This window comes from Leptodactylus fuscus, chromosome 2, assembly GCF_031893055.1.
Source record: "Leptodactylus fuscus isolate aLepFus1 chromosome 2, aLepFus1.hap2, whole genome shotgun sequence".
Taxonomy (NCBI): Eukaryota; Metazoa; Chordata; class Amphibia; order Anura; family Leptodactylidae; genus Leptodactylus; species Leptodactylus fuscus.
This window is the reverse complement of record NC_134266.1, coordinates 26,096,604-26,162,978: the sequence shown is the minus strand read 5'-3', so window position 1 is coordinate 26,162,978 and position 66,375 is coordinate 26,096,604. Positions and strand designations below refer to the sequence as shown.

Here is a 66,375-nt window from a genome sequence, read left to right as displayed (position 1 = left end):
GAGAGCAGATCATTTCTTGAGTGTTTGGGTACCGGTGTGTGAAGCAGCCGCCGAGCAGCATTAAGTATGATTTCTAGCCCGAGAAGCTGAGCTGTAATCTCTACAATGCGGTTGCATCAAGTCTGTTTAGATCACAGCCATTTGCAGCTCAACCTGTTTGTTCCCCATCACTGGCTGGAGGACACCGCACATAACACTAGACAGTGCTCCCTACTGCAATGCAGACCACCCCTACCACCCCCTACTCACCCTATATTATCTTTACCACTGGAATATAGCTCACTAAACCATTTCCCTCCAAAACAGTTCTAAAGGAGAATTCCAATTTTGCAACTCTTATTTACATCCAAGCCCAGTTTGCACCTACATATACTATAGGATATATTTACAAGTGCTGCACTTTACTTTTCTCTTGTGGGTTCTCCATTCCTGAGCTATGTACAGAATTCTGCTGGTTTCCTGTTAGTGGGTGGAGCCAGACCCCACCCAGATTCCAAATGGAATAAGCTGAATTTATAGTTTAATTTACAACTTATTGAGCAATCCATATGAAGTTAGCTCCCCCTAGTGGTCACTGTATACGGTTAGTATTGTGTCATTTAACTCTGCAGCTGTTCACCTTCCTTCTGTTGTCTCCATTGTGCCTCTTCTGCCTCCACCCTAAAGCCTGATCTCAGTCACCATTCTTGGTATCCTTGTCTTCTGCCAGGATCGAGCAGGTCTCTCTTGATCTTCCCAAGCCAATTTCATCTAGTTTTGCAGTGTGCTGTGGCCTCCAGCTTCACCCATTCCGAATTATGTTCCTTCGTGTCCCCACTCAGTATAGAGCCCTGATATGGTATCATGCCCCTTGTGGTCCCCACACAGCACAATGACTCCTTTTGGTGCACATAGGGTTGAAGCCAGGACATAACTCCTGATGTCCAGGACAGAGAAACAGCACTCGACATCCAGACCTGTCCCACTAAATCTGGGGTGGTTGTGACGTAGGCTTAAAAAGATTGGCTGGGCAAAAAAAAATTTTTTAAATAGGCCGGAGGTGAAAAATATTTATAAAAAAACCCAAAAAACCTCACCTGCCGATCCTGGTGCTTCAGCACAGTCCAGTCCTTCTGCTCAAGTGTCTTCTAGAAGTGAAACTCCTCACCGGCTGTGGCATCCTGGATCCCTTTCACTGAAGCCACTGATTGAGTCATGTAAAGGCTGAGGACAGTCAGCTCCTTAGGAAGTGACCTCAGAACATCACAGGTAGTGACGTCACCTGTCCTTCACTGAGGCCGCAGCACGGACTTCTGTTGGAAGACAACAATGGATAGGCAGGACTGTACTGCACTGGGAGGCATCGGAGCCCCAGGGAGAGGTGAGTATGATTTCATTTTTATTTTTTTCACCTCCCCCGGCCTATTTAAAATATATAATTTTTGCCTGGACAACCTCTTTGAGGAACTCTCTGTTGTTCGTTGCTGGAGTCATAAGTTCCATAAATGTGCAAAGGTGATTCTTCTGTCCACTGCTTTGGTTTTGACTTTGGTAATGTCTTGACCTTGTTTCTCTGCCATCTCCACTGACCTTAGCCTGTTCTTGACTGTTACTAATCGACCCTGTCCATCCAGACCCACATACTGAATGAGCTGCGCCTGCCCCTGATCTCAGCCTGTCAGAGTATTGCTTCCAGTGTTCAGTAGTTGCTAGTGGAGACTACTCTAAGTACAGTGACCTGGAGAACCCTGCAGCAAAGTCAGAACCCTGTATAGTGAACAAAAGATGAATCTCTTGGACATCTCCTCTCAGTTCAGTCCTAAGTCAGAACTGCATTAACCCTGGGGATTCACATCTCCTTGGTAGACGCTCGAGTCAGTTGGCTTAGGCCATGGATGCTGTTGACGCCATTCCAACTTGATTCCACCAGATTCTTCAGAACTTTATAATGTATCTTGATGCCCTAGTCCCTACACTTCATGTTACACTAACTTTAGTAACAGTATCCACACAACTCTGAAGCTTCACTCATCCTCTTACAATCCTGGTGTGCACTTGACAGCGCCACCTCGTTATGATGGAAGATAAAAAACCTGCAGAGGATTTATAAAACGGTGCATCGTTCTATTCATATCGCATTCAATTCTGACCCACAAAGAGACATTTATTGTTTATGTTATGCAACACTCATTGGGCTACTCCTTAGGGTGTTGTCTGCAACGTAAATGGTCCACTATTGTCTAAGTAGTCCCCTAGTTTTCAACAGGGGACAACTAGGTCACTACCTCTTGAAACAGTCTTGATGTAGGTAACAGTTGATCCAAGCAGTTCGAGGGACATTGATGCTTGCACAGGCAAAATTTGAGGTCAATGTCAGGTATTCAAATCCCGGTCTGACACAGGTATAGATTGGGGTCTACGGCAAAGTTCAGGGTAGGCAGTACAGATTCAAAGTTGGGTAACCAAGCATGGGTCAAACAGATGCCTTGGCAGGATACAAGGTACCTTTGAATCAGAGACAATTTCAGGAAACAGGCCAAGGTCAGGGTTGACAGAACACAATCAGAGTCAGATAAGGGAGCGTTCACACTACCGTCAGTGTCCGACAGGTAGTGTCCGCTCCTAGTGTCCGTTCAAAATCTCGCACAGACATTAGGAGCGGACACTAGCTGTGTCCGTGATACCTGTCATTCATTTAAATGGCGATTGGGTGCGTTCTTTTGCACTCCGTGCCTGTCCTTCACTGTCCGCATGTACAGATGTCCGACTTTTCAAGCGGACTGAAAAACCCGACATGTAGGTCACACATCCACTGGAGGTCACGAGGTATCCAAATCACAGGTCAAGGAGAGGTGGTCTAGGAGGCAAGCAGGGTCATACATAGAGGCCAGAAACAGGAACACAGCAGGAAGGCAAGGAAAAGGCAGGAGTGAGGCACAGGAGAGCTGATCCGCAGAGGAAACTGAATAACCAGCGCCGGGACGGAGCCAGAATGAGGCCTAAATAGCCTCCGGCCCGCCGCTGAGCCCCCCGACCCCCAAAGTACTGTTCTGGTCCCAGGAGGAGACTGGAATGTCCCGAAGACTATTGCAGAAGTTCTGTCCCTCCTCTTCCACCTCCATGGACCGGAAGCGCCAGGCACGCAGTGGAAGCTCTGGACCGCATCCTAACAGTTTTATGCAAGAAAATTTCATTTTGTACTCATTAAGGGTTTTATACTCATTGACAGATTTGGAGACAGGAAGGATTTTTTTCCCCTGACATGGGGCAATTGACATCAAACTCATGGGGTTTTTTGCGTCCTCCTGATCAACACTATAAGGTACAGGATGGATTTGATCAACCTGGTAAAATGGATGTATGTAAAAATATTTTTGTGACCACAAAATGGATTTTGTGATCACAAATGCTGACGAGCAAAAGGGTAACAATGTTTTGAACTTGTAACTCTCAGACTTCATATCTCACCATTGAATCCAGCTTGGAACGTGAGACTACCATCATTAATAGACAATCCTCTTGGCTATTTCCTACATAAATTTAGCATATGATTAGTTCTGAAGATTCTTGTCATTGTTACTGTTTTGCTCCTAAAAATTTAAATAAATTTTTTTATTATTCTGTGCATGCTCTCAATCAGATTCAAGCATGCCTCGACCGAAATCTGATCCCAGGTCTCTTCTACATGTTCCCAATGTTGGTGCATACTGGTTGACTCCCTTGGGTTTGAATACGGCTTCTTCTTCAACTCTACCTGCAAGTGTTGGATTGGGTTGAGGTCTGGGGGCTGTGAGGGCCAATGCTCCGCCTCTACAGTGGCGGCCAAAAAAACCCGCACCATTTCACAAAATGTAATGATTGTAGCAAAATGATTTCTTGTCTTTTTCCATTTCTATCCTCTTGTCTACTGGATGACAAATGTTTGGCAATTTTGTACATGTACATTTTGTACATTTTTCAGTCGATTTCATAATAGGAGGTATACATATCATTTATAGGGACTCAATTTATACGCATCACATACATTTGACAAAATTCACTGGTGGTGCATTTTTTTTGGCCGCCACTGTACTTCATTGTCATTGAACCATTTCTTTGACAATCTTGATGTATGCTTCAGGTCATTGTCCTGCTGGAACACTATGGCGTCCTTTTCATACCCATAGTACTAATGTACAAAGTAACTTGTCTTGTAGGATACGCACCTAAAGCTCAGCACTGACACCACCATTAATACTCATCAAGTATCCAACTCCTCTGGCTTTGAAACAACCCCATATCATCAGGCTTCCTCCATCAAACTTCACAGTTCCTAAAATTTCTCGATCCATTAACTGCCTTTTCTCGTTTCTTCCAGACCCATTTGCACCCATCAGAGCCCAGTCTACTGACTTTCATCCCAACGCTTCACCTTTTTCCAATCTTCTACTCTCTACTTTTCGTACTTTTTTTTGCAAAATCAAGCCGACGCTTCTTATGATGATATTGAAGTCGAGGCTTCTTCAACCTTTTTTTTAAGGCCACCATTCCAGACTGGATGGTGGATGCTGTTTCTCTTTTCTTGGGGATCTTCTTCATGGCTGGTCCTTGATGTGAACCAGTGATGTTTTTCTTGAAATCCACCTAATAACACCCTGAACTATTATGGCATATTAGAACAGGTTGTAGTTTGTAGTAGAGTAGAAGAAAAAGATTTTTCCACCACCAGGAGCAAAACAGTAACAATACATGACAAGAATCTGCAGAACTGATCATATGCTAAATAGTTACAAGTCACATTTATGTATGACATAGTCAAGAGTCAAGTCTATAACATGATGGGAGTCTCACGTTCCAAGCTGTAGTGGGCGGTGAGATCTGAAGCCTGAAAGTCACAAGCTGAGAACATTGTTACACTTTTGCTCATCAGTGAACATCAACTCTGTGCTGATAAAACTTCTGATAATCACTGAAATTATCACAAAAATCTGTGATCACTAAATTCATTCTGTAACACAGAACACATTACAGACAAACAGCACTCCATACCTTTTAGGATGGCTGCCAGGATCGGGTCCATCAAGGACAAGTTAGCAGGCCATGACTTACCATAATCCCTGGATGACTTTATTACCTTGACTACCCATATTGACATCAGATTCTATAGCAGACAAAAGACCGACCCCAAGCCAGGCCTCTACTTTTGTTGTCTGCTCTTCAGAAACAATCTATGCAGGTTGGATGAGGTAAACTTTCCGAAGATGAGGGTCGTCAGAGATGCAGTAAAAATCTTTGTCTTTATTGTGCTGACAAAGACAAGAAACCTCCAGGACTGGCAGAAAGGTCAACATTTGTTGAAAACTCACTTCTTAAAAAGTCACTGTCCGGTCATCCTCACCGTTCCGAAGTCAACCTCACAGTTCAAGCTTTTTTAGCTTCTTCATCAGTCTTTGTTCTTCTAGTACCAAGGGCGTAACTTCAAGATCCTGGGCCCCAATGCAAAGTCTGCAAGGGTCCCACATTCATCATGAGCTATCTATAATGCTGGTGTCTTCTTATGTTGTAGAGAGTTCTTTGGGCCCCCCGAGACTCCAGGCCCTGGTAGCAAATTGCTACCTCTGCACCCCCTATAGCTATCCCTCTGCTTAGCACCATTTCTTTAATTTCTTGGTGCTCTATCTCCAACCATTGTACCTTACAAAAACGAAAGCCATGATCCTCTATGTTAACGTTCTCAAGCCCTCCTATCTACAGATATTTAGATAATGAGGCGTCTACACAATCTGGAGTGTTCGCCAATTGAAGAAATCCGGACGTCAACAATAGGAAGCATTAAATCCCCTCCATATTGTTGGCATTTACTGTAGGACATTTATCTGAGTCTCCTAAACATGTTTTATGCAGGAATTTAGGGGCATAATAAACTCTGTAAAGAATAAAAAATTGGGACAGTTTTTGTGCGAGAACGAAGGACACTCCAGGAATGATTTGTAAATTGGTAAAATTGTCCATTATGTAAAGAAAATTGTTTTCATAAGTCCTTGAAAGTCTTAAAAGATCCTGGTTTCTTCTATTTTTGTTGTTTTAGAAAAAATAAAGGGTATTGACTACCGTAAGGTTAAATAAACAAAAAAATGCTCTGCCTTTGATCTTTTAATGAACTTTGGATTTTACGAATTCAGATGCAAAAATCTTCACCAAGCTGAACCTCATGGGAACCTACAATTTGATCAGTATGATTGTAAGCTGTGCTTAGAAGACCTCAATAACTGTGCTGGGCATTTTATTATGGTCTTTGGTCTCAGCCATGTTCCTTCCATCTTCCAGGCATTTGTTAATGACATGTCCCAGGACTTGGATGTCCACTTAATTCTGCAGCTTGTCTGGAAAAGTCATCTCTACACCAAATTAAATATGTTTCTATATAGTGTGTGTGTGTGTGTGTGTGTGTGTGTATATATATATATATATATATATATATATATATTTATAGGAAGGATAACAGATGTAGTTAAGAACCAAAGTGAGAATCAGCACTAGATCACTGATTTAAATGGTCGACACGGCGTCATGTGTCTAACACCCCCCCCCCCCCCCCCCCCGAGTCGCACCCAACTCCAACCCAACATGGTGTTCACCAGAGCCCCAGATGGTGGGGATGGACTTGGATGCACTGCTGTGCAGAGCAGTACGAGTCAGGAAACACCAAACACAGGGCACCCGAAATCACGGTAAACCAGACACTGAGATCTCTTACCAGCAGATGTTTCGGGTTGCAGTGTACATCCAAGGATCCAGAAGGCTGAGGCAGGTGGTCAGCAGGTGGCAGTAGAGAGCAGTTGCATAACTAGGAATGGCGGGGTCCTGTGGCGAACTTTTGACATGCCCCCCCCCGACCAAACCCCTCCTACGCATTCCTGCGCACTCTATTATGCCCCATATTGGCCCCTGCACACAGTATTATCCCCCATAGTGACCCCTGCACACAGTATTATGTCCCTTAGTGGCCCCTGCACACAGTATTATGTCCCTTAGCGGCCCCTGCACACAGTATTATTCCCCATAGTGGCCCCTGCACACAGTATTATTCCCCATAGTGGCCCCTGCACACAGTATTATGCCCCCATAGTGGCCCCTGCACATAGTATTATGTCCCTTAGTGACCCCTGCACACAGTATTATCCCCCATAGTGGCCCCTTCAAACAGTATTGTACCCCATAGTGGCCCCTGCACACAGTATTGTACCCCATAGTGGCCCCTCCACACAGTATTATCCCCCATAGTGGCCCCTGCACACAGTATTATCCCCCAATGGCCCCTGCACACAGTATTATCCCCCATAGTGGCCCCTGCACACAGTATTATCCCCCATAGTGGCCCCTGCACACAGTATTATCCCCCATAGTGGCCCCTGCACACAGTATTATCCCCAATAATCCAAAATTTATCACAAAAGAATCAGGATGGCACTACTGACTCGATACATGTATGGATCCAATCAGAAATTAATAAGCAGGTCCACGAGAAGACGACCAATATATAGAAGTCTGGGGGTGCTCAACATCCAAAAAATAGCATTTGAAAATAAACAGTGCAAAAAAGAAAAAAGGAGGAGCACTCACCCATTGACAATTTTCTTCTAAAAAACATCCTTTATTAGGGTAAACATTAATGTAAAAACAACCATCTGAGAGGGAAGGAATAGCATATATGGCGACAGAAAAGTCCTCTGAGCGCTTTTTCAAGCCTCCAATGCAATTCTGTTACTCACCTATCTCCCGGCTCCTACGCTGTCGGCCTCCGAAGTAGTCCATCTTCAATGAAAAAAAGACCCCCTAGTATAATGATAGCAGTGGTAGCAGCTGTCACTGGCCACTAATGTCCCGGACCCTGTGGCAGCTGCCTCTGCTGCTATGGTAGAGTGTAAAGCATAGTCGTACAGTCTGGGTCGTCAAAAAGAGGGCAACACAGTACAGTGGGAAATCCAAAGGGAAACGTCAGTCTGGCTGAGTCGGTAACAGGAGTGGTAGTGTAGTACAAGCAGAGGTCTAGAGGTAAGCCGGGGTCATAAACAGGAGCAGGCACAGTGCACAAATCAGCAGGCAAAGCAAGGAGTCAGAAACACAGGCAATCAGATAACAAGTGAACACTACAGGACACTAGCTACAACTGAACAGCGGCGGTCTAGAGCCAGAGCCCTCCTTAAATGGTCTCTGGTCCGCCACTAGGCTGAAACTGGAAGACCCCCATCTGGCTCAGGAGGAGACTGGCAAGCCCCGCACATCACTGAAGAGGTTCCAGCCTGGCTACCGAGAACGGAAGCAGGGACTCGGGAACACAATGAGGAGAGGGCCAGCAGCCTCCGCACAAAGCTGCGGAAGCCCCAGTCCTCCCCGCAACAGGCACCACATGATTTCAGGCATTGACAAACAGTTTATTTCTACTTCTGCTCTCACCAAACAGGAAGAATTGGACTTGAAAGACTGAAACCACCTTGTTGGTTTTAAAGCAAGCTTATGCTTTCAACCCAGTCCTCCACTCGCCGGATTTCAACAAGTTTTTTTTTTTTTTTTTAAAGCGGATGCCTCTATAGGGTTAGGGGAAGTTCCCTCTCAAGTATCTCCAAAACTCACACCTGCAGCTTCATCTCTAGAATGGTACAGGGTTTCCAATGCATTAAACGTCTGCTCAACTGAAGAATCTAAAAAGTTGAGAAAAAAACTGTATTAAATACACAGAGTCATGGCCAATCTGCAAGAATCCATTGAATTTGTTACAAAAAACTATGATGGGTTTTCCACTTTAGGAATTGTTTTGATTTATCTACATTTCCACGCCTGCTTACAGTTGACACTGGGATATTACATGTGATGAAGAATCCATCATATATCCATCACTTGGGTCTCTTACTCTACACTCTCAGATGTTTCCTCCCAGACACAACCTTCTATTATGAAAGATAAGAGGCTACCAATCCAGATGTTGCTGGCACGCTCTCCATCATGTTCACAACCAGACAAAAGGACATGTGTCCAAAAAAGACAGACAGAAGGACAGGCATCCAAACATGGTACCTAGAAGGACATGCACCCAAACATGGCAGATAAAAAGATATAGGTACAAACATGACAGACAGAAGGACATGCATCCAAAAATAGTGGAAGGACAAATGTCAAAATACTAATCAAAAGGACATAGGTGTCCTCACAGCAACAGAAATGTAGTCATGGCAGGCCAGTCAGGCCAATCCTACAATGTGGAAGGACATATGTATCCAAATATGGCAGGCAGAAAGGCAAACATGGTGGAAAGACAAACTCATACACATAGAAACACTGAACAGAAGGACATATACATCCACATGGCAGCAGGAATACACACATGGCGGAAGCCCAAAGGCCAATCATACATAATGGAAGGATAGATGTATCCAAACATGCCTGTGTTCTACCACAGAAGGACAAATGTGTCCCCAGAATTACAGACATGGCTCAGGAATACAGACAGAAGAAGAGCCTGCACCCATACAGCAGATTATGGAAAAAACAATTGTCTCTCCCTTGTGGTCAGACCCTGGAACCTCGAGATATTACAGGACAGTTGCACCCATTTGGGTTGTGATATTCCTCCTGCAACACTCTTTTACGTGGTGACTCTTCTAGACTGCCATTTTGTATGAACAAATTCCTTCATATTGAAGAAGCCGAAGTAAAATCTCTCTTCGATACACCAGGCGGTAGAATCGTTGTGATCATTTCAAGTTGCCCTCCAGTCTTTCCACATAAGGAAACATCAAGGTCACTAGCAATGCCGCAACTTTATCATGTCGCATGGACAACCACATACAAACCAGCCTGAGTGCCACTTTGCATGTCTGTCAAATGCTGTGAGCTCAATTTCAGGTGCACAACTCTGGTCTCCATCTAACCCCACATTTTACGTTCCCTTATTGGCTACCAGAAGTCTTAACAATGGTGGAGAGTTATCAAAACTGGTGCAAAGCAAAAGTATAAGGGTAAGTTCACACAGGGTTTTTTGGTCAGGATTTTGAGACCGTACCTGCCTCAAAATCCTGACGAAAAAGGTGGCTCCCATTGAAGCGACATGCTCATTATTTCAGGCAGATTTGCCTCACGACATCCGCCTGAAGACACTCCCTCCCGACTAGGCTCATTCATTTGGGCCTAATCCAGAGCAAAGTGCGCGACTGGATGCCGATGCAGTACACCGGCATCCAGACGCAGCTACCCGTATTTTGGTCCAGAACCTGAGGCTGCAGCAAACATGGTCACCTGCTCCACTTTGTGCATCAGTTTTCATAAATTTTCCTCGATATTGTTAATTGGCCTTCAGCAGAAACAAAACTATTCCATTGCTTTAATGCTTTAGAATTGGAGGATTTTCACCTTCCCACAAGTATTCTAATCCTACAATAAATGAATTTACATTGTGAAACCAAACAAACATCTAAATACAAATCTTCACAATGAAAAGCAAATCTAATGCTGCTTATTTCAAGGTAATGCGGATATCGATTGTCTAGGAACATTTTATGGGGCTACAAAAACAGGACTATTAACAATGGGGAGTGTTATGAAACCACAGACGTGCGGAGTAGGTCCATGTACTGACTTCATGATCATATGTGGTATGTGTTATGTCAGGTCTAGATTGTAATATACATAGGGGGCTCATATCAAACACAAAATGGGTCCTCCCTTCTAGTCCATGGTCACATGACCACAGACCTCCTCCTGGAACAGAAGGATCTGGTCGTAATTTGCTATCTCCTTCATTACCTTTTGGCCTGTTCTGTTAATAGTGAAGCCTGCCACGTTGGTGATGTTGGCAGCTTCTACATCTGTATCATCGATAACATCATACAGGTAGCAAGTGAGTGACTACAAAGTCACCTCTAAATGAGGTTGTCTCTTGGGCCTACAAAAGGGTTATCCGGTAATCTAGAAGGTCAGTCTGACCCTAATACTTGAGGAGTAAGGGCTAACCTTTGAAAATAGACTAGATGCCAAATAAAGTATGATGGGCCACAACATGTTTCTTCCATCTGTATGATGGCTTCCCTTAGCAGCCCTCTTTTGGGCCAGATTCATTGGTTGAGGTTCAACATCTTAGGAGTCTTTTGAGGAGCACCATAGGCAGCTTTACACTGCCCATAGGGAAATGGGTTGGGGGTCATCAAGACCATAGGGAAATCGGATGGGGTCAATATGCCCATAGAGAATTGGGAAGGTGTCAACCTGCCAAAGGGAAACAGCAAGGAGTCAACCTCTCCAATTATATATTGAACAGTTTCATCCTTCCTATAGGAAACTGATGTGGCACTTTTTTTTTGGATGGGGTTACCAAGACTGATCAATGTGGCAGGGTTACGGCCCAATGAAAGTAAATAGCAGCCTTTGTCAGTCTTGCAATTCTACCAAAGTACTCCTAACATTAGCCACGCAAGCAAGAAATTAACTTCTCGAATCCCCAATTTTGTTCATTTGGTTCGAGATCTCATGTTCTCCTCAAGTTCACCCATTATGACTCATGAATGATATGGAGATAGGCCTACACTTTACCTCCAAGTTACAAACTTTCTCTAAACACTTACAAAGGTACAGTCTAAAGCTTCCGGGCCCCAGTATGGCATGTGTGTCCTCTATTTTGGTGGAAGGGTCATTTGGCCATACCTATCTGCTGAAAGTAGTTCTTGTATAGCTCTGGAAACTCATGCCATGTTCCTGAAGTTCTCAGGCTACGAGGCCAATAAACTTTTTGTAGAGACTCCCTTAGCAATAACCACCATGGCACATATCACAACAATACCAAACCTGTTTACTCTCAATTCTCTTGTTGCCAATTAACCGAGATCCAAGGTTGAAGGAGACTTCTGAAATCTCTGGTGGCAAATATTATGTAGTATGGAAGTGTCTGTATGACTCATTGGATATATCTGCGTATAGCGTTAGTCAGGGATAACAATATGGAGGAGCAGGGAACACTTGGGATAATCTACAGATTGTATCAGCCTTAAGGTTTAGGGGGCAGATATGGACATTTGTGGTGTGTTGTGGCCAATTTTTGCTTGGCATCAAAACTCATCCTCGTGACATTTTTTATATCTGCATATACTGTAAATACAAAATACAAACATTTCAAAACCACAAAAATAAACCTAAAAATAAGCCTAATGAAGTCATAAAACCTCCCAATATCTGTTTCAAGAAATGCTCATCGGCTCATCTGGCCATTTTGTTTCTGGCCATACTTTTTCGTCATGAACCGGAAGGGCTATACTCTGGTGTCTCTTCAGATACATGGAGGCCCAGGGGAGGTGCGGAAACATAATACACTGTTATACTCACCTCCCCTGGGCTCTCTCCTAAGTGTTATGATGCTGGCACCCTACATGACTGTTGAGGTCCAATCACAGGACTTGGTGATTCCCTGGGGTGTGTGACATCAGTCAGGGTGCCCGAAGAGAAGGATGCTGAGGGACTAATGGGCGCCACAAGGGAGCCTAGGAGAGGTAAGGCCAAGTGTTTTCTATGAAGAGAGACCAGAGTATAAAAATGATTTGTGGGTGATGAACACCCAAAAGGTTTGGATCGAGCCAGAAATTTTTGGAATTGGGTCGAATCTGTTTCCAGTTCTTTCATCTCTAGTTGTACCCTTTTTGTCCCCAAACCAACAGCTGTTCCTAGGGATCTTTTTGGGAATCTGAAGCAAGGGTTCAGCTACCCTATAGCACCGCCACATGAGATATGAAGTATTACACAGGATTAATTCAAATCAATGGACATGCAGTTTCCTCCGGAATAAGAGATGAGCTAACTAATTTGGCTAATAGATTAAGATCTTGAATAAGGGACCCTTCCCCCTCTATTAAAAGAATTCCCTAAAAAGCCTTGGAAAATTAAGTTTCTAAACCAGACAACCCCTTTAAGCCTGTACGTATCAAAAAAAAAAATGCTAAATGGAGTCTGTTCATTAAGGCCCCAACTCCCCTGTGATTAAGGGGATTAAAATGGAAAGAAAACAGCACAGTGTCTCTGGAAATGATTCTATAATGAAATTCTGTGAAATTTTATGATTTAGAAGGAGAGTATCCGACATGCTGGAAATTATCACACAATATGGCCATTGTGGTACAGAGACGAGACCGTATGTCTAATTGTTATAGAATGGATTTACATAGATCATCTAAAATAATAATAGCAACTAAAAATATGATTAAAAAAAAATTAAAAATAATTTGGAAATTTAATACAATACATATTTATCTCTCCTGATTTATTTTCTGCTCTCTCGATCTTCCTTCTTAGAAATAATTTAGCAGCCTCCATGAAAATTTCTACTGTTAGCGTCCACACCAACCTATAAAATATGGGTCACTCCATAAACTGAGAACATCCGATCTACGTTGTCTTTTGTTCTGAATCATTCTCCCCTGTTGTCTGTTGTAAGACACAGAGCAGCAGCTGGCGGCAAAACGCAAAACCAACATTTTATTCAGTGGCCCTTTTTAACTCTGCTGTAGTCACAAATTGCTTAGTAGGGCAATGCCGGGCCAAACCATAACCACAATGAGGGGAGAACCATAGACAGTGACAGAATTATAATCCTCGGCTATATAGAATGTGGATTACAGTCAAAGCTCCATTTTTTTTCTAAGGATTTTGATTTTTGATAGTAACATTTGTTTATTTAATATGGTTTGGATTTTTTTTTTTTTTTTTTTTTTTAAATCAACCACAAAACCGTGATTATTTTTAATACCATTCTGTTGAATCATTTATTTTTTATTTAGGTAAAATTATTTTATGCTTGTATTTTTTTTTAAATTTGTATTCACATATTTGAGACTTTATACATATTTTTTATTATGTACATAATATATATATACATAAATTTATTTTTTCATTGATATATTTTCAGCTTTATACAATTTGATTTATATTATTTCAACCTACAGTATATATATATATATATATATATATAAAATATTTACATATTTTATGTATTTATTTTTATTTACATATATTTTTAGCTTTGTATAATTGTGCTTATATTATTACAGATTAAGTATACACTTTTTTAAAATATTTTTTATAATTCTGTTTATGATTTTTTAAATTATATTTTTGCTTATTTTAAGCATGCGTGTGTATTATATTGGTACAAAATACACAATAAAATAATGATATAAAATAATAATAATCATAATAATACAAAATAATAATAAAAAATAAAACCTAAAACCATGATAAATATTCCAGCTATGCACAGCATGCTTCAAAACCAAATAAGTATAGGATTTTTTTATTATTATTTTTAATTCCAAAAATATATTTTTGTTGATTTTAAGCATGTGTGTGGCAGTATTATACTGGTTCCAAATTTTACAATTTAATACAAAATAAAAACTAAAAAGCATGCTAAATATTACAGCTACACAACATGGATTTGATGACACTTTAAAATTAAATAAATGTGGAATTTTTTTAAAATCTAAAAATTTATTGTTTTAGTCAGAATCTTTAGCCAATGCAGTAAATAAAAATGCTTAAAAATGACTAGCAATGTAGGTTTAGAGAGTCTCCTGTACTAATGATGGTGGATTGGGAGGAGTGAAAATATGTTTATCTGCAAAGCTGCAAAAAATAATTTAGGATGGCAGATTCTAAATACTGCATGGGCAGAGCAAGCCTCTTGTCGCTGACTGGAAAATGCAAAAAAAAAAAAATGCAGAAACACGAGCAAACATCTGCTGTGTTACAGAAAGGTTTGTCTGCGTTGCCCGTGCTGTTTGTGTGCCTTCCTAATGAGAGTGTTCAGCCCTCTCCACTCCCGCCATTGGTGGATCCATCCTGTGTGTGAGCCGTGTGGAGCTGCCTCCTGGCATTGAGCCATCGCTGCCTTAAAATGGACGTTTGAAAATAGAATCCGTGCAGGATGATCATCACAAATGTCACGTAGACGGTCAAAAATGACAAAGACAGACTGAGTTTAATAAAAAAATAAATAAAATACAAAAATAAAATTAAAAAAATCAGCCTACTCTAGACGTCGAGTTTACTCCTTGCATCTCAGTGCCAGCCTGCAGGAATATTATATTTACAGTGCCTATGTATACATCCATAACTACCCCCTCCCCAAATCCATTACGTAACATATGGCATGGCCCAGTAAAAAAAAATAAAAAAAAATGAAATACCGAACTTGGGGGAAAAATGAAGCTGAGTGATCTGCCTTTGTGTGTCAGAGGAGGAAAAGCAATTCAGGCTAATGAAGCAGCGAGGTTGGTCTCTCTGATTTCATTTGGACATATGGGGGGGTTACGATCCTAATTTTATTTGGTTTTGGATTTTTTTTTAATGAATTTTTGTTCTGTTCGTCCCTAGGTTGTAGGGTTTTGTAGAAGGCGATCTCGCATCCTGCATCCATAGCGCATAAACCGAGGGACAGGCGAAGATTAAACAGCGAGCGGAGGGGGATAGGGGGAGGGAGGGGGTTGTCAATTTTAACAGACTGTCATAAAGTGTATTCGGTGATTTCTTCCTGCATCCAGCTTTTCTATCAGCATAAAAATTAGGAAATCTGCATTCCTGATGGGCTTTATGAACAATTCTGTATCATGTCAGGAATGGTCATGAAAAAGAAGAAGAGCTTAATATAAAAAAAAAAAAGAAAAAAAAAAAGGGGAGACGGAAAGAAGAAGAGGAGGAAGAATGGAGATTGTTGTGGAATTCTGGAGAAAAATACAATAAAAAATATTTGCATGTGAACAAAGGATATTGTCATGTGACCAGACGCTGAAAACCAAACTATTCCCTATCAGACTAGTTGCCACACATATCTCGGCATGTATAACATTATTATTATGCCCCAAAATATACACCATATATACGCTTTTATATATTGGCCATTAAAAAAACAAAAAAATTTAGCTTTTTTTTTGTAAAAAAAAAAAAGCAGCTTAGAGGTTGCGTCCTTCAGGTTCTGACTTTGCACCGGTTAGTGTCCGGTGGTGCCGTAGTCTTAATCCCCAACTTTTTTACATTAGATATCTCGCGCAAAATGAATAAGAAATTTGCCCCATTGTGTCCACATAATATATTACGCATTGTCCAAGTAATACTGCCATATTGTGCCACATGATGCGATATACAGCAGTCAAGAAATACTGCCATGTTGTGCCACATAATGCGATATACAGCAGTCAAGTAATACCGCCATACTGTGTTATATAACATATTATACAACACCTAAGTAATACTATCATATTGTGTCAACATAATACATTATATCATATCCAAGTAAAGACACCATACTTTGCACACATAATATAGCATTCAATAATACACATAGTACCACATGTAAGTAATACCACCATATTGTGTCCACATAACATTATACAACATCCAAATAAAACAAATATACTGTGCACATATAATACAGAATCCAAGTAATACCACCATACTGTGCCACACAATACATTATACAACACCCAAGTAATACCAACATATTGTGCACACGATAATTTATACAGAACCCAATCAATACCACCATATTGTGCCATATAATACACTATGAAACAACCCAAGTAATACCACCATACTATGCAACATAATGCATCATACAGCACCCAATAATACCACCATATTGTGTCCAAATAATACATTATATAACGTCCAAATAAAACCACTATACTGTGCACACATAATACAGCATTTAAGTAATAATACAGAATCTAAGTAATAATACAGAATCTAAGTAAAACCACCATATTCTGCACACAATACATTATACAATGCCACCATAGTATATGCCATCTAAGTAATACCACCATACTGTGCACACATAATACAGCATCCAAGTAATAGTACCATAGTGTGTCCACATAATATATCATACAGCATCCAAGTAATACCATCATACTGTGCCACAATATACATTACATAATTCATTATACAACCCCCAAGTAATATCACCATATTGTGCACACATAATGCATTATACAGCACCCAAGTAATACCATCATACTGTGCCACATTATACAATACATTACACAATTCATTATACAAAACCCAAGTACCATATTGTGCACACATAATATACTATACAGAACCCAAGTCATACCATCATATTGTGCACATACAGTCCTATGAAAAAGTTTGGGCACCCCTATTAATCTTAATCATTTTTAGTTCTAAATATTTTGGTGTTTGCAGCAGCCATTTCAGTTTGATATATCTAATAACTGATGGACACAGTAATATTTCAGGATTGAAATGAGGTTTATTGTACTAACAGAAAATGCGCAATATGCATTAAACCAAAATTTGACCGATGCAAAAGTATGGGCACCTCAACAGAAAAGTGACATTAATATTTAGTACATCCTCCTTTTGCAGAGATAACAGCCTCTAGTCGCTTCCTGTAGCTTTTAATCAGTTCCTGGATCCTGGATGAAGGTATTTTGGACAAACAATTCAAGTTCAGTTAAGTTAGATGGTCGCCGAGCATGGACAGCCCGCTTCAAATCATCCCACAGATGTTCAATGATATTCAGGTCTGGGGACTGGGATGGCCATTCCAGAACATTGTAATTGTTCCTCTGCATGAATGCCTGAGGATTTGGAGCGGTGTTTTGGATCATTGTCTTGAGGTCAACCTCAGTATCTAGAAGCAAAGCTATGAGTAAGAGACCTTGCGTCTTGAAACGCGTCAGCTAGAGCTATCAGAATGTGGTTTTAATCACCATTTTTCTTCTTTTTTGTCATTTCACATCTATTTACTTTTGTGTGTTTTTTAACCATGTCGGATTAAAAGTTATTTTTTAACTTACCTGGTCGAGCGGATCCTACTATCCTTTTCTATATGCTTCAACTACAAAGTGCCTTAGTCAGAGGCCAGGATCGTGCACCCAGGAATTATAAGGACTTATCAAGCTAACTGGAGGTGGTGAGCTATATGCTTATTTTTCTTATCTAAGAATATAACTACTATAATACTACTCCTACGTACAAGAATATAACTACTATAATACTGCTCCTATGTACAAGAATATAACTACTATAATACTACCTCCTATGTACAAGAATATAATTACTATAAGGGTGAGTTCACACTGAGTATACGCCAGCTTATTACATGAGCAGAGCTAGCCGTACACACGGGCACTTCCCATTCACTTCAATGGGAGTGCTCGTAGTGAAAAAAGCAGCCCATTCATTTCTATGGGGAGCGCTCGTATGCCGACTCCCATAGAAATGAATGGGAACTGCTTTATACGCCGCTGATTCTGAACATGTTTTACGTTTAGAATAAGCTGGCGTATACTCAGTGTGAACTCACACTAATAGTACTCCTATGTACAAGAATATAACTACTATAATACTACTCCTATGTACAAAAATATAACTACTATAATACTACTCCTATGTACAAGAATATAACTACTATAATACTACTCCTATGTATAAAAATATAACTACTATAATGCTACTCCTATGTACAAGAATATAACTACTATAATAGTACTCCTATGTACAAGAATATAACTACTATAATACTGCTCTATGTACAAGAATATAACTACTATAATACTGCTCCTTTGTACAAGAATATTACTACTATAATACTGCTCTATGTACAAGAATATAACTACTATAATAGTACTCCTATGTACAAGAATATAACTACTATAATACTACTCCTATGTACAAGAATATTACTACTATAATACTGCTCTATGTACAAGAATATAACTACTATAATAGTACTCCTATGTACAAGAATATAACTACTATAATAGTACTCCTATGTACAAGAATATAACTACTATAATAGTACTCCTATGTACAAGAATATAACTACTATAATAGTACTCCTATGTACAAGAATATAACTACTATAATACTACCTCCTATGTACAAGAATATAACTACTATAATACTACTCCTATGTACAAGAATATAACTACTATAATACTACTCCTATGTACAAGAATATAACTACTAGAATACTACTCCTATGTACAAGAATATTACTACTATAATACTGCTCTATGTACAAGAATATAACTACTATAATAGTACTCCTATGTACAAGAATATAACTACTATAATACTACTCCTATGTACAAGAATATAACTACTATAATACTGCTCCTATGTACAAGAATATAACTATTATAATACTGCTCCTATGTACAAGAATATAACTACTATAATACTGCTCCTATGTACAAGAATATAACTACTACAATACTACTCCTATGTACAAGAATATAACTACTATAATACTACTCCTATGTACAAGAATATAACTACTATAATACTGCTCCTATGTACAAGAATATAACTACTATAATACTACTCCTATGTACAAGAATATAACTACTATAATACTACCTCCTATATACAAGAATATATCTACTATAATACTACCTCCTATGTACAAGAATATAACTACTATAATACTGCTCCTATGTACAAGAATTTAACTACTATAATACTACTCCTATGTACAAGAATATAACTACTATAATACTACTCTTATGTACAAGAATATAACTACTATAATACTACTCCTATGTACAAGAATATAACTACTATAATACTACTCTTATGTACAAGAATATAACTACTATAATACTGCTCTATGTATAAGAATATAACTACTATAATAGTACTCCTATGTACAAGAATATAACTACTATAATACTGCTGCTATGTACAAAAATATAACTACTATAATACTACTCCTATGTACAAGAATATAACTACTATAATACTTCTCTATGTACAAGAATATAACTACTATAATACTACTCCTATGTACAAGAATATAACTACTATAATACTACTCCTATGTACAAAAATATAACTACTATGATACTGCTCCTATGTACAAGAATATAACTACTATAATACTGCCACTGATTATAAAGAATGTGAACAGTGAGGCCTAATGCACACGACTAAGTTTCCATACCAAGGGTCATTTTATAGTGTATTGCTCTTGGACAACATCTGGATGCCATCTGTTCCCCAGGGATTTGAATAGGGTTCTGTTCCGATACCATGGACAGATCACTCAGTCGTGTATATGGGGCTTATAGGATTGTGGGTTTTTCTTTAGTTATAGTCAGTGTAAATTGTACAACATTACAAGGATGCAAAGAATAGGCCGCAATAGTCATTACAATGTTATTCTGCTTTATTGAACATGTGACATAATAAGACATACAATGACCTCATCACATACAATGACATCACACACAGGGTCAGGCGGGCCGATCAGCACAATAATACATCATAAATCAATCAGTACTATGAATAAATAGATGGTGGACCTCTGGTGGACTGTAAACAATGGATGCCTATGGATGTGGGGTGTCCGCAGCTTGTAGGAATAGTGTCCTCCGCACGGCTCAGCTGATGGGGTACAGCATGATGGCCACAACTTTGTTACACACCACAAGCCAACAGGTAATCCCTACCCCGTCTGAAAGAGAAGATACATGTAGAGTGAATGCTACACAATACATCTATACAAGGATGGGACAATACAGCCATTCAGTGCCCAAGTAATACCGCCAGACATTGCCCATTAAAACACGTAAACATTGCTCATACAATACAACCATTCACTACTCAAATAATACCACCATGCGATGCCCCATAATACACCAAAACAATATTAATACAATACTGCCATGCATTAGCTAAAGATTATCGTCATACGATGTCCCATAACTTGCCAAAAAATGCTTGAACACCACAGCCATTCAGTGACCAAATGATACCACCATATCATACCACATAATACTTCTAAACAATGCTCACACAATACATCCATTTGGAACCAAAATAATACCGCTATATAGTGCCCAAAAAAACACCTAAACAATGCTCATACAAAAAATGTCATTCAGTACCCAAGTAATAGCACCATATAATACCACATAATACTTACAAACACTGCTCACAAAATACAGCCATTCAGTGTTCAAAAAAATACTGCCACACAATGCTACATAATACACCGAAACACTGCTCATAAAATACAGTCAATGAGTGCCAAATAATAGCACCAAATTTTGCCACAGACAACTTCCAAAATTTGCTCACAAAGTACAGCCATTCAGTGTCCGAATAACAATGCCATATCATGGCACAAAATATTTCCAAACAATGCTCACAAAATACAGTCCTACGAGATATACATCAGGAATGTTCCCAGTGAATAAGCTCAACGTATCCATAGGCCGCAAAGCCTGACGAAGGCCAGACTGTGTGCTTTTGCCCTCTGATAGGTTCATATAATGCAATAGTACAGCACAAGTCACACGGAAGTCGTCACAAAAGAATCTATATGAAAGCCGAGGACCTGGCTGAGGAGTCTGTGGTTCACTGGAATGCAGAATACTGTAGCCACAAACCAGTCATCACGGCCACAGTGTTGGCTTTATATATTAGGACGTGTGTGCGGCTGGTGCCAAAGGATACAAGAGCGACCTACATAACAATAATAGCGCCATAATAACTCATTACTATCTGCAGGAAGAAGCCTGCACGAATGTCATAGAAGAATATTACATCGGTGTTATTAGTGATAGTATAGTGAGTGCAGCTCTGGAGGATAAAACAGGATGTAACTCAGGATCAGTACAAGATATGTAATATAATGTGTATACACAGTGACTGTAGCAGCAGAATAGTGAGCGCAGCTCTGGAGTATAATACAAGAGATGTACACAGTGACTGCACCAGCAGAATAGTGAGCACAGCTCTGGAGTATAATACAGGATGTAACTCAGGATCAGTAATGTAATGTATGTACACAGTGACTGTATCAGCAGAATAGTGAGCACAGCTCTGGAGTATAATACAGGATGTAACTCAAGATCAGTACAAGATAAATAATGTAATGTATGCACACAGTGACTGCACCAGCAGAATAGTGAGTGCAGCTCTGGAGTATAATACAGGATGTAACTGAGGATCAGTACAGGATAAGTAATGTAATGTATATACACAGTGACTGTATCAGCAGGATAGTGAGTCCAGCTCTGGAGTACTATATAATACATGATGTATCTCAGGATCAGTACAGGATAAGTAATGTAATGTATGTACACAGTGACTACACCAGCAGAATAGTGAGTGCAGCTCTGGAGTATAATACAGGATGTAACTCAGGATCAGTACAGGATAAGTAATGTAATGTAATGTATGTACACAATGACTGTACCAGCAGAATAGTGAGTGCAGCTCTGGAGTATAATACAGGATGCAACTCAGGATCAGTACAGGATAAGTAATGTAATGTAATGTATGTACACAGTGACTCCACCAGCAGAATAGTGAGTGCAGCTCTGGAGTATAATACAGGATGTAACTCAGGATCAGTACAGGATAAGTAATGTAATGTATGTACACAGAGACTGTACCAGCAGAATAGTGAGCGCAGCTCTGGAGTATAATACAGGATGTAACTCAGGATCAGTACAGGATAAGTAATGTAATGTAATGTATGTACACAATGACTGTACCAGCAGAATAGTGAGTGCAGCTCTGGAGTATAATACAGGATGCAACTCAGGATCAGTACAGGATAAGTAATGTAATGTAATGTATGTACACAGTGACTCCACCAGCAGAATAGTGAGTGCAGCTCTGGAGTATAATACAGGATGCAACTCAGGATCAGTACAGGATAAGTAATGTAATGTATATACACAGTGACTGTATCAGCAGGATAGTGAACGCAGCTCTGGAGTACTATATAATACATGATGTATCTCAGGATCAGTACAGGATAAGTAATGTAATGTATGTACACAGTGGCTGTATCAGCAGGATAGTGAACGCAGCTCTGGAGTACTATATAATACAATAATACATGATGTATCTCAGGATCAGTACAGGATAAGTAATGTAATGTATGTACACAGTGGCTGTATCAGCAGAATAGTGAGCGTAGCTCTGAAGTATAATACAGGATATAACTCAGGATCAGTACAGGATAAGTAATGTAATGTATGTATAACAGTGACTGTACTGGCAGAATAGTGAGTGCAGCTCTGGAGTATAATACAGCATGTAACACATTATATCTATATTATAGAATGGTCTTGAAATGTGTAAATATGCTTTGAACATTTGGTCACTGGATACCTTCAATTCCAGTTGGAAAAGCTACCAGACGTTCTAAGGGTGCAATCCATTTACTGGGCAGCTTAGTCACTGGTTCTGAGTAATATTTCCATATGAGGGAAATCATCAGAGCGGCCTAGAAAAAAAATAAGAGTAGAAATACAAATGTCATATTTTCTGTTTTGTATAATTTATCTTGTACTGTACATATAAAACACTGTGACAGAAGACGCTGACATGTGATCCACCACACATACTCCTGGCTGAGGACTTGCTGTCCTGAATCTCTGCACAGTTACAAGTAGTTATGGAACAAAATACCCTCCTCCTCATGTGGGTAGGAAGAAGCATCTTCCTAATATCAGAAAGCGCCACCCTTGTCCACTGGTTGTGTGTGATATTGCAACTAACCTCTGTTCAAGTAAATACTGCAATACCAGACAAGGCCCACTGACATGAGTTGCATTGGTTCCAAAAAAGTCTTACACCTTCATCAAATATACTTTGTGTGGCCACTACAATGGTGTTTTTAGTTGTATGCACCCACACCATCACTGTGCCGTCCTTGTGTGTCATTTTAACTTGACAGCTTTCCTATCACTCACTGACAAAAAAAAAAAAAAAAAAATACCGCACCCAGATAGATATGTCGGATTGCTGCAAAACTTGTCCTGCCATTATGTTTCAGGCAGCTATGTGAATGATTCTAGGTGTGGTCTGGTTAGACATATTAACTTGCCACAAGAGGGCGTAAAAGTGCTTCCCCTGCTGCTCTATAAAAAGGCTCTCAGAGGCTATTTTGGGTAGTGTACCTTACTGATGTCTGCTAGACATGTCTCTACAATGAACTAAAAGACACTTTGCCCAGTTGACTGACTTTGAGAGAGGTAATCAGTGGACTAGGAGACAAGATGGTTGCTTTGACAAATTGTCCGCCATCTAGGTTATTGTGACCTGGCTGTTAGGAGGTGTTGGGGCAGTGATTACAGACTACAGGGCTGTAACATCTGTGGTAAATGTACTGCTATATACCATACAGAGCCTGTATATACCTCCATGTCCTGCCGTATTTCATCTTGTATCCAGACTACAGGTGTAACATCTGTGGTAAATGTACTGCTATATACCATACAGATCCTGTATATACCTCCATGTCCTGCCGTATCTCATCTTGTATCCAGACTACAGGTGTAACTTCTATGGTAAATGTACTGCTATATACCATACAGAACCTTTATATACCTCCATGTCCTGCCGTATCTCATCTTGTATCCAGACTACAGGTGTAACATCTGTGGTAAATGTACTGCTATATACCATACAGAGCCTGTATATACCTCCATGTCCTGCCGAATCTCATCTTGTATCCAGGCTACAGGTGTAACTTCTATGGTAAATGTACTGCTATATACCATACAGAGCCTGTATATACCTCCATGTTCTGCCGTATCTCATCTTGTATCCAGACTACAGGCCTGTAACATCTGTGGTAAATGTACTGCTATATACCATACAGAGCCTGTATATACCTCCATGTCCTGCCGTATCTCATCTTGTATCCAGACTACAGGGCTGTAACATCTGTGGTAAATGTACTGCTATATACCATACAGAGCCTATATATACCATACAGAGCCTGTATATACCTCCATGTCCTGCCGTATCTCATCTTGTATCCAGACTACAGGGCTGTAACATCTGTGGTAAATGTACTGCTATATACCATACAGAGCCTATATATACCATACAGAGCCTATATATACCTCCATGTCCTGCCGTATCTCATCTTGTATCCAGACTACAGGATCGGCTGTAATATCTGTGGTAAATGTACTGCAGGATACCATACACAACCTGTATACCTCCATGAGTACCTGATACTTCATAGGAGCCCCTGATATTTCGGCTGCCTGCCTTACCCAGTGCTGTTAGCTGTGGTCGGGGTTATATCACTTGGGCTCAGATGAAGCGTAATATAATAAATGACTCCCCCAGGACTGTAATACATTAGAACTTCATCTATGATAATGAAATATGCATATATAGATCTATAATTTACACACTTATAAATATAAACCTCGCACTTTGTTTCGCTGACACACGCCGCCATATTAACTTTACGCTACTAAAATTAAAGGGGTAAATTGTGCGGTCATGCTGGCCCCATCCACCATCTAGGAGCCCCAGTTACAGCCCTAGATAAAAAAAAAAAATTCTGCTTGCATTATTTTATAAATATATACAGTCAGAATTTTTTGCACAAATAATGAATAAAAAGTGGATGTGGTGAGGACGTGCGGGGCGCATAAATGATGGCGGAAATAACTGGTATACTAATATAACTAATATCTCCCCTATAGGTGCACCCTCCACAGGCTGGGGGTTAGGAAGACTGGCCCCATTGAACTCAATAACAACAAAGTAAACAATAAGCTCAGGAGCGTCTCCTACTGGTGGCTGCAAGTAGAATTCACGCTTACATCTATGTGCCAATGTACGGAGACCTCAGTACCAGTGTTATACCAGTCATAGCGCTATGACTAAGAGGTGAAGTCCTCGAAACGCGTCAGCGGTTAACCATGCATATGTTGGTCCGTTTTTCCATCTTGATATGTTTTTGTAAATCATTTTTTTATTCACACACAGTATCTCGCAGTTTTTTGGACTGCATTTTGAAATGAATAAATGCTAAGTTTTATATATCTCTGGATCGTTCCATGGTTGCTGGATACACCCACCATTTTTTGCATTGCACATTCGTCCTCATCCGGGAGGCAGTGTCCGTGCATCAGGAGATCCTATATTATACTGTTTATTCGCTGTTGGCTGTGGATTTTACTTGTTATATACCAGTTATATTGTTCTAGATTCTTTAAGAGTAGCAGTGTCATCAGTCTAGAGTCCCCAATACCAAAGTGCTATTATTCTAGATTCTTAAAGTTACCGTGATAGGGTGCTATTATTTCTAGAGTCATCAGTGCCTGTTTCACCATTCTAGATCCTCCAAGGGTCAGTGTGCTGTTATTCTTCAAGTATCAACATGCCATTACTCTTGAGTCATCAGTGCCAGAGTTCCCTTATTTTAGAATCTTTAAAGGGATCCTATCATTTAAACTCAATTTTTTCTACCTATCACGTAGGAATAGCCTTTAGAAAGGCTATTCTTTAGAAAGGCTATTCTTCTCCTACCTTTAGATGTCTTCTCCATGCCACCGTTCCATAGAAATCCCGGTTTTCGCTGGTATGCAAATGAGTTCTCTCGCAGCACTGGGGGCGACCCCAATGCTGTGAAAGAACTTTGCAGCGACGCCTCCATCTTCTTCAGGAACGGGTCTTCTTTGCGTCTTCTTCCGAGAGTTGGCTTCAAACTTCTAGGCCTTGGTCAAAGCTGACTGGGCATGCCTTACAGGCCACAAGAAAATGGCCGCTTGCACAGTGTTGTAAGCGGACATTTTCTTGCAGCCGGCAGGCATGCGCAGTCGGCTTTGCCCTAGGCCTTGAAGTTTGAAGCCAACCCCCAGAAGAAGACATGAAGAAAACCTGTTCCTGAAGAAGATGGAGGCGTCGCTGGAGGGTTCTCTCGCAGCATTGGGCACGCCACCAGTGCTGTTTGAGCGCTGGGGCCTGCCCCCAGTGCTGTGAGAGCATTCATTTGCATACCGACTAAAAACGAATTATATACCAAACGGCGGCCCTGAGAAGACATCTAAAGGTAGGAGACGAATAGCCTTTCTTAAGGCTATTCCTACGTATTAGGCAGAAAAAAATTGAGTTTAAATGATAGGATCCCTGTAAGTATCAGCGTGCCGTTACTACAGAGTCCTCAGTCAATGTGTCATTATTCTAGAGTCTTTGGTGCCAACAACACGTTATTCTATATTTTTCAAGTATCAAGTGCCAGTCTTCTAGAATCCATAGAGTTAGTGTGTCAATATCCTAGAGGATCCTCAGACAGCTGTGGTGAGCCTTGAGAGTGCTGATGAACCTTACAAATATATCGCCTGAAGACTTGACGTCCTGGCAGGTCCACCCTTAACAAACAGGTATAGGCTCCAGAGATCCTCCATGGCAGAGCAGGGAGAAGAAGACATGTCTATTCACAATAGCATCTAAGCAGAAGAGGTCTGCAGCAATATGGTCCCATTCCACCAGATCTAGGTCTCAGATTGGTCATAATTCTTTACTTGCCTTAGTACTGACTTTCTTGAGAAGACTCTTGTCTTTCCTAGTCAAGTCCTGCAGCTATGAGCTAGTGGTGGAGTGTACAGGACGGTGATCTCCGGAGGTCTCTAGTCACTGATCTGCATGCAGACACTGGTCATTAGAAGATTGTCCGGCACTTGGATCAATGTGTTTTATTTGGCACTTGTTCCACTAAGTATTCAGGATTTACTCTACTTCTTTAAGGAAATGGTCTAGAAAAAGTGCCCTAATACTGGGCTGTCTCTGCATCTCAATCCTGGCTGCAATACCACATCCAGTGGGATCACCAATTCACAGTGGAAACAAAAGAAGACTAATAAAAACTCCTTTCACTGTCCGAGCAGGTGTCAAGCAGGAAAGTATCATTGCACCAACTCTTAATACCATCTATCTCTCCTCTGTGACATTGGTGGAGCAATATACTGTGTGTGAGAGGCATTGAGAAGTATTATTACGTGTGGGAGGTCCTTGTGGAGCATTATACTGTGTGGTAGGTCACTGGAGAGCCTTATACTGAGTGCGTGGTGCACTAAGAAGCATTAAGTGTGGTAGGTCACTGTAGAGCATTATACTGTGTGGGAGGTCACTGTAGAGCATTATACTGTGTGGAAGGTCACTGTGGAGCATTATACTGTGTAGGAGGTTACTGGGGAGTATTATACTGTGTAGGAGGTTACTGGGGAGTATTATACTGTGTAGGAGGTTACTGGGGAGTATTATACTGTGTGGGAGGTCACTGTGGAGCATTATACTGTGTAGGAGGTTACTGGGAAGTATTATACTGTGTGGGAGGTCACTGTGGAGCATTATACTGTGTAGGAGGTTACTGGAGAGTATTATACTGTGTGGGAGGTCACTGTGGAGCATTATACTGTGTAGGAGGTTACTGGGGAGTATTATACTGTGTGGGAGGTCACTATGGAGCATTATACTGTGTGGAAAGTCACTGTGGAGCATTATACTGTGTAGGACGTTACTGGGGAGTATTATACTGTGTGGGAGGTCACTGTGGAGCATTATACTGTGTGGGAGGTCACTGTAGAGCATTATACTGTGTGGAAGGTCACTGTGGAGCATTATACTGTGTAGGAGGTTACTGGGGAGTATTATACTGTGTAGGAGGTTACTGGGGAGTATTATACTGTGTGGGAGGTCACTGTGGAGCATTATACTGTGTAGGAGGTTACTGGGGAGTATTATACTGTGTAGGAGGTTACTGGGGAGTATTATACTGTGTGGGAGGTCACTGTGGAGCATTATACTGTGTAGGAGGTTACTGGGAAGTATTATACTGTGTGGGAGGTCACTGCGGAGCATTATACTGTGTAGGAGGTTACTGGGGAGTATTATACTGTGTGGGAGGTCACTGTGGAGCATTATACTATGTGGTAGGTCACTGGAGAGCCTTATACTGAGTGTGTGGTGCACTAAGAAGTATTAAGTGTGGAAGGTCACTGTGGAGCATTATACTGTGTGGAAGGTCACTGTGGAGCATTATACTGTGTAGGAGGTTACTGGGGAGTATTATACTGTGTGGGAGGTCACTGTGGAGCATTATACTGTGTAGGAGGTCACTGTAGAGCATTATACTATGTGGTAGGTCAGTGGAGAGCCTTATACTGAGTGTGTGGTGCACTAAGAAGTATTAAGTGTGGAAGGTCACTGTGGAGCATTATACTGTGTAGGAGGTTACTGGTGAGTATTATACTGTGTAGGAGGTTACTGGGGAGTATTATTCTGTGGGAGGTCACTGTGAAGCATTATACTGTGTGGAAGGTCACTGTGGAGCATTATACTGTGTAGGAGGTCACTGTGGAGCATTATACTGTGTAGGAGGTTACTGGAGAGTATTATACTGTGTGGGAGGTCACTGTGGAGCATTATACTATGTGGTAGGTCACTGGAGAGCCTTATACTGAGTGTGTGGTGCACTAAGAAGTATTAAGTGTGGAAGGTCACTGTGGAGCATTATACTGTGTGGAAGGTCACTGTGGAGCATTATACTGTGTAGGAGGTTACTGGGGAGTATTATACTGTGTGGGAGGTCACTGTGGAGCATTATACTGTGTAGGAGGTTACTGGGGAGTATTATACTGTGTGGGAGGTCACTGTAGAGCATTATACTGTGTGGGAGGTCACTGTAGAGCATTATACTATGTGGTAGGTCAGTGGAGAGCCTTATACTGAGTGTGTGGTGCACTAAGAAGTATTAAGTGTGGAAGGTCACTGTGGAGCATTATACTGTGTAGGAGGTTACTGGTGAGTATTATACTGTGTAGGAGGTTACTGGGGAGTATTATTCTGTGGGAGGTCACTGTGGAGCATTATACTGTGTGGAAGGTCACTGTGGAGCATTATACTGTGTAGGAGGTCACTGTGGAGCATTATACTGTGTAGGAGGTTACTGGGGAGTATTATACTGTGTGGGAGGTCACTGTGGAGCATTATACTGTGTAGGAGGTTACTGGGAAGTATTATACTGTGTGGGAGGTCACTGCGGAGCATTATACTGTGTAGGAGGTTACTGGGGAGTATTATACTGTGTAGGAGGTTACTGGGGAGTATTATACTGTGTGGGAGGTCACTGTGGAGCATTATACTATGTGGTAGGTCACTGGAGAGCCTTATACTGAGTGTGTGGTGCACTAAGAAGTATTAAGTGTGGAAGGTCACTGTGGAGCATTACACTGTGTGGAAGGTCACTGTGGAGCATTATACTGTGTAGGAGGTTACTGGGGAGTATTATACTGTGTGGCAGGTCACTGTGTAGCATTATACTCTGTAGGAGGTTACTGGGGAGTATTATACTGTGTGGGAAGTCACTGTAGAGCATTATACTGTGTGGGAGGTCACTGTAGAGCATTATACTATGTGGTAGGTCACTGGAGAGCCTTATACTCAGTGTGTGGTGCACTAAGAAGTATTAAGTGTGGAAGGTCACTGTGGAGCATTATACTATGTAGAAGGTCACTGTGGAGCATTATACTGTGTAGGAGGTTACTGGGGAGTATTATACTGTGGGAGGTCATTTTTTAGTCTGGAGCACTGAACCAGAAACTTGGAACCACTAAGCTGTGCACCCACAGAAACTTGCTGTATGCACACCAGAGATCTGTAACTGCTAAGCTCTGTGCCCAACGAAAACTGTAAAGAATAAGCTGTGGGCCCACCAGAGACATAACCACTAAGCTCTTTGCCCACCAGAGACTTGCATCCCCTAAGCTCTGTGTCCACTACAAACTTGTAACTGCTAAGATGTGTGCCCTCTAGAGGCTTGTAACTGCTAAACTTTGTGCCCACTATGGAACTGTAGCCATTAAGCTGTGCTCAGAGACTTGTTACTGCTAAGCCATGCAGCCATCAGAGACTCATAACTGCTAAGCCGTACACCCGATAGAGACTTGTAACTGCTAAGCCGTACACCCACTAGAGACTTGTAACTCCTAAGCTGTATGCCCACTAGAGACTTCTAACTGCTAAGCCGTATGCCCACTAGAGACTTGTAACTGCTAAGCCGTATGCCCACTAGAGACTTGTAACGGCTAAGCTGTATGCCCAGTAGAGACTTGTATCCGCTAAGCTGTATGTCCACTAGAGACTTGTATCCGCTAAGCCGTATACCCACTAGAGACTCGTAATTGCTAAGCTGTATGCTCACTAGAGACTTGTAACTGCTAAGCTCTATGCTCACTAGAGACTCGTAACTGCTAAGCCGTATGCCCACTAGAGTCTTGTAACTGCTAAGCCATATGCCCACAAGAGACTTGTAACTGCTAAGCCGTATGCCCACTACAGACTTGTAACTGCTAAGCCATATGCCCACTAGAGAATTGTGACTCCTAGGCTGTATGACCACTTAGCTGTATGATAACCAGAGACTTGTAACCACTAATCTGTGAACCAACCTGAGACATGTAACCACTAACCTCTGTACCCACCAGAGATTTATGACTGTCAAGCCATATGTTATTATTTAAAGCCATGAAACTGAGCTCATTATTAATGACCATCAAGCTGCCAGTATTGATACCTTAGCAATTTTTCCAGGCTCTGTAATTGGGGTCACCAAAAAATCTCATACAGAAGAATTGCAAGCACTGTATGCCTATACAACAGGTGGCGTTGCAGCCTTCAGGTTGTAGTATACGTTGGGAGTCCTCTCAGTATATACCTCCATTGTGTACAATGTAAACAATCCCTAATACTGTATTCCAAGACGTTGATGTTTACATAATTTTAGGGCATGGTGACAGGTACAAGTAGTAACTTGTATGTTTACTACGTGTAATAATAGCACCGCCTATAAGAATATATAAAGTATGTATGACATCCGCGGTATATAGCGTGTTACTAAGCAGGACCAGATCTTTCCGGCAGAATGTGTTAGTACTATTGAGCCTCTGGCTGTTTGGCTTGTGCACCCTGCGCATGACAAGAGTAACATGAAGGGGCAGCACGCTGGATTTTTTGCATTTGTCTTGATTATATTTGCAGAGACCTTTCCATTTTCCCTATGACAAATATGAACAATTCAGGGTAAATAGGTGGAGATCTTAAAGGAGCAGGTGTGTGCACCTCTGTAAGAACATGAACCTCCTCGCCATGTGATCTGCACAAACCAGTAATAACAGAAGAGGTACAAAAAAAAATTACACTCCGAAATGCGGTTTTGTAAGTCAGCTCTTGCCAAGGGCAAAAATTTCAACCGTCCCAATGCTTTTTATGCTTGAATTCTTTAACATTAGGGAGGGGCGGCCGCCCGGGCATGAGTTGTGCTAAGCTACAGGGAATTTACTACAACCAGGCTACAGAAATGTGCACTGGGTGTGGTGAGATAGCAAAGCCAGAGCTCTAGACCGGGCCTGTCCGTGCTGGGCACGGCGCATGGCGGCACAGTATACCTGGTGCAAACAAATACTATAGACAATGGCACGAGAGGACAGTATAATAGGCGACAACAGCTTAGTGCAATGGTGGGACTGGATAGTGGGACCGCTAGAATAGAAATGATCTGATACAGGGCGGAGAATAAGATATACATATATATCCTATGTAGCAACCATCAGCAGCCTATTGCCTGCAAGACTATATTTCTCAGCCTGAACGTGGCCATTTGTGGCCTTACAGAAATTGCTCACTCAATTTTTTCTCTTAGATGAGCAACCTGGGTGCTGGGGTCGGTTGCAGAAAGCGCCTGCACAGAGGACTTTTCTTTCCTACATTTTCAGTCTGCAAATGGCAGACACCTAGCAGCCCCATTATAGTGAGTGTGTGACCGTTGTTTTAGCAGTCTGGTTCTCCGCGGTTCGACTTCCCATGCGTGTGTACCTAGTGAGAACCCAGCGTCACCGATCTAGCTGTTAGTGATCAGCTAAAATCTGTTTGTGATTTTAGGAGCAAGTGTTTAATTTCCCTGCAGCGCCTCCACAGGGGACATGATGTATTACATAGTCTCAGTTGAAATTATCTGGTTGTCCATGTCTGCAGGGTAGTATTGGGGCCTCCTGGGATAGAGAATTTTTCTTAAGCTCTTTAAAACAAAGAATGTTCTAAGTGACCCGTATTTAATAACCAGGGACTCACATGAAGATGGAAGAGAGACATTCGAAAACAGAAAACAAGGCCCATAGTTGGTTTTCAGCCTCAGACCGCCATAACCTTATAATCTCCTAAACTTATAATAGTGACTTAGGGGGCTGTCTAGTTAAAAAAGGACCCTGTTAAGGAATCTATGATACAGAACACAGAGGGGCATATTTATGAAACTGTCCCCTTATAGCACTTTTTTGTCATCAGTTTTTAAAAGGAAACTTTTACCATCTTCACTAACTCCAACTGTCTTACAATTTTAATACATGTCGCTCCACCTGCAGCACAGTTGGAATTTTTTCTCTAGCCCCCGCCATGCCTGAGCAATCAGGCTTTTAGTTTCAGCACCTGATATGTTAACTAGACTCTCTATTGTCAGATGGGCGGTCTCAGACTAGCTGACACTACCCAGAACCGCCCACTTGACAATAGTGAGCTTAATAATATAATGCAAACATACCGGCTAGAATAAACCAGGGGGACACTAAGGGCTAGTTCACACGGAGTTCCGCATGTACATATTACATTGCCGCTGCCACGCCGCCGATGCAGTGCACCGGCATCCCGTCGCGGCATTTCGCGATGGATTAGGTTCAAATGAATGGGCCGGAGCATCACGCCGTGGAATCCGCGGTAAGACAGGACACCTCGCTCCTTTTTTCCGCTACTAACTAGTGGAAAAAAGAAGCAAGCAGCTCCTATTGAAGTCAATAGGAGCAGCGGATTTTGAGGCAGATTCCGTGTCAAAATCTGCTGCCAACTTGCCCCATGTGAACTAGCCCTAAGGGTTCTGGAGAGGTTTTTGAGTTGTAGGCGACATGAACATGCAAGTGACTGAATACGGAGATTGAAAGAAAGATCAGACTCAAACATAACCCCAAGAGAACGAGCGTGCTGCCTCGGAGTTATGGTGAGGCCACACAATGAGATGAACATGTCAGGTTTAGATAGAGTAGTAGTTGGCGGAAAAGCGAGAAGAGTTTAGTGTTAAAACAATTTACTTTCCGATAGCGAGAAGACATGTTTTATATTGTAGTGCAGATGACGTCATCAGAAAAGGGAGGTAACTGGGTGACATCAGTCAGAGAAGAAAAACAAGGGACACCAATGGAGTGGAGCATACCATGGAGGAGATGGTGGTCAAGAGATCCAGAAGAATCAACCTAAGCTAAAAACATGGCGTGAACACAGCGGGTCCTTCTCCCGGCCTCCCCCTCCAGGGTCATTGCTATCAGACAGGTGTACCGCTAAACAAAACTGAATGCTCAAGAGATTGGGAGCCCATGAATTATGTAATGCAGAGCTCTCTGTGAGGTCTGTGTACGATCAGGAAAGCAATGAATCAGAATCTGTGAAAGTCATAGACACTTGGCCTGTGGCCTCCGACGCTGACTCACAAGTGTAATGTGCGGGTTTAGCTTTCAAGAATTTTCAAAAATATTTTTCAGCTAAACAATGTTCAAGGTGGATTCTGGTCACAAACAAGTACAGCCTATGTGCAGGATAGGGTGCAGCTTTCTGATCGGTATGGGTCTGACCTACCACGAGAACTGCGGGATTTTGTACCTCAGTTTGAATGGGAGATATAAGACCGTTCCCCAAGAGAGCGAGAGATATCCAAGCAATGTATTTTGACTTTCTCCGATGGATCCCACTGAAATGAATGGAGTGGTGATGAGTATCCCCAACCTACCACTCCACTGAAAATGGGGTGTAACACACCTCAGGTCTCATGTTCAGTGGGGTTCCCAGTTGTCGGACCCCACCCAGATAGCACACTGACCCATCAATTTCTATGGGCCAGTACACATGACGGTCACATATGTGGGTCAACAGTCTGGGCCGCAAAATATGGAACAGGTCCTATTACTGTCTGATTTTGCGCCCTGCTTCTGTGGGCCGCAGAAGAATGGCTGGTGCACTGGTGGCACATGGATGACAGCCATGTGTCGCCAGCGCGCTGCCCGCGCCATTAATTCACGGCCTCCGGTTACCACACAGTCGTGTGCTACCGGCTCAATGGTGACGTATTTTTGTAGAAAATGCAATCACTAAAAATATAAAGAATTCAACAGTGTCCAGTGCCTTTAAGTATGGCAGATAGTTGAGAAGGTAAAGGCCTCCTTCACATCAGGTTATGTCATAGAGGCAGAAAAAAGAAGCCAAAAGTAAAAGCGAGGTGACTGTAAGGCTGTCCGTTCTCCTGAATACTTTGTTAGGTAGCCGTCATTGTTACTGTGACAACCAAAATGAAGTGGATGCAGAATAATACTAAACCTTTAGTACGGTAAGCAGAGGTGAGAACCTCACGGACACTTCCATAAGCCTCCTGTGTCTATTGTCAGATAGGCTACATTGTCGTCATCTGCACAAGCCTCTTCTCCTATCATCTTATTAACTCTATCTGTTTCTAGGAAAGCTGGGTTATGACCCACTCTCGTTTGACCACCAGCTATTCTTCCGGACTCCGCTTAGCTGAGGATGCCAGCACGCTCAATGGACAAAACCCTGCAGTTAGACATCTCCAGTAGTAAACCTGGAGGAACAAAGGATCAGACATGACAAAATTCAACATGCCCAATCCCTCTGCCCAAACATCGTCTGTGAGTAGAGATCCAGAAGCCCTCCATATATATATATATATATATATATATATATATATATATATATATATATATAGACTACACGAGCTTTGTTGGTCGTCTGTAGACACCATGGAGACACATAGGTGTAAAAAGGAGCTGTGGACATATAATTGGGAGAATTTTTTTTCATTGTGACTTTGTAAAGCATTGGAGAAACCAGAATTGTTAAGCTTTGGAATGATCATTAAAGGGCAGTAGAATCGGACCCACCGGGGTGTACGTGGTAGTTTTCTACTCAAGATGTCAGCTACAGAGAAAATAAAAAACTTCCTACAACTTTTCCCGGATGTCTGCATTTCTGTGGATTTCTATAGGAAAACATAATAAATTAGCCATTGGGAGACTGCAGGTGTATGATATCACACGCCTTGTCCTCGGGCATTGTATAAAGCAGCCTCCCCCAGCTGGGAGCGGGATGCCCGGCACTTCTAAAAAATTGATCACTTCCCTGCAAAACCAATAGTACTGGAGCGCACTGCAGTGTTTTTACCTACAGACTGCAAAAGGTAAAAAGATAAATAAAAAAACGATAGAAATCACAGCAAATGTAGAACATGCAGACGAAAAACGGTGACACCGCATCCTAATATGACAATTCTTCTGCAAAACAGAGCTAAGCTTTTTACCCACAATGGGCAGCAATATAGGCGAATGGTGTCTGGTAAGGATATTACTGTAAGGATCGAGGCCTGAAGCACAGAGGCCTCACAGCCCAATTTCCCTCTTCATGGTGCACTTCTATGGTTTGTACTGTCAGGAGGGGCATTTTTCACCACCAAGGAGTGACGCTGAGCTGCAAGGTTGGCCACAGTAAAAGTGCAGGGATATCGGTACCAAAATTAACGGCATCAATCTGTAACCGGGGAAAATACCGGCAAAACTGTCAGCTATCCTGCAATATATACACAGTCCAGTCATATTAATGTGAGCACCGCCTACGTTTGATGTCAACGTTAAATAACCAATGGCAGAAGGCACGTGTCATCAGCCATCTGGGTGCGCTCATCATTGTGGAAGGCACGATGGATCAACACAAGTATGCATCTATCCTTACAGACCATGTTCACCCTACATGCGAATTGTTTTTCCTCAGGATGATGGCATCTACGATCAGGACAATACGACGTATCATAATGTTCGCAGTGTACGTGCGTAGTTTGAGGAGCACCAGGATGAGTTTACCGTACTCCCTTGGCCAGTAAATTCCCCGGACTTGAACCCAATCGAGAATCTGTGGGACCACCTCGATCGGGTTGTTCGCGCCATGGATGCTCAACCGCGTAACCTAGCGCAGCTGGCCACGGCACTAGAGTCGGCATGGCTCAACACCCCAGTGATCATCATCACAACCTCCCCTCTCCTCCTGCACATCTCACAGCGGTCCGCTCTGCCAAAGGGGGTTATTCTGGATTTTGACAGGTGGTCACATTAATGGGACTGCACTGTGTATAACAAGGCCAGTGAAAGATTCTTTTTAAATAATAAACCATGCTATTTCCAGACCATTTTCACAAATAAACTTCCGTCAAAACTGGTTACCCTTTGGTGTACAATCGGCTGTAAAATAATACTTTTATGTGAATATGTACTAACACTTAGAAAAAGGGAGGATCAGAGAACCAAAAGAGCTAGTGTGCGGTCACATTCAGCAGGACAGTCAGCTAGGTGAAGGACTTACACAGACTATACAGCAGCAGCAAAATTCTTAATGAAGACACTTAGAAAGCAGATTCATTTTGCATTTAAAGTACAAATAAATAAATATCAGAGCAGAGGTGTCCATATATTTAAAGGGATTTTTGGGGATTTTACCTGGCCTATTCTCAAATTAAAACATGCTGCACAATGAATATTGCCAAATACATACAAAAACATGATCCTGTGAGCGATCCTGCAGCGTGCACTCCATAGCGTTCCTATAAAAACAGTTAAAGGTATTCCTCCGATACTGGAAATGCCTGGCGTCTACCGCAGACAGTTTAGTTGAGTAACCTGATGTGTCAATTGCTTTAGTTCAAGGGTTTTATCACCTTTGGAGAAAGTGTTATAACTGCTCAGTTTGTTTCCTCCACCGCAGCGACAGGATCCTTGAAATCATTCTAACACATATGTTGTGGTGTAAAATTATAAGAGTCTGTATCCTGCTGGGGATTATAGTAAACTATATGAGGAGCGTTATCATCACACAGGTCTGTGCCAGGACGGGAGAGGCCTCATGTATGACAATGTACAGTGTAGAATATTGGTGTGGGGAAAAGGAAATACTTTAAAAAAAAATAAAAAATTGCAAAATGTACTATTGACAGTAGTGATGAATAGCATCTGCCCGTGACTTCATCTGTGGGTTGGCGTTGGTGCTGTGCCACTTATATTTACGCATTGGTGTTTGGTTAGGACTGTTCATGTGGTCCCATGTTCACCCCTGTGCGCCCTAAACCCGTTTGGCCCTCGCCTGTCCCCACGGCTTCTCTACCTACCGCCTTGCTCTGGCTCCCCCCCTGTCCCGCACCCGTTTACTCTTCCGCAATGATACTCCTTCCCTGTCCCGCGTCCCCCCTCTGTATCTCACGGCCCTGCCCCTCCTCGCCAGGGCCCCCCTGCGGAACCTGCGTCTCCCTGCGCCCTTTGTCACGGAGCACCGGGTCCCCTCTCCCACCATCGGCCCCACGGCTGTCCCGACACCAGTGTCATAAGTGCCCCGCTTCCTCCGCCCACCCATGTTAGTAAAATTTGGACACTTTATGTTCAACGTATTTAGATGCTGGCATTGCTTCTACCCAAAAATAACACCATGATAGGGCGCCGTAGGAAGCATTATATTACGGTTGCAGATATTCCATGTTTGTACAGCCTCTGATACACAATACGGTACTGTACGCATAAGGACTGAGGTTAAAAAAGTGGGATTTTGGAAAAAAAAATTTACAACTTTTGCAGTGTATATGAAGGTCACATTTTGGGACAATTCACCAAAAATGTACCACTTATACTCATCCACACTATAGAATATCAGCACACATACTACGGTAAGGTTCTCCTGATGTGACGGATATTGTTGAACCTCAGTTTGCGCTACATGGACAGAAATTAGGATAATCATAGAGAGATCAATCTGGTATCCGAGACTGTCGGTGACCAGATTTCGGTGCCAGCTGCTCCTGTTGGCACGGCTATTATAACAACTGTTGTGACCACACCAGGAACAGCACTTTGGGATTTAGGATATTTGGTCTGTAGGCAGATATAGCCATGTTGGGTGTTTGTACTATCAGGAGCAGAAAAATGACAACTTTCCTCCATTTTTAGAATTCTTAAAAGAGTATTGTTCAAAGGGTCTTTTCAGGACTAAAATATTGATCATGTACCCTTAGGATAGGTCATCAATATCAGAACGATGGCAGTTCGATTCTCGGTATCTCCATAGATCAGATCACTTCACTACTTACCAAGCACAGTGCCACACATTGCATAGTGGCTGTGCTTAGTACTGCAGCTCAGTCCCATTCAAAAGAAACAGACCATGTGACTAATGTGGTCCATTTGTCCATTGGACAATTGTAATTCCCCCTGAAAAAAAATTTGTTTCAACTATATTTTGTATAATTCCTCTGTTATTCCTCCCGGTAATTTATGAATAAATTGACAACTAGGTGTTACGAGTTAGGAGTGTGTCCCTGCAAACTCTGACACTGTCCCATGCCTGCTTACTCTGTAAAGCCACTTTAGAGCGGTAAGGTATTAATAAGGGAATTAGTAACACCCGGTTGTCAATCAACTGATTCATAAATTTCCAGAAGGAATAACAGAGGAACTACATAACACAGAGTTCTAAGAAAAAGAAGCTTCAAAATAGTTATTTTCGAAAATGGAAAATTCAGGAGAGGTTTTATAATGTTACAGATCCAAAGTCTAAGGCTGCACTCCTGATTGAGATTATGACATGTCCCCTTCTGATTCCTGCCAGGTGCCATATTTCCTTGCAGATCTTGTGTGGACCCAGATCCCCAATACACAGATGTTCCTACATATTCAAGCCCTGTGATAAGTAGATATTGTTGAATTTAGTGATCTGGGTCCACACAAAGTCTCCATGACAACAATATACCTGACAAATCAGGAGGAGACATATGATTAGAAATTTTCAGTAGTGCAGCCTCGAGCATAGGGCCTATTTCAAATTGTATGCCATCTTTCCGGCTGCACTCAATACTAAAAAAAAAAAAAACCAAAAAAAAACCCAAAACACTTTGTCGGGCATAGAGTGTGCTATAGTGCACCCTATTAGTGAATTCTGAGTTATAGGGGTTGTCTAAGAATTGGAATTGTCCCTGGTGCTGTGTTGTCCACCACTGGTGCCGCTGGACCGTATTGCCGGCAGCCATGAGACACGTGACCGATAAGACCAACCCATCTATTCAGGATCCTCATCTCTGACCCTTCGTTCACATGGGGGACCCCCCAAACAGAATACCGAACACAACTGCAAGCAGTGTGCAGTGAAAGCACACGGACCCCATAGACTATAATGGGGTCCGTGTGCTTGCCGCACGCTGCTCGCATCATACGGACAGGAAAGTAGATTGTGAACTACTTTCCTGTCCGCATATTCCCTGCGAAGATCTGGCTGCAAGCACACGGACCCCATTATAGTCTATGGGGTCCGTGGGCAGTCAATGACACACCGCTTGCGTTCGGTATTCCATTCGTGGGGGTCCCCATGCGGACTCTCCTGGACAGAATACGAACACTGATGTGAGCGAGGCTTTAGCCAGAGTTGTTACAAAGAGTGTCCCTCAGTCTGGAGGACCTGTCCTGCCTTGCATTACATATATAACCTATTAATGTGAATGGAAACAGTGTAATGCTTCATTTTCCCTGTGGGGGAGCTACTAAGAAAGTACATGCTTATCCAGAGATGACATATGGGGGTTCTAGTAGGATAGCACTTTATGATCACAATCCCTACTTCTAACAGTGGCGGGACTGAGCTGCAAACATGCCATGTGACCCATCAGGCTTTATTAGATGACCTAATACTGATGACCTATCCATAGGTCATTCTGCAGGGAAGGGGAGGAAACTATTGCCTATATACATGGTGGATCCTTGGTAATCAGGGCAAACATCCTGCCTTTAAGGGAAGCAACATGTCTGCTGGTCTGTCCCCATTGTACTCAACACAAGATGGAAAGTGACAGGAAGTGTTAACCTATGGTGTTCCCATCCAACATACAGACAGCCCTAATGTAAAACAGTGGGACCCCACTATAATTCAATGGGATCATCTGGGTCACCATGGCTGCATTATGTATGACAGGGCCTTAATCCTACCAAAATTAGATTTAGGAAGAGTGATTTTGGGCACCTACCTGTAATACATAGAATACAATGCTCACAACCCACTTGATCTTCGCCAGCTGACCCGTCCTGGACTTTACTGTTGGTAGAGAAAGAGACAAAAAAAAAAAAAAAAAAAAAAATCAATAACACCACAAAAAGACAAAATAACACAGAAGTGGCGGAACTACCACCATAGCGACTGCAATGGGGCCCATGACATTAGGGGACCAATACCCTGCTGACTGCTTTTTTTGTTAATAGGCCATTACCTGCTGGATTACTCCTGCAGGTAATGGTGGACACTCACTTACTCATCCCTGCTCCTGTCAAGGGAATCCTCAGGTCCTGCCCCAAGGGGGGGCTACACATGTTATGTCATGACCTGACATTGTTCAGCATCGGGATATAATATGCAGCAACAGGCTGAACCCGAGCGGAGGATGCCCTTGACAGGAGCGGGATGGGTACAAGTTTGTAGTGGAGAGCGGTCGGATAACACTCCGAGTCTCATTCCGTGATGCAGTCACATCTATAGGGCTTCTGATCTGTTCCCATAATAAGAATGATTATAGAGCAGGTCCTATTCTGCTCTGTTTTATTGGAACGGAATGGAACTGGACGTTCCAATAGATGTAAATGCATCAGGGAACGAACTTCAATGTCACTTGGTTTATGGTGTAGGGCCAGTAAAGGGGGCAGTATACTGTATGGGGCCAGAAAACGGGATAGTATATGTGTGAGGGCCAGTAAGGAGGGCACAAAACCATGTGTGGGCCAGAAAAGTGGGCAGTTATACCGTTCAGGAACCAGTAAAGGGGGAATTATACTGTATGGGGGCCAGTAATGCCCCTGTATTTGGCTGGGGCCCATAGCAAAAGATGGGGGGTCTTTCCCAATTTTGTGCCTTATCAGTTTAATACAGCACACGCAAAAAATAGCACAGGGAGGACTCTAACTCCGGAATGGTGAACCCCAATCAGAAGTTATGGATAGCAAAGAGCGGAAAAGTTGCCAAATAAAGTAGGATCAAGTGAAGGAATCCGTGTTTTATAAGCTCATATCTTAAGTATGGAACCCACTGGAAGCTGCAACAAGTTTATTCTTTGAAGTAAATATGAATATATTCCAACCACTGACAAATATGTAGTGTCCTTAAAGGGAACCTCCACATGTACAGTGTACTGACTTGCTGCTGCCACTACTTAGGTTACTCCATTTCACTCCCTGTCCGTTCTATAATAAAATGGCCGCCGACTTCCTCTGCAGCACAGTCTGTAAGTCAGTTTTTTATTTTAGGAAGGGGGTGGGTCACTTTAAAAGTATGGAGGACCCAGCTCCAGAGGACTGTGATTTGTGCTGTCTCAAGTAAAATGTAGGGTTGAGCCGATCTTGAGATTTTAGGATAGATTTTAAAATCCGATTTCCGATCATTTTCCAGCCAATCCCGATCGTGAAATTTGCTCAATCGTTGATCGGGATCCGATCTTTCCCAATCGTTCAACCCTATTAAAATGGCTGTCAAGAAAACAAGAAGCGGCTTCAGACTTTTCCCAGACTCACAATTCCACTAACTAGGGATAAAATCTGATTCTGACCTGTCTTTGAACTTTCCTTGAGTCAACAAGTCATCCTAGTGAATACTCTCATCATCTCCAGCCTAGACTACTGCACCACAATTCTTCCCAAGATCCTTAGGATTGGTCATCAATATCAGATTGGTGGGGGTCCGACCGATGTAGCCAAAATTATTCAATTGAATGGGAGCCGAACTGCACTCATCACAAATGGCCACTATGTGGTCAATGGCGCTGTCCGCTTCCAGCTCTGTACACTGTGTAGTTGCAGCACCGAAGCTGCTGAAATCTGATTTGTGGGGTCTCTGGAAAACCCCTTTCACAATGACATATAAGAGTGTTTTTACCCTTTCATGCATGTGTTTCCCAATCTCCCGGGATCGGCCTACATGGTCCAGCTGCTCTCCACTGATGGACAACGGTAAATTCTCTGCTGCACTTGTCATCACTTCTTCTCTATTCCTTTCTAAAGTGAAGGCTTAAATTCTGGATATCCTATAGGTTACCTATTACATGCCAAAGACGTCCAAAAAATTCCTTTTCTACATAACCAATATATAGTTTTCCCCAACCGGTGGCTTTATTTGGGTCCTAGTCCCCATGTAAGCAGTAGGGACGAGCTACAAAAGGTTGTGGATCTCTGCTGTAGGCCAACAAGGGAACAGCCTGAATTCTGTAGATCAGTAATTCACAAACTTTTTGATAGCAGGATCCTCCTAGTTCCATTAGAAATGAGGTCAGCTATATTAGGCCTCTGTTGTGTTCAATGTTTCTTCACACACACACAACTTTGCTATCTTTACATTCCCCCCCCCCACACACACACACACAAACAGCTCTGCTACATCCACATTCCCTAAACACACAGTTCTACTGTCTCCATGTTCTCAAGATGCACAGCTCTGCTATCTCCATGTTTTTGCCCTACACACAAACACACAACACTGCTGCCCCCATAGCTCTGTTACCTTAGTGCTTACCCCCTACACATACCGGTATAACTTGACTGCTTTCATGATTCCTCCCTACATACAAGCTGCTACCACTATGTATTCAAGTCTGCTGAATTCATGCCTTACATTCACATTTTCCACCACACACTCAGCTCGGTGACACCTACAATTCCCACCACACTCAGCCTCGCTATATCCACTTTTCACCCCAAACACTTCACATTGTTATCTCCATTTTCTCATTACATGCAGCTCTACACAACTTCTAACCTACACGGAGTTATTGTACAAGCTCTGCCCCTGTATGTGACTGGTCACGGGACTGTGACACAGTACTTGCAAAATACGGTAATTAGTATTGCTGGCAATTTGCCATGCGGATATTTTCTCACCTTGGCTCATGACCACATGTAGCTGTTTACACAACCCTCATGGAGTTGCGACCCACAGTTTTAAAAAGAGTACTGTAGATAAAAAAAGGAAGTCTAAAGGATGATTTACAGTAAGTGATCACTAAAGGAGTAATCTCTAAGGGGTACTATCTCATTCATTAAGGGGGTTTCTGAAGTTTTAAAAAAAAATTCTTCAGGCAGAAAACTCAATAATAAAGAAAATATGACACAGCATTTGACTGTCTATTTTGGCACCGTCACTCCTCTCCTCGCCATTCCAGCCTCATCTTGTTCGCATCCATGAGATCACTTCCGCTAATCATAGGTCTTGGTGGTCATGTGCCATTCATATACTCGTGGCCAGTGAGGCCAGTGATAAGTGCAATAGTCATGTGACCAAGAGGGACTGGAAATGATAAGGACAGGTGAGGTGACACTGGAACAGCAGGACATTCAGATAAGGGTGACATTTAATCCCTCCTGGTCTGTCCTAGGAACAGAAGATAAGACAAAGCCATTGGGGTGCACAATAGCAAATTAACAACTATTTACAGTAAGGATAAAAAAAGAGAGAAAAAAGGATTAGAGGACTCTTTAGTGTAAGGGAGTTGATGAATATGGTGTAGGCAGGTAGAGAGGGTCCAGAACTAAGTAGGAAGGAGCATAGGAAAGATCTGGTAGGGGCAGGGAGTGTGAGGGTAAGATCGTGGAGGAGGACTCACGACATCTCTCCATACTATGAGGAACAGGGTTCACAGCCCTTAAGACTTCAAGAGGTCAAGGTACTCCTGAGTGACCTGAAACACACACAGGATCCAAGAAGAAATACACAGTCCAATCACATTGATGTGACCACCTGTTAAAATCCAGAATAACCCCCTTTGGCAGAGCGGACCGCTGCGAGACGTGCAGGAAGAGAGGGGATGCTGTGATGATGTCAGTGGGATGTTGAGCCATGCTGACTCCAGTGCTGTGGCCAGCTGCGCTAGGTTACGCGGTTGAGCATCCATGGCGCGAACAACTCGATCGAGGTGGTACCACAGATTCTCGATTGGGTTCAAGTCAGGGGAATTTGCTGTCCAAGGGAGTACAGTAAACTTATCCTGGTGCTCCTCGAACCACGCAAGTACACTGCGAGCTTTATGACACGTGGCATTGTCCTGCCAGTAGATGCCATCATCCTGAGGAAAAATAATTTGCATGTAGGGGTGAACATGGTCCACAAGGATAGATGCATACTTGTGTTGGTCCATCGTGCCTTCCACAATGATGAGTGCACCCAGATAGCTGATGACACGTGCCTTCTGCGATTGGTTATTTAACGTTGACGTCAAAAGTAGGCGGTGCTCACATTAATATGACTGGACTGTGTAGTATGTTTCGTTAAGTTCCTCCATTCATTGAATAGGCCATCGAAGGATGGGGAGCTGGAAGATTCTCATAAGTATTCAATGCACTCTATCCCAGAAGTTCCAAACACGTGAACAGGTCCAAAAGATGTAAAGGAGAGGTCGCTCTGCCGCGCCATATCTCCAACAACGCAGGGAAGCATTGGGAATAACTTGTGCAATGTCGAAGGGATAGTTTATAACCCACTTCCAGATATTTGATGGTAATGGAGGCTTGGTAATGGTGCGGAGAGATAGAGAGAGAAGATTCAAGTCACCTTCCCACTTGTGTTAAAAAAAAAAAAAGAAAAGAGGGTCTATAGTCTTGGGTAGAAGCGAGGAGTAGTGTAGAATTCTGACAGGGAATCCCTCACCAGAACAGGTCATTTTAAATTGGACCAGGGGCTTAACAAAGCCCTCCAGTGGGGCAAGAGAGGACAAGAACTGGGTGACTTGGTGTAACGATGCTAGTTACCAGATTTGGAGTCCAGTTGGTTGGGCAAATGGTACAGTACTTAATAGTAATAAATGAAGGATAAGTACCTCAGAAGTAGAAGAAACCGTGGTCAGACGTTAGCAGGGTTCGGTACACGGTAGGAGCAGATCAATCATAGTCAGGCGTTAGCAAGGTTCGGTACACAGGAGGAGCAGATCAATCGTAGTCAGGCGTTAGCAAGGTTCGGTACACGGTAGGAGCAGATCAATCGTAGTCAGGCGTTAGCAAGGTTCGGTACACAGGAGGAGCAGATCAATCGTAGTCAGGCGTTAGCAAAGTTCGGTACACAAGAGCAGCAAGGCAGTGGTGAGGTTCAGGGCAACAGGAAGCAGACAGCCAGAATAATCAGGCACAGGATGGAGTGAGCTGTGAGTTCATATAGGACAGGCTAAACTGTGATTGGCCACAGAACAGGTGATCTTAATAACCCAATTACTCCAACAGAAGAGACCAGACAAGGTAAAGCACAGAACAAAACAGGTTTCCAAATAGTGCAATGGTTAAGGCCGCAGAACATAGTCAGGAAGTCATGGGTTCAAGACCCAGTGAGTTCAGTTCGTGACATTACTCCCCCTTCTCCAGGAGCGTCCTCTGGACGGTACTTGGCTTGGCTTTTCTGGATAGCGCTGATGAAATTCTCTTACCAGTTGTGGAGCATGGATGTTGTTTACGGGTTCCCATGAATTGTCTTCAGGACCATACCCTTGCCACTTTATCAAGTACTGTAACTGATTTCGATGAATACGAGAATCCAAAATAGCCTCTACTAGATATTCCTCTTCTCCCTCAACAATAACTGGGTCAGGTGGAGGCAAGTTACGTTCCGGGAATGGATTTTCCACAAAAGGCTTGAGAAGAGAGGAATGAAAAACAGGGTGAATCCGCATAGATTCTGGGAGTTTTAAACGAAATGCTACAGGATTAATTTGAGCCACAATCTCAAAAGGTCCAATAAATTTCTGACCTAGCTTGGCTGAAGGTACCTTGAGCTTCAAATTTCTTGTAGAGAGCCATACCTTATCTCCTATACCAAAGGAAGGAAAAGACTTGCGATGTCTATCAGCAGTCTTCTTATAGCGATCTTGGGCTTCATGCAGAGCGTTTGTCAATTTTTCTTGAACTTGCTTCAAGGTAGACAGTCTGTCGGAGACAGCAGGAACTGAAGAAGAAATTGGAAGGTTGGGAATGAATGTAGGATGGAAACCCATATTGGCAAAAAATGGACTCTGGGATGTAGAAGAATGCTGGGAGTTGTTATAAGCAAATTCCGCTGTAGGAAGGAAATTAACCCAGTCATCCTGGAGATAACTTGTGTAACACCGCAAATACTGTTCAAGGGTTTGGTTAGTGCGCTCAGTTTGCCCATTAGATTGTGGATGAAAGGCAGAAGATAAGTTTACTTCAATCCCTAGAGTGGCACAAAAACTCTTCCAGAACTTTGAGGTAAATTGTACCCCACGGTCAGAAACTACATTGTCGGGTATGCCATGTAGGCGGAAAACTTCTCGGATGACTAATTCTGCAGTCTCTTCAGCAGAGGGTACCCCCTTTGTTGGTATAAAATGAGCCATTTTGGTCAGACGGTCTACCACTACCAGAATTGTACGCATATCTCTTGAAGATGGTAGTTCAACAATAAAATCCATGGAAACAGAACCCCAAGGACGAGATGGAATAGGAAGGGGTTGAAGTAATCCCACTGGTGAGGATCGAGGGGTCTTATTCCTAGCACAGGTTTGACAGGAAGAAACATACTTCTTTACATCCACTTGATATTTGGGCCACCAAAATGAACGAGACAAAAGTTCTTTGGTCTTTTCGACTCCCATGTGACCTGCGGGTCTAGAGTCGTGAACAAGGCGCAGAATCTCTAATCGAGTAGTCTCAGGAACATATACACACTGATCAAGAGTCCAAACCCCATCTCTAAACACCAAATCAATATCTGTGGGGGGATGATTAAGGAAGGAATCTCCATTATAACCTTCTTTGATCTTCTGAAGTATATCCTTGGAAATTATTGCCCCTACAAAATTCTTAGCAGGTAAGATGGTGGTTTCGGATGTGTCATCTTGTGTTATGTCAGAACACATCCGGGATAGGGCGTCTGCTTTTCCATTGCGGGATCCCGGTCTGTAGGAAATAATGAAATTAAATCTTGAAAAAAATAAAGACCATCTAGCTTGTCTACCAGAAAGTTTCTTGGCTGATCTAATGAATTCTAGATTTCGGTGATCTGTAAGAACCTGAACCACATGAGATGCTCCTTCAAGAAGATGCCTCCATTCTGTGAATGCTTTCTTAATTGCAAGTAATTCTTTATTCCCAATGTCATAGTTTCTTTCTGGAGGAGACATCAGGCAAGAAAAAAAAGCACAAGGATGAAGCAACCGTTTGTCTCCAACTCTTTGGGACAACACTGCTCCTACTGCTGAATCTGAAGCATCCACTTCAACTATAAATGGGAGGTCTGGATTAGGATGAACTAAGATAGGAGCAGAAGTAAAAAGCGTCTTTAATTGGTTAAATGCTTCGTCGGCACTTGAAGACCATTTAAAAGGAATCCCTTTCTGGGTTAATTTTGTTATCGGACTAATAACTTTTGAGAAATTCCTAATAAATTTGCGGTAGAAGTTTGCAAAGCCGACAAATCTTTGGATCTCCTTGACATTCTTGGGAGAAGGCCAGTCTAAAATAGCTTGGATCTTACTAGGGTCCATGCGCAATCCTTCTGTAGAAATGATGTACCCCAAAAACTGAATTTCTGTCTTTTCAAATTCACATTTTTCCAGTTTAATATATAGTTGGTTCTCTCTTAGACGGCTCAAAACCATGGTAACCTGCTTACGATGTTCTTCAAGGTTCTTAGAGTATATTAATATGTCATCCAAATACGCCACCACAAATTGATCCAGCAGATCTCGGAAGACATCATTAATAAAATGTTGAAAAGTTGCTGGGGCATTGCAAAGTCCAAAAGGCATAACAAGGGATTCAAAATGGCCGTAGCGTGTTCGGAATGCTGTCTTCCACTCGTCCCCAGGTCGTATACGGACAAGATTGTATGCCCCTCATAGATCCAACTTAGTAAAGATCTTTGCTGACCGTAATCTCTCGAGTAACTCTGGAATAAGCGGAAGAGGATAACGATTTTTAACGGTTATTTGATTTAGTTCTCTGTAGTCAATACAAGGACGTAATGTGCCATCTTTCTTTGGTACAAAGAATATAGGTGCACCTGCCGGAGAAGTGGAATGCCTTATAAATCCTTTGGCCAGATTTTCTTTGATGTACTCATCCAGGACCTTCAGCTCCATCTCTGCAAGTGGATAGATGCGTCCATAAGGTATGGATGCGCCTGGTAAAAGTTCAATAGGACAATCATACGTGCGGTGAGGGGGTAGCTGGTCGGCATTCCTTTTGTCACAAACATCTTTAAATTCCTTATAAGGTTCAGGTAATTCGACAGCGATAGTGCTGGATCTTTCAGTAGCTCCCACCTGTGAAAGAATAGGCTGCTTCAGTTGACAATTTTGTTGACAATATTCAGAAGTGAAAGTTACATTTCCTGACTTCCAGTCTACTGAAGGATTGTGGATGCTGAGCCATGGTATGCCCAAAATTACTGGAAATTTTGGTGAAGAGATTAACTGAAAACAAATCCTCTCCTGATGACCGGGATCAATCAATACTTCCAGTTCAGTAGTTTCATGAGTAACTGGACCAGAATTTAAAGGTGACCCATCAACAGTTACTAATTCAACTGGTGAAGATCTTGCACTGTGCTCAATGTGATTATCAAATGCAAACTTAATGTCCATAAAATTTCCAGCTGCACCGGAATCCAACATTGCTGTAGTGGACAACTTGTAGGAACCATATGAAAGCTGAACTGGTAAGGTGAAATGAGGTCGGTTAGAGGTCATATTGTAAGGACATGATGTGGTGGAAAACAGAGGCTGTGTCACCAGACTAAGAGAAGCACAGTGGGGACAAGATTCCAAATTTGGTCGAATCTCAGTTGCCGCAACTGCCCGTTGAGGTTTCTTAGGGCAGTCAAGAACATAATGTCCAGGTTGTCCACAATAAAGGCATAATTTTTCAGCAAGGCGGCGACGTTTTTCAGCAGTTGAAATTGGTCCCCGGATGGCATCTACTTGCATAGGTTCTGGGGCCGAACCTGTTTGAGAAGGTGTCTGCATCTTTGGGAGAAACCGTCCCTCAGGTAAATGAGAGAAGGTGCCTGCATCATAATAGCCTCGTCTTTCTCGCTTCCTTTCCAGGAGTCTTTGGTCAATACGGACGCATAACCGTATATACTCCTCAAAGTCAGCTGGAAGATCTACTTTAACAAGTTCATCTTTAACAGATTCAGAAAGTCCTCCATAGAACCGCCATTTTAGTGCGGAGGTGTTCCAGGAAACATCAGAAGCCCAGCGCCGAAACTCTGCAGCATATTCCGCAACAGAGCGTCTTCCCTGGCGAAGATCCCGCAGAACCCCCTCAGCAATGGCGCAACGATTGGGGTCATCAAATACTAAGTCCATTGCTGCAAGAAAGTCCTTCAGATTGTCCAAAATCTCATCATCCTGTTCTAAATAAGGTGATGCCCATGCTTGTGCATCGTCTATTAGCAGGGCAATGATGAACACAACTTTGCACCTATCAGTAGGGAACTGTGAGGAATGCGTAGAAAAAATCATCCGGCAATGATTAAGGAATCCTCGGTACAAGTGTCTCTTTCCACCAAATTTTTCTGGTAGTGGAATCCGGTAAACTTGAGAAGTGGCACTGACAGCAGCAGAATTTGCACGCAATTCATTTACTTGTTCTTGTAATTCAGTGACTTGACTTTTCATTTCATTTAATTGTCCTTGAAGGCCATACACAAGGTTATGCAATTCCGAGATCTGGAAGGCATGCTGTGACAAAGCAGACTCCGCCCCTCCGGCCTCCATGTTGGTCCTGATTATTATGTAACGATGCTAGTTACCAGATTTGGAGTCCAGTTGGTGGGGCAAATGGTACAGTACTTAATAGTAATAAATGAAGGATAAGTACCTCAGAAGTAGAAGAAACCGTGGTCAGACGTTAGCAGGGTTCGGTACACGGGAGGAGCAGATCAATCGTAGTCAGGCGTTAGCAAGGTTCGGTACACGGTAGGAGCAGATCAATCGTAGTCAGGCGTTAGCAAGGTTCGGTACACAGGAGGAGCAGATCAATCGTAGTCAGGCGTTAGCAAAGTTCGGTACACAAGAGCAGCAAGGCAGTGGTGAGGTTCAGGGCAACAGGAAGCAGACAGCCAGAATAATCAGGCACAGGATGGAGTGAGCTGTGAGTTCATATAGGACGGGCTAAACTGTGATTGGCCACAGAACAGGTGATCTTAATAACCCAATTACTCCAACAGAAGAGACCAGACAAGGTAAAGCACAGAACAAAACAGGTTTCCAAATAGTGCAATGGTTAAGGCCGCAGAACATAGTCAGGAAGTCATGGGTTCAAGACCCAGTGAGTTCAGTTCGTGACACTTGGAGGGCTCTGCATGGGTCCTAGTAGTTTGGATCTGAAACCTCAAGTAAATCCAGTTATTCCCTGAATGGAAATGCACTACTTGCAGCCTTCCAGCCTTTCACCAGGTCAAGCTCAGAGAAAAACGCATAATGTTTAAGATTGGGAACATGGGTGATGGATCAACTCTTTTAGAAAAGCAGTAAGGCTGCTTTCACACGGAGTAATGCTCCCCTCATTCTGAAACGTAAATATGTGTCAGAGTGAGCACCATAAAACAGAATCCCATTGACTTCAATGGGTTCGGTCTTACGTGCGCTACCCATTGAACTCAATGGGAGGCTTTTTTACCTATTGCTTTCAATGTGATACGCGTGTATAATCATGGTGTCACCTTGGTCTGGAGGGTGGACAAGGAAACTGTAGGAGCTGCTCGTGCTTGTCGATGCATCAGTCCTCTCTACTGGTGGTAGTAATGGCCTAGAGGGCAGGCAAAACTAATATCCTTCAAGAAGATAGAAGGATCCACAGAACTTGGGTGTGTTAAAAAAATAACCTTTAATCCATCAGACTTTTAAAATTTGCCATAGAAGGCAGACAAAAACAGACTCAAAAAAACATAGTGAATAGATAGGAAAAAACGTGATTAAAACTGCAAAAGCTAAAACTAATATCCTGCTTCTCTCAGTCCAGTGATGAGGCACACTACCCAAAAGTAGCCTCCAATAGCCATTTGATCGGCACAGTGGGGGTGTCATATTTACATCCTATAACGGCAAGACCCAGCATGTACTACGACCACAACCGTAGTCATTTACATATCTGCAAATTGAGTTTTTAGCTATGTGAAACTTCTATCTGGGTGCAGTCCATGTTATGATCTCATTTTTTGGTTAGAAGGGGCTCCTGATCGCTTCATTCTGTCTCCTGGTTTTGCAGATTCTGGATTAATTGACTCATTTCACCATACACCTACAGTACTGTACGTGGTTTCCATGTGAAATGCTCTAGACCTGATGTTTTACTCTCGGCTCCTCCATTGCTGTTATTGAGCGATTGTCTTTCCATCCTAAAAGGACCTTGTCTGGAAGAGGGTGCGCGCCCTGGAATCTGAATACCTTGACAATAAAGTTGATTCACCAAGATGTCCGTGTAAACAAGGGTTATACCTGGTAGTCTGGTGAAGGTGCTCAGGATCAGCAGGAAGCATCATGTGAACATTCTTCTGCTAGCCTCAGGCCAAAGTCATGGAGAAAACAAATAAGGAGAGAGCCCAAGTTTTCTTCTCATATCGAACAGACTGGATCCTTTTACCTGGCTAGACTTGTAATATAAAGCGTTTTCCCATTCTATATATTTATGGCCTATGCATAGGATGTGTTGACTGACTAGTGAGGGTCAGGCTACAAGACCCCAGCAATCGCACATACATCAGTATCGGATTTGGCTTCCTTGGGCCCACCAGAGGAGATGATTTTGAGGGACAAAAAAAATGTCAAGTCCACTTATAAAGTCATCGTTTTTGTAGTTATGATATGGATAATGTGCGGAGTCTTCACATAGGACAGTCGGTCACCCTTAGTAGTGATACGAGAACACTAACAGCTCAGTGACATGTACAGGACATCCTGACACGTGTTATCTCTCATGGAACCTGTATACCTCCATGTCCTGCTGTATCTCACCTCGTATCCAAACCAGAGGTGCCAAAAGGGTCCTAGAGCCTCCGCCAAATTGTATAGTTTCCCCAATAATCTTCTCCTTTGGCTCTATTATTATAATCACTTCCACATGAGCGTATATTTCATATATACCCATTATGGCCAATAAAAAAAAATTAAATTGAAAATAAATAAAATGCAATATTTTCTGTAAGGTGATATTCACATTTGCATCGGAGCCTTCCTTACAGAAAATCATGCACAGATACCCGATGGACGCCATTATAGTCAATGGGGTTCATCAGGATTTGTTTTTCCAATGTGTCCCCCACTTGGACTTCTGAGTTTCGTTTCCTACAATGAGCACAAAGAATATAATCAGATGAATGAGAGTCGTCCATGTATGACAGAGGTCGTGCCGCCATATGTACGGTATGCTGCCATAGATATCTCTGATTTTTCAGAGACCCTTCGTGAAAAAAAAATGTAGAGCATGTCTTATTCCGATGATACAATTTATCTTAAAAGGGTATTCCCATGTACATAATCATATCTATATCTGTAGATAATAAAAAGTTAAACATTTTTGCAAATATAAATAATAAAAAATTCTGCAGAGTTTTAAAGATTTTCTCTAACTATCTTACTGTTGACAGTCTGTTATCTTGATCGGTTGCCAGTGGATATGACCACGAATGCAGAAACTTTCTGTGGTCTGGGACTTGTCAGGAACCCAGCTATGATTTTCTTATTGTAGCTGGGATATCAGGCAGGGACACTACATGTATCAGAAGATATCCCGGCCACAATAAAGAAATCATGGCTGATTTTCTGACCTTAGAAAGTTTCTGCATTGGTGGTCATATCCACTGGCAACCGATCAAGATAACAGACTGTCACCACTAAGAAAGTTACAGAAAATCTTTAAAACTCTGCAGAATTTTTAATTACTTATATTTTCAAAAATGTTTAACTTTTAATTATCTACAAATTTAAAAATAATTATGTAGATGGGAATACCCCTTTAAGGAAACCTTGACAGGTTATACATTAAATAAATTCACAACGACATCATCTATCTAGTACAAAGAACCAGAATTGCTGAAGACTGATAGTTTATATATAGAATAATAATGGACTTTTAAATACATTTAGTTCCAGTCCATGTTATGCTCCAGAGCTGTATTCACAGTTCTGCTGGTTGTTATTGGAAACAGTCACAGTTTGTTCCCAGACAAATCTCTGAGGACATGTTTTTTTTTCATCTCGATGTTGCCCAGTATTAATTGATCACATGTAGGAATAGCCTTAAGAAAGGCTATGCTTCTCCTACCTTTAGATGTCTTCTCCGCACCGCCGTTCGGTAGAAATCCCAGTTTTCGTCTGTATGCAAATGAGTTCTCTCACAGCACTGGGGGCGTCCCCAATGCTGCAAGAGAAATCTCCAGTGCCACCTCCATCTTCTTCAGGAACGGCCTCTCTGCGCGTCTTCCGGAGCTGGGTTCAAACTTCTAGGCCTTGAGCAGAGCAAACTGCGCATGCCCGCGGCCACAAGAAAAATGGCCACTTACAGAGTTAGCTGGTGTAAGCGGCCATTTTCTTGTGGCCTATGGGCATGCGCAGTCGGCGCTGCCCGAGGCCTAGAAGTTTGAACCCAGCACCGAAAGAAGACGTACAGAGAGACTGTTCCTGAAGAAGATGGAGAGTCCTCTCGCAACATTAGGGACCACCCCCATTGCTGCGAGAGAACTAATTTGCATACAGACGAAAACCAGGATTTCTACGAAACAGCAGTGTAGAGAACATATCTAAAGGTAGGAGAAGAATAGTCTTTCTTAAGGCTATTCCTACGTGTGATCGAGAAAAAAATATGATTTTAATGATGCAATCCCTTTAATCATAGACACCATGCGTCACTATTATTGTAGTGTGGTTTCTGTGGCTAGTGATGCTGGTTATAGAAATAACAGTTTATTATTAGGTGCCAGGGGAAGTGATCACAGGGACATTTGCTGACAGTTAACTTTTTGCCTCCCTTCATTATGGTGGTGATGGTAGTCGCTGCCCTTTGGTATGTAAACTAAGATGGTAACAAGGTCGAAAATAAGATGGAAGATATGGGCCATTTGCTCACCATCTGACCATACACATCAGAGGATTATTGGCCAAACCTGTTGATTTCGTCAGGAAGGGCCAACCTCCTAAAGTGAATGGGGGACTGTTGGATTTTTATATATGGGTAGAGATAAGTCACCATCTGACAGTAACTTCTTACGCTGCCCCATTCAGGGCACATGAATGCTCAGCCAAGTGTGCATGTGAATGTCAGAATCAGGTATGTGATCACCAGTATATAAATCAGCTATTGCAAGGTGCAAGAGATTTAAGTGGACAACAGGTCCGTCCACTGTATGGCACTGGTTCTAGTAAACCACTTAGTCGTTCCATTTTCTTGTATACATACACTTGCTTTCCACTAGCAGCTTCCAGCGTCAGGAGGCTGCTTGCAACAGCTGATCTGTATGGGCTCCGGTTGTCGGACCCCCATAAATCACATACTGAAGACCTATAGTGTTGACAGGTCATTAATATGAACATTTCATTTACAATGATGGGAATGATGTCCTTGTGTTCCCACTGCTGCAAATATTGGGAATCCAACCACCCGACCCTTATCTACCACAGGTGTCCTATACTATGGGGGTTTGGCCTTTCCCGCAAAAGTTGGTGTGTTCAGCTGACATTAGTCCAGTGTTTGGCCCATATTAAAGGGGTGGTCTCTTTAAAAGCTCAAAAAGTATGGTTGTAGAGTGTAGTAGGTTTGAACCCTAGAGTGTCTGATCACCAATACAATATACTGCAATACATTAGGATATTGTAAAATCCATTGACTTCTATTACAGGCTACCTCTGGCTTCAATAGGCTCCTGGGTGTTATAGCAACTGATTTCCATCTCAAGCAATGGTATCTAAATACCCACAGATTGCCTCCGATTGTTCTTCTGTGTAAAACACTGGAGTCCTGGTGGGTATGGTGCTTATATGTTTAGGGTCCATTCACACGGAGGAAAACGGTGAGGAAATTGGTGTGAAATTTCAGCAAGGAACCCATTGACGTCAATGGGAGGCTTTTTTTTCAGCGCTGAAATTCCACACCAAATTCCTCACCATTTTCCTCCATGTGAACGGACCCTTCAAGTCCCAACATAAGGGGTTAAATAAGGCAAAAGAAAGTTTGTCACCACCGACACATAGCAGTACAAAACATTAAAAGGGTGTTGTCACTACAGAGATAGTCACAGAGAACCCTAACCCTTGTTCTGTGGCTGTGCATGGCTACCTCCACTGACGTCTATGGACGCAAGCTCAACTTCCCGATTTAGTTTCCATCCACTTCTATGGGACTAATAGAAAGCTGTACTCTGCTATCTCCATCTGCCCCATAGAAGAAAATGGAGAAGTGGTAAGTGGTCAAGCACGAAGGTTTTACATGGGGACTCATAGACCCTACTTCTTGTGATCAGACATCCTATATGCTGTTAGTGGGAACACCTCTTTAATAAAGTATTGAGTATACAGTATATATATATATTACCATGTGTCTTGAGCTTGTCGGTCATCTTGTTAATCTTGCGCTCCAGCCTGGCGTATCTGGCGAACTCATCCATCATACTGATACTGGAGAGCTCCTGCCTCATGTTCTGGATGTCGGACCTCATCTGCTGCTCCTGCTCCGCATCCTTCTGCAGCAGCCGGCACACCTGGACGCAACACAACTATTTTATTTTCAGCTCAAACTCTACCTCTGGTTACTGATGTAGCAGAGTCGGGTTTGTCATTTAGCACAGTTCACCATGATATCACAACGTACGGTCTGGGGCTTTTCAGACTGTAGATACGCCTACTAAATATTCGTAAAGGAGTTGTACAGTTCGCTAAAACACCGACTTATGTTTAAGCTATTCCTCCCACCCTACCAATACACAAGCACACTTGGTGCTTAATAGTTGCTGCAAAAGAATGAAATGCAACATGTCCAATCCTTGTATCCTCGACGTAGGCCGAACAAACATTGACTGAACATCTAATACAGATCAGAAGGTTGTTGAAATAGGAAGGTTTGTCACATTATAGTCTTAAGTGTATGGCCACCTTAAGATACTGTGGCTACTTCTATCAACCATGGGGATCTCAGTGGTCAGACCCACATCCATGCCTTATGAATACCTGCAACACCCCTTTAAAGAGGACCTTTCACCTATTTGGGCACAGGAAGTTCTATATACTGCTGGAAAGCCGACAGTGCGATGAATTCAGTGCACTGTTGGCTTTCCGATCTGTGCCCCGGGTAAAAAGCTATTGGTCCCGGTACCGTAGTGCTTTACAGTCAAAAGGGCGTTCCTGACAGTCAGGCATGTCCTTCTCCACAGCAGCGCCTATAGCGCTGTACAGTGTGAGCGGGGAGGAACGCCTCCTCCCTCTGCTCACAGTGCTCGTCCATAGACAAGTATTATCAGGAGAGGGAGGGGGCGATCCTCCCCGCTCACACTGTACAGCGCAATAGGCGCTGCTGTGGAGAAGAACGTCCCTGACTGACTGTCAGAGACGCCCTTCTGACTGTAAAGAGCTACGGTACCGGGACCGATAGCTCTTCACCCGGGGCACAGATTGGGAAAGCCAACAGTGCAATGAATTCAGCGCACTGTCAGCTTTCCAGCAGTATATAGAACTGCCTGTGCCCAAATCAGTGAAAGGTCCTCTTTAAGGCCATGTTCACACCTATACACACCAATGTATGATGCACATGCTCCATCTGATTGCAGCACGTAAGTAGATAAGATTGTAACAAATCTCATCCAAGGGCTGCAAAAAAATAAAAAAATTTTTAGCGGTGCATATGTTAAATCTACTCAATGTCAACTTTTTCTACAGATTTTTCACAGTGGATTTCACCCTTTGCAACACACGGGGTAAAATCTGCAGCAAAAACCTAGACAAAATCTGTATCTAACACATTCACCGAAAATAGATCTGCAATTGAAAATTTAGGGTACGTGTGAACTTACCCTTAGTGCCTATTCACACAGGTTTTGGCAAGAAATGTGTTGTTTTCAATGGAAAAATCTGCGTTGCTGTTTGTATTGGTGAGGAAATTTTTGCTGTGGGCTTGGAAACCAAATTTGGGTAAGTTCATACGGGGTTTTTAGTTCCGGAACCTGAGGCGGAGGACCAAAAACTGGGTATCCACGACTGAAAGCCGCTGCACCGCACAGGCATCCAGTTGTGCACTCCGCTCTGGATTAGGCCCAATGAATGTGCCTAGTTCAGGGGAGGGAGTGTCTTCAGGCTGAATCGCGAGGCGACTCGGCCTGGAGAATGAGCATCTCGCCGGAACAAACCGGCTCCCGGAAAAAAGACCTGAGCAGCTCCCATTCATTTCAACAGGAGCCGTCTTTTTGGTCAAGATTTTGAGGCAGATACAGCCTCAAAACCCTGACCAAATATCCCCGTGTGAACTTACCCTTACAGATAAGAGTGATACAAGCAGATCACTGACCGAGGTCGCTCTGTGTGCAGATCTATGGCATAGAAAATGGAAAAGCTGCAGCAAATTCCAAAATGCTGCCTCAAATTTTGCAGTGGATTCTGATGGAATTATTTGCCAATGGCCCCGTGCACATGACCATATATTTGATCTGTGTGCTAGCCGATATTACAGACCCATTCACTTCTATGGCTTCATTTACACAGTCGTATTTTTTCGTATCCACTTGGAAACCGCTGCAATAAAAGGAGCCGCTCCTATTCCTGTCTGTGTTTGCGGCTCAGTCTATTCTAATAATAGGGTTCGCTCCACTGTACGGTTTTGTACATGAAGTCTAAAGCCTCATACACACAACCGAGCGTGCGGTCCGAGCCCACTCCTGATGTTCCGTTCTAATGAATATGAATAGGAATCGGAACAAAACACCGGAACAGACTCGGACGGCACACTTAGCCAACACTCACAAAACTGAAAATACTTTTTTTTTTTTAATGGCTTTTCACCTGTCTGGTCCGTTTTTACAGCCGTCCTATATTTACCCATATTCATGGAACCCTCAATGCACTCAAATGTATGAGGGATCCATAAAACTGGCAAAATGGCAAGAAATGGACCTCAGTCATGTGAATCTAGGCTTAGGCTTCGTGCACATACGGAAACAAACTACGGTCATAAGAGCCAGTTACGGGTCTGTAATTGCAGATAATACACAGACCGCTGTTCTCTCTATGTCCCTATACACACAGCCGTAGTTTATACTGATATGTATCCGGGCTGTAGAAAAGAGACGCAAAATACGGAGCACGTCTTATACCCGACTGTCTTTGCAGATCTGTCCATTCATTAGAGTGTAGGGGTCGCTGAAAAACCGGGACAGCACACAGGTAGCGATCCATGTTCATTCTGTTCTGTTTTTACGAACCCAGCGTGTGTACGAAGCCTAACCCTATATTCACACGACAGTGAAAATTGGCCACATGATGAACGGTTTTATAACAGCCGTCTGTGAATGGGGGTCATCACGGATCATCAGTATATACGTCATGCTCTGTTTTGCCCATTTTTTACAGATCCCGCCATACACTGTAATGCTGAGGCGCCACGTTGTTGAAACGCTACTTTTTTATTGCCAATTTTGCTTCGTTCTAAGCCAAGCATGGCTACGAAAGGAAGTTCTTATCCTTCTTCTCAATCCACTCCCGACTTTGGCTAAAAAAACCCCCCAAAGAAACAAAAAAAGCTGCATCCGCAACACGAGGCCTCAGCCTAATGCATGTTTTTGAATCCAGGCTCACATCTGCATTGGGGTCTCAGCCGAAAAACGGTGAAGAGGAAAGTCCTGCACGGAGAACTTTTCTCTCTGCTTTCAATATGAAAACGGTGGAAACCTGAGTTCATATGGAGGAAAATGTAAGTGGAATTCCTCTTCATTTCCCGCTGCCGGCAGTGTCGATGCAGTGCATCCCGCTCTTTATTAGGCTCGGATGAATCGTCCTAATCAGGAGGGAGTCTCGAGCCGCGGACCGCCGGCAAGATCGAGCAGGACGCTTCTTTTTTTCCGCGTCCTGCTGTGATCTCTGCTTCCCACTGAAAACAATGGGAAGCGGATTCCGGGAGGCAAAATCCGACCCCAAATCCGCAACAAATTCCTCCATATGAACAGACCCTTAGAAGACAGGCTCTCCCTCGTTACGATCCCTTGCAAGTGTGAAGGGATAGGCTTAGGGTGCATTCACACGATGTAACACGGCACTGATTCTTACACAATAACTTGTGTAGGGATCAGCGCTGCAAAACAAAATCCCATTGACTTCAATGGGTTCCGTTTAGCGTGTGTAACACATTGAAGTCAATGGGATTCTGCTTTGCAGCGCTGATCCTTACGCGAGTTATCGTGCAAGAACCAGTGCCGTGTTACATCGTGTGAATGCAACCTTAGGCTGGAAAGACACATGCACATTCCAGAAGTGGACCCAGCAGTGAGGAAAAGTCGACGTCCCACCTTTCTATCACCCATTCCCACTCCAAAAACTGCACTGTGTGACCCCTGCCAAACCCAATGCACTAAAAATACACGTCCAGCGAGCCAAATAACAACCTCCCCTCTGCTACATCCACCTAAACCATGACAAAGCACCTAGCATCCGGTGAAGGTCACTGTGTCATGGAGTCCTGTCCTTCACATACACTAAAAGCTGTCTGGTGTGTGTAGAGGCAGTGTATACATCCTATAGACCATGCACAGCCCAGTATATACCATGTAGCACAGTATATGTCGGTATAGGTGCAGTGCACAGCACAATGGTGGCCCTGATGCCTTGTCTTGTGTAATCCACTTGAGGGGGGGGGGGGGGGGGGCAGCCTCCATGTTTGTTTGTACAGCCCAGAGCTGAAGAGGGGGATGCTCTCAGGTCCTCTCTGTATAGGGTTATATAAGGTGAGGAGGGAGCAGAGGGCTCAGGGGGATGTTTTTGTACAGATACCCTATATAATATACGGGCTAGAGGCTAAACCCTGCGCTCTGCATGACATAATCTCCCCCTAGGCAAAGCTTTGGTCTTACTTACTATTGAGGACAAGGCAGGAAGCTGAATTTTAAAGAGATTGCACAGAAAGACAGTGCAGAGCACTAACAACCAGGCACAGCTGTCCGCCATGTTTCCCCGGGATCACATCACACACAATAGCCATCAAGCCAAGCCCCTCCCCCCCGTCAGCCATCACCGGCCGGGAGGGGGGCGGGGACATGACAACTCCGAGCACAAACTACACGGGCTTCATCTTCTATTTTATTTTTGCGCCATTTTTATCCCTCTTCTCATTATTCTGCTGTTTTAGCGCTGAGGAGAAAAGGGGGCGGGGCCGCGATCCCTCCGCCGCGCGCGCCCGGGGGCCAATCAGCGTCCGCCTTTCTATTTACCACAAGCGATTCAAACAAACGTGGAAGACAATGGAGGGAAAGCCGATTTACTATCATGGAGGGGGGGGGACGACGAAAATAAGGGGAGGGGGGCAATGACTAGGATGACTGACAGCCAGACCTACCCAGACAGGTGCTGTGTTATGGTTTAAAAGGCGCTCTTTAGGAAAGCTCCACCAATCAGTAGGGGGTAAGGGGCGGGGATTATGGAGGAAGCCCCGCCCAGCGCGCCCCCCCTACAGCAGGTTGAATAGATAAAGAGGCGGAGGGATCCTATCCGGTTTGAACTAGTTCTCCTGGCTGTGGCATATTAACCGCTTGCGAGCGCCGAGCATCCAGCTAGTTCTTTGTGAGGACTCCATCTGCAGGAGGAGGGAAGGGATTTCAGCGCTGACGCCCGGCTTTTTTTTTTAATTTTTGGCTTCCCCCTATCCTGCAGAATTTTTCTTAAAATTTTTAGGAATTTTTTGAAATTTTTTTCCTCCCCCCTCGTGATCTAAAGCAAGCACAAAAAAAACAAAACAATCGCCATGCCTAAGAGAAAGGTAAGGACGTGACCGGTGTGGTACCGCAGCATTCTCAAGGACAGGGGGGTGGGGGTGGAAAGTGCACTTCTAGCTCAGCCTTTTGTCAACTTTTACCGCCAAAAAATGATGGCTTTTCCACAGCGGCTATTGTGTCCGTCATGGCGCCTTTTTTTGGAGAGTCGTCATGGCGTTGGGGGGAATCAGCAGCGGTTTGTTGTTTTTGTGGTACGGTGTCGCACGTTTAGTTTTTTTTATTTTTATAATGGCGGCGTGAGGGATTTGTGAGGTGATGTTGGGAGGAGGGGGGTGGGGGTTGTTGAGGAAGGAGTAATGGCGCGCAGTGGAAGGAGAAGGGATCAGCAGCCTCCTGTCTTGTTTTCTTCCCGCCCGCCCCGCAGCCCTCGGTGGCGGGTTCTCCTCAGCGCTCTCCACAGCGGACTGGTCAGGTCCGGGCGTTCTAGAACGTTCACGGCGCGCTTTAGCCAATCAGCGGGCTGCGGGAGATGAGCGCCAGCCAATGGGAAGACGCTGTTGCGCGGACGGGCTCGTGACGTCACGGCCCAGTAAGTTTCCCCCTGTGTGTGTGGGTCTTGTATGGCGCTTGGAAGCCGCTGTCTCCATAGATTGGGCATGTTCCACTCGTGCGCACCAGGTGGGGGGAGGGAGGCCAGTGGCTCTTGTTTGTTTATAAGGCAGCTTACATTCTTGCAGCGCGCACACCCCCCTCCTCCTCCCCATTTATTCTTTTACTATGGATCCCATGTCCTTTGGTCGTATCAGCACAGCGCCATCTGCTGGCGGGCACGTTCTTGGAGGACTGAACAATGTTGCAGGGTTGTAGACTGTGGCAAGGCCTGACTGCTATGTAAATGGCGGCTACTCTGCAAGTGTCTGTGCAGGCATAGGTTTACTGAGCACTGTTTTGGTTTTTTTAAAGGAAATCTGCATGCAGATTAAGCGTGCATTGTGGTGTTTGTAGTGATGCATTTGTGTGCATAGTTACGTCCTTGCACAACTTATTCTTTAGCTTATATTTTGTGTCTTTGCTAAACTTTAGGTTGACTGCAATACTAGGGATGAGACTCCTAGATCTGTAGTGTAGTAGATTTGTCCTTCAGGGATTGGAGAAAGCTGGGTGCTAAGCTCTGTAATTGCTTTAAGTATAAATGTACATCACTTCTCCTCTTTTATGAATAACTTCTGTTTTTGTCTGTTTAGGTCAATGCCGCTGATGCTGGTGATGCCAAGGATGAGCCCAAGAGAAGGTCGGCACGGTTGTCAGCTGTAAGTATTTATTTATAGGGTGTTTATGATCTTAATACAGACTTGTATGAGTTACACCTCACACTTGTGCTGTACATAACGTGAATGTGACCAAAGTGTCTAACCTTATGTACAGCTATATCAAACACTTTGTGAAACTACAACTCCCAGCACACAGGCTTGTATACTTGTCTATGTGGTGCTGGAACTCTTACAAAGTAAGTTGACCTTTCTGGGAGTTGTAGTTTCACAAGAGTTTGAGTGCTGAAGGTTGCTGATCCCTTTCTGTGATGATGCAAAGTATTTAAGTTGCTTTTATGATATTGATAACCTAAAGGATAAGTCATAAGTGTTGGTGTGGTTTAGACTCTGCAAATGTTCAGACTTGACAGCATAGCACCATGCATTATATAGTGGCTATACTTGGTATTGCAACTTAGTCACATTCAATTGAATAAGACTGAGCTGCAAACAGTACATGTGACTGATTCACTTGCCTGCACAGTTTAGAACAGGAGATCAGTGGGGTGCCTGCTGGTTTGATATTGCTTTCATGTCCTTATGATAGATAATGTGGAAATGTCATTAATGGAGAGTTTCTACTTCAGGGCTGTTGTGAACCTAACTAACATGCTGGGACTTCTCGCTTCCCAACAGATGTAGTTATGATTGTGCTTTAGGGTAAGAGAAAATCTGGTCATCCAAACTTCACCACACACTGGCCAAAAAAATGTGATTTTACTCTGTTGTGTGACAGTATCATTGAAATCAGTTTGGAGTATCTGGCCTTTATATAACATGGTCTTATCTCTTCACAGAAACCAGCTCCACCAAAGGCTGAACCGAAGCCAAAAAAGGAAAAGGCAGCAGTAAAGGTAAGTGTGTGATGGGGTGGCTGTGGTTTGCCAGTGGGGTGCACAGTGCTAAACAGCTGCTAGTTACCATGAAACTGTTTTGCACTGCAGCAGGTGGTGAAGGACAGGGGTTGACTATCTGTCCCCTTCCCAGCTGTCCTGACACGTGCATTTGTGTCCTTTACATTTCTCATGATCAGTGATGTGCTGCAGTTCAGCCCATAGACTGTATAACATGGAGAGGCAATGGCGGAATATAAACTACTTTAGTTGTGCATCAGCCTGCAGGATGAATGTTTAAGGATACAGAAACCTTTGCAGTCTAAAAATCCACTCCATGTGTCTGACTGGGTTGGTTTCTGTAGCGGCAATCCTTTAGTCACCTTTTCAATCTACTTCTAGGAGAAGTCTGAGGACAAAAAAGTTCCAGCAAAGGGAAAGAAAGGAGCTAAAGGTAAACAGACTGAAGAAGCTAACAAAGAAGAAACTAAGGAAGATCTGCCCTCTGAAAACGGCGAGACAAAAAGTGACGAGGTGGGTCTGTCAGAACGTCGGTCTTGCTGTCTCACTATCGGTGACACATTCCAGCAGCAAGATGGTCGTTGCCTGTTGTGGCTGAGCTCTGGGTACTACGGGCAACACCACAAGTGGCCAGGTCTGATACATGGGGCGTAGGTAGTCACTGACTTATCAACAAGACATCAGTATGTGATGGGTGACTATATACTCTACAGCACTTAATGATGTTGGGAGCATTAACGTAATGTTATATACCACCAACATATTCCACAGCACTTATTCTTTACATTGCACTTATATTACACAGCACTTAAAACCTCATGTTGGGATCAGCAGAGAAGCTACAAATGTTGACGGTTTATATCTCCACAGCACTTATAACTTATTCTGTTCTTTATGTTGCAGAGATTCCTTCCATAGCACTTACAAATGTTGGGAGCAGCAGAGTCATAGAACTTATATAAGGCTAACCTATTGCATAGCACTTATAAATGTTGGTGTTGAGTACCCTTCTATAGCACTAACCTATACCATAGCACTTTTAATTCACTATTTTATATTGCACTGACTTATTCCATAGCACTTAAAAATCATGTTGGTAGAAGCCGTGTAATATAACGCCAACCTATTCCACAGCACTTACCAAGGTTGGCATAGAGTAATATCTTCTAATCCATGCACTTAATAAGAAAAAAGTTGTATGGCACTGCTGTATCCCACAGCACTTAAATTTAGGAGGAGATTGTTTCGAGCCCTTAGTTTGGGCAGCACCTCAGTTTCTTCCAGTGCATTGATTGGTGCAGGGTGCCCACTGCCACTAATCCTATTATATAGGCAACCACTGAGGGTAGTGACTTGGGTATGTGCTGTCCAGACACAGGCCTGGTGGGGTAACTTTTATACTAATACTTACATACTTCTTGCTTTTCCGTACAAACCTGCCATGTCTTAAGCTCTGAATGTGTTCTGTATGGTGTGTAGTAAGGGGCGATTGATTTGACTGCCCACTCTTAAGTATTTTTTTTTTTCTGCTTCGTTGCAGGCCCCAGCATCTGATGGAGGAGATAAGGAATCCAAATCTGAATAACCTACATCTGTTCGAGTCTTTTATCAGTGGTTCCTGTACCTCCCTTGTACAATTCAGAGGAATATTTTTATCAGCTATTTTGTAAATGCAAGTTTTTTAGTAGTTTAATTCTAGAAAACACATTTTTAAAATAGGAGGGAATCCCACCACGTCTTTGTTTTTTTGAGTTTTTAATAATTGTATTTGATGGATTGTTCTGCCCATTTATTCTATACAGTTGTCAATGGTCTGCAGGTTGTAAGTGAATGAAATGATCGAGTGCGGGGCTCTATCCCACTTGGTATTCTGATAAGACGGTTAAATGCGTAAAAAAAAAAAAATCATTTTTTTTGTGACCTAACTCCTGCTATTTTTTAGTAGCGGATTCCCTGACACAAAGTGGGGGCATGGCAACGCCCGGCGTTCCCTGTACGGGCTGCAATGGATGACATAAATTTTTATTTTTTTTTTTAATTTGTCTTAACATTTTAACTGTTCTCTGTACCCATATTGTCTTGCGTACAATTTTTACAACCTAATAAATAAAAAAAGAATCCCCTGGTGTTGGATTTCCCTCTACAAAAAATTGTGTACTTATCTGTGATGTTACCATATTTTTTTCCTATTTTTTTTGGGTAGTGGTATTTTATTTTTTTCATTTCAGTAACTATGTAAAAGTGCTGTGAATCTTTTTGAAAAAAACCTTCGAGTGTGTAGTGAGTGTGATGTGAAGTACTGGGAAGTTATGAAAAAAAAATTCATAAAATTAAAAAAAGCGGTGAAATCGTCGACCACGTCA

At 42.8% G+C, this 66,375-nt stretch overlaps 2 protein-coding genes across 3 annotated transcripts; one reads left to right on the top strand and one right to left on the bottom strand.

Annotated features, from left to right (window-relative positions):
- Positions 1–20,179: 20,179 nt before the first annotated feature.
- On the bottom strand, positions 20,180–61,154 carry GET1 (guided entry of tail-anchored proteins factor 1). The gene is made up of 5 exons (XM_075263530.1): positions 60,995–61,154; positions 56,478–56,643; positions 40,937–41,004; positions 23,152–23,266; positions 20,180–20,476 (listed from the first exon to the last, which is right to left on the bottom strand). Exons 1-5 carry the CDS (start codon positions 61,082–61,084, stop codon positions 20,403–20,405), a joined length of 513 nt encoding a protein of 170 aa, XP_075119631.1. The 5' UTR covers positions 61,085–61,154; the 3' UTR covers positions 20,180–20,402.
- Positions 61,155–61,618: 464 nt separating this feature from the next.
- Positions 61,619–66,132, top strand: HMGN1 (high mobility group nucleosome binding domain 1). 2 transcript variants are annotated; one of them, XM_075263528.1, is made up of 5 exons: positions 61,619–61,892; positions 63,093–63,158; positions 63,956–64,012; positions 64,397–64,525; positions 65,553–66,132. In XM_075263528.1, exons 1-5 carry the CDS (start codon positions 61,878–61,880, stop codon positions 65,595–65,597), a joined length of 312 nt encoding a protein of 103 aa, XP_075119629.1. In that variant the 5' UTR covers positions 61,619–61,877; the 3' UTR covers positions 65,598–66,132. The 2 variants fall into 2 exon arrangements, with proteins under 2 accessions (XP_075119629.1, XP_075119628.1); XM_075263527.1 differs by having other exon boundaries at positions 61,623–61,892; positions 64,394–64,525.
- The last annotated feature ends 243 nt before the right edge of the window (positions 66,133–66,375 follow it).

Bases quoted from the DNA above. Each gene is read 5' to 3' on its own strand.
- GET1 (XM_075263530.1), bottom strand. From the start codon at position 61,084: ATGGCGGACAGCTGTGCCTGGTTGTTAGTGCTCTGCACTGTCTTTCTG. The intron at 41,005-56,477 runs GTAATATATATA...CTCTACCAACAG, and splicing joins CGACAAGCTCAAGACACATG to TAAAGTCCAGGACGGGTCAG. The intron at 23,267-40,936 runs GTAGGTGCCCAA...TTTTTTTTCTAG, and splicing joins TTGTATTCTATGTATTACAG to GCCGCTCTGATGATTTCCCT.
- HMGN1 (XM_075263527.1), top strand. The intron at 63,159-63,955 runs GTAAGTATTTAT...ATCTCTTCACAG, and splicing joins GGTCGGCACGGTTGTCAGCT to AAACCAGCTCCACCAAAGGC. The intron at 64,526-65,552 runs GTGGGTCTGTCA...GCTTCGTTGCAG, and splicing joins GCGAGACAAAAAGTGACGAG to GCCCCAGCATCTGATGGAGG.